We start from the raw sequence: 54,185 nt of genomic DNA, 5'->3' as shown, positions 1-54,185 counted from the left end.
AGACTGCAAAAAAAATGCAATATTAGAGTTTTCCAAAACTTCTGCAAAGAAAGCTCATCTGCTGTTGTGCTTGGAGAACTGATCTGTGACAAGCTGAAGAGCGCCGTTGTCGAGGCCGTCTCTAACAAGGTCGCCAAAGATCTAACTGATATCATGAAGAGCAGTTTCCCAGCATTCAATGGGAACAGGTTGAACTTGGAGAAACATATGTTAAAGTCACTTGCAATGAAAGGAGACTTTGGTAGTTTTATTTCCTACATCCAACAACCAAGGAACCAAACAGAGATGTATATAAGAGAAGAAGTACAGAAATACATCTCCACAAACAAAGGAACAGAGACAGGTATGAAAAAATTCAGGAAAGTTTTGGACGCCATAAAAAATCTTGTGAGTTTAGATTTGTATAATCCAACAGAGAAAGTCAAAGCCAGCAGAGGAGACCCAGACATGTGGATGAAGGAATTTTCCAGTTTGCTACAAGCTAACATTTAACACCATATGTTGTAAAAACTTCAGTGACTTGAACAGTTTTAAATTTCTCAAAGAAGAGATAGAGAAAGGTCTTGAATCCATCGTAAAGGAGCTGAGAAGCCTCTCACTGGATGAAATGGACAAATTCAGGATGAAGCCTGATCAAATTCTCATTGATCAGCTTTGTAACTGCTGCTGGGTAAAGTGTCCATTCTGTGCAGCTGTTTGTACCAACTCACTAAAAGATTACAGTCCTGACAAACACAACGTCCCTTTCCATTGCCCTGCTGGAATTACAGGATTTCACTGGAAAGGCACAAACGAGCTGTACATTGATTTCTGCACAACATCTGTTGCTAGTGATATCAGTTTCTTTCCCAGTGATTCAGAAGTTGACAGTTTGGATAAACTGTAAAACTTCTAAGTGAGTCAGAAACAACCAATCTCTACTCGAGTAACGGATACAGCCATATCTGTTAAACAGAAATACACATTTTTTTATTAATTAAAAGAGTGCAGCAATAACAAATATCACAATGAAGTTGTTCCAAAATGAATGAAACAGTACCTGTTTCTTCACATCTAGCCGTGATGTCCTTAATAAAAATAGAAATTTCCTGTGTAACATTAGTACTAAACTTTCCCTAAAATGAAGAAAACGACATCTATATAATACAAATGTGTCACAAGGCAAGAGGGTGCAGGTCGAAGGGAGGACTCAAATGCAGGATTTCTAGAACAGGTGCTCTTTATTCCAAAACAAAACCAAAGGACGTGCACCAACGACGACTGACATAGACAATGACGCGACAAGGGACAACAGGCACACAGGGCTTAAATACACAAGGGAGGTGCAGGTGATTGGACACAGGTGGAAACAATCAGGCAATCACAGGACAAGGCAGGAAGTGAAGTTACCCAGGAACATAAGAGACATGAAAACTACCAAATAAGACAGGAAGGAGAGCCAAACCGTGACAAAATGACATGTTTGTTAGTAATATGACGATGATTTTAATTTATTTTAGGTAAATATTTAAATAATATTTAAATGAGCAATGCAGGAATGAAGAAGGTTTTTCCAGGTTCTAAAATATTAATTGGATATTTTCATGATTATACTTTTATGTGAAAATGTCATCAAACAAACATGACAGAGCACTGTTCCAAGTCTAATGCGTATCTAAAGATAGCTGATCAATGTGTTAAACTATTAACAGAGTTCAAGTCACTCTTCCATCAAGAGTCAGAGTTAAAAAAAATATTGTACACCGTTTAGCTTTTTGATGTCCAACTTGTCTGACTCTGTATTTAGACAAACTTATCAATCATCTTATTCTTAATTAATTTGTGTGCTTTTTGTTAACAGATGCCAAATGAATCATCTTGGGATTCTTTTTTGTTATTTGCTAAATAAAGTGATTGCTATAGTATGTTGTATATCTATATTACTAACAGAAATATCAGTCGTTGTTTTGTCCTTTACTGTAATAATGGAAGTTCAAGCCTTTTTCATTGAGCAAAGATTTACTCTTGCCACAGCTTGCATTTACATAGATTCAATTCCTACCCAAAATAACAAATTGTGTCAAATGTGTCTGTGTAAGGGGCTGAGGGGCAGAGCGGCACCGGGGTGCTTAAGTTTAATTGAGTTTGGCGAGATACTCTTGCTTATCTGTTTTTTCACATTGTTTTATTAAAACTTTTACAAGATTTTACAATAATTAGTTCTCCCATTGACTGGCTTTTCAAAAACTTTGGGGGAACTCTTTTCATATTACAAGGAGGCTGGATCCTTATTATCCTTATCCTTATATTAATACAGTTTCTCTAACAATATACAGAGGTGTCAAGTAACAAAGTACAAATACTTTATTACCTTACTTAGTAGTAAACCTTTTGGGTATCTATACTTTACTGGAGTATTTTTTTTTCAGACGACTTTTTACTTTTACCCCTTACATTTTCACGCAAATATCTATACTTTCTACTCCTTACATTTTAAAAATAGCGGCGGTCAGTTCCTCCGCTGGTCGGTGGTTGCCAATCTCAGTTGGGTATTTAATGACATGAACCCGCCTTCCGTTGTAACGTTTGATGAGTATCTTCATGACCATGGGTTTGCCGTAAATGTTTTTTTCAAACTTTATTGACAATCTGGCAGAACGCAGCGACCTGCAAGCAGCATCTTAAATAGAGTGAGTGTCTTAATGCGAGGCTTTAGGACAGAACACTAAAGGATTCTGTATTTGTTCAAAGTTTTGATAACCGAGCGCTGCCAGTGTTCCCTCTCAGGGAACTCAAGATGCGTAAAAACGCTGTGGGAACGCCTCTGCGTGACCGCGTCATGAAGCACGTGTGAAATCTAACCAATGGCGAGCTGGTACGTCATAGGCGGGCGACGCCAGGACCAGGACCCTATAAAGGGACCCGAAAGGCAGGACCATTCATCTCTGTGCCTTCATCTAGTGCGGTGTGAAGTTTGACTAGTGAGTAATGGCTGAGCGGTTTGTCCAGTGTGTCCCCCCGTGCACCCGTTTTTCTTACGGGCAGAGACTCGCACACTTTGTGCGTTGTCTGCCTGGGCGTGGAACACGCTCAGCTAGCCCTAGCCCGCGCCTGTCATGGCACTCCCGTCTCTCTGGTCGAGCCCTCTTCGCTGAGGACGGCGCGATGAGTCGCGCTCCCGGCGGCTCCGGTCCATCTTGCGGAGGATTCCGGGACGGCTAAGGCTTTTCCCCGGCCCTTCACCGCGAGACCCAGGCGCTCCTTTCCGGCGTTGGAGGCACGCTCGGCGGCTTCCTCCACTCCGGACGAGACGCCGCTCTCACGTCCCTCCAGCTCCGAGGAGCTGGACGTGGTGAGCGTAGAGGCAGCGGAGGCTGACGTCGAGGCGCCTCATTCCCCCGCTGCCGCCCAAGAACTGCTGGAGGTCCTCACCCGAGCCGCTGACAGGTTTCACATCTGCTGGCCGGCGGGTAAACAGCAGTCTACTGCTTCCGGTAAGCTGCAAGAGCGGTTTTTGCCTTCCCGCAGAGTTCCTCCACGCAGGTGCTTTCCGTTCTTCCCAGACGTCCACACTGAGGTGTCGGCGTCCTGGGGTAGGCCGGTGTCCGCCCGCGTGTACAACCCGCATACGGCTTTGTACTCGTCTCTAGCTGAGACTAGGCGACATGGCTACGTGAGTATGCCGGCCGCGAAGGGGGCCCTGGCGGGCCATGTTTCCCCCGTGGCCGTGTCGCTGAGGACACCGGTGCTGCCCACCAAGCCTTTGAGGACTACCTCGGCTCTGGTGGGCAAGGCTTACTCGGCGGCGGGGCAGGCGGCCTCCTGCCTGCATAAGATGGCGCTCATCCAGGCGTATCAGGCAGAGCTGCTGGCCGACGTGGCCGAGGGGAATGAGCTAACTCCGGAGGCAGTTCATGAGCTGAGGCACACGGCTGACCTCGCGTTGAGGGCCACGAAGGAGACGGCGAAGTCCGTCGGCCACTCCATGGGAGCCCTGGTGGCTACGGAGCGTCACCTTTGGCTGAGTCACTCTAGCCTCAAGGAGAAGGACAAGACCTTCCTCCTTGATGCCCCTCTTTCCCCGGGAACCCTCTTCGGAGGCGATAAACTCCGTGCGGAGAGGTGGCAGGCGGAGGCGCTCGACTCCTTTCTTCCCCGATGACGCCACGTCCGCTCGAGGGCAGCCCCTGCCGTCAACAAGCCTGCACCACCTGGCGCAGCAGGAGAGCGTCGCGCTGCGTGCACCTCCTCGTTGAGGCTGGGCCGTGGCTCAATGGGCCCTGCGTGCAATCGACGGAGGCTAGCCCCCTCGATTTCTCGGGGTACTACCCACCCTGGTAGACCCCAGCAGGCTTATATATTGGAGCAAGAAGAGACCCTGCTGTGGTTGGAAGCCTCAGAAGGAGTTCTTCCCCCAGACAGAGAGTCGGGCTATTACAGCCACTACCTCATCGTTCCACACTACCGGGAGTTCCGGAGGTTCGCTTTTGGGGACAAAGCTTACCACCACATGGTTCTTCCACTTGGCCTAGCCCTCTCACCCCAGATGTTTACCCAGCGCCGGCGCTCCGCACACGCACATCACGCACTGCGCGCAGGGCACCAAATGCCTGGGGGGGCATCAAAAAATCTGGGACGTGAAAAATCATCACAGTAGGCTACTAGTATAAATAACAAATAAAATATGTCTAAAGCATGTTAATTTGCAAAAGCCCAGTGGTTTGTTCAATAATGCCTCAAATCTCAAATGTGGCAGACAGCTTTGAAATGGCTTTGAAAAAGGCATCAAGAGTCGGGGGCGGAAAAAAGAAGAGACAGCGGGATGATGCTCGGGCGTCGCTCTCAGCTAAGACAATGTTTTAGATCAGGGGTCCTCAACGTTTTTCTTGTGAGGACCATTGCTAGCGGTCACCGGGCGGCCAGCTGGCCACATATACTCGCGCTCATAATGTCCGCACGGATTGCCGGTGGGCCGTATTCGGTACTCGTCCGCGGGCCGCCCGAAGTTTCTGTTACCGTTTTTGTTATCATTTGTTTTTCATGTTATCATTTACGTTTTTGCATAACAATCGGCTTCAAGAGGCATATCCCAATCTGTGGATTGCTCTTCGTATTGCACTGACTCTCCCTGTCACAGTTGCCTCTGCTGAGCGAAGCTTTTCAAAGCTCAAACTAATCAAAACGTACCTGCGCTCATCAATGGGGCAGGAACGTTTAAGTGGTCTGGCTGTCATCAGCATCAATGGGGACGTGGCTCAGAAACTGTCATATGATGATGACCTGATAGCTGATTTTGCATCTAGGAAATGCAGGCGTGTGCCTCTGTAGGGCCTTTGACAACTGATGGTAGTGAAAATGTTTGTAATATAGTTCTATCGGATAGCAGAATGGTCTCTTTTATAGAGATGGTAAAGTAAATTCTACTGTGCAGTTTGTACTTATGCATGGTTAAATTTGCACTGTATTATTATTATTTGTACTTATGTATATTATTTACTGAAGAAATGTGCACATTATTACTTACACGGTTATATACTTGAATACTTTCTGCGTTTACAATGTTCAGTTCCAAATCAGTTTTTTTTGTAATTGTGGTGGTTTTTGGTATTTATAATTGTATCTTTTATATAATTTATTTCTTTTCATGTTTGTTTATGTAAATTATTTATGTTTAGAAGTTATTTAGGGAATAAAGAGAACCTAACTAAGAAATTCTGAATGGTTGTTATTCCTTTGGTGGTGGTGGTGGTTGGTTGCTTGGTTGGGGGGGGCACCACCAAGCATTTGTGCTTAGGGCACCCAAATGGCTATCGCCGGCCCTGTGTTTACCAAATGCGCGAATGCTGCTCTGGCGCCAGTGTGTCTCCAGGGCATCCGCATTGTGAGCTACACAAACGACGGGTTGATTTTAGCGCCATACGAGCAGCTCACGGCCCAACACCAAGATGTTGCGCCCGTCCACATCACCCGTCTGGGGCTGAGACTCAACGCCAGGAAAAGCGTGCTGTCCCCAGTGCACTGGACAACCTTCCTGGGCGTTATTTGGGATTCCACCATGACGCGGACACATCCGTCTTCCGCTCGAGTAGTTTCGACCCTACCTGCAGTCAAGCTAGGCCAGCCACCCACTGCGGGTCAGTGGGGGCTCAGGGCCAAGGGGTTCTCCCCGAGGGGAAACCAGCGCCGTCTGATCGAGGTCACTCAGCAATGCCTGCGGGCTCTGGCCCAGGGGGCAGGCACCCTGTTGAGTCAGGGGCCGAGGCCCAGGAACTGGAGACTCCATCCCGTTGTGGTGTAACTCCGTTGGTAACACTTCGGCACGGCCGAGGTGGACCTGTTTACCTCCAGAGAGACTCCAATTTGTCCTCTGTGGTTTACCCTGGTTGCTCTGCTCCCAGGGGTTCTGGAGGTCCGTCAGGACGGTGGCCTACTGCTAGTAGCCCCGCCCTGGCCGGCCCTAGTATGGTTCACGGACCTTTCGTCGCTCCTCGCAGGTCCTCCGTTGGAGACCTCCATCAGGGTGGACCTGCTGTCTCAGGCGTCGGGGTCCATCGTTCACCCTCGCCTCGAGCCATGGAAACCGTCGACGTGGCTCTCGAGGCGACCCGCCTCCTAGAAGCCGGTCTCTCGACCCAGGTCCTGGAGACCATCCTTCACTCCAGAGCCCCCGCCACGAGGAAGGCCACTTGGTGTGGGAAACGACAGCTGGACCCAGTTAACTGCCCAGTCTGTTCAGTACTGGAGTTCCTGCAGGAGCGTTTTGCCACAGGTTTATCCCCGTCCACCATCAAGGTATATGTATACCTTATAAGGGATATAAGTATCCCGCTTCCTTCGTGGCACCCTGAGGCTGAGGCCAGCAGCCAGCACTAGAGTTCCATCCTGGGACTTGGCCATCGTACTAGAAGGTCTCTCCGGTGCTCCCTTCGAGCCCATGGCGGAGGTCGCAAGTATGTGGCTCTTAAGACCCTCTTCCTGCTTGCTATTTCTTCCCTCAAAAGAGTGGGAGATATGCAAGCCCTCTCGGTGGCCCCATCGTGCTTGGAATTTGCACCCGGTATGGTGAAGGCATTCTTACTTCCTTCCCCCGGCTACATTCCTAAGTTCCCGTCCACTACGGTCGGGCCTATTGTGCTGCAGGCTTTCTGTCCTCCCCCGTTTCTGACGTCGGACCAGGCGACGCTTAACCTCCTCTGCCCAGTCAAAGCCCTAGACCTGTACGTCCGCAGGACCTCCCTGTGTAGGCTCTCCGAACAGCTGTTCGTATGCTTCGGGCCCCCCAATACTGGCGGCCCGGTGACTAAGCAGAGGATAAGCAAGTGGGTGGTTGAGGCCATCCCACTTGCTTATGAATCGGCCGGCCAGCCCGCACCTTTGGCTGTCCGGGCCCATTCTACTAGGAGCATGGCGGCTTCTAAAGCCGTGTGGTCGGGAAGAGTATCGCTACACAACGTTTGCATGGCGGCAGGCTGGTCCTCTCCCCACACGTTCGTGAGGTTTTACCACCTTGACCTTAACGCTACACCTGGAGCACAGGTGCTCTCGTCTGAGTGTGCGTCATAAACTTCACACCACGGCAGAGATGCCCACGAGTCCCAAAGCTCAAGTCCGAGTCGAGACTGAAGTCTTTCGAGGACGAGTCTCAAGTCGAGTCTGAAGTCACTGTGTGTGCGACTCAAGTCGCACTCGAGTCCGAGTCTCAAACTGGAGTCCCCATCTCTTATCATCCCTTTTACCGTAAAAAACCATACCAACAACTTTTTACTCCTCCTTTACTCTTTACTTAATTATTTTGTGGTTTTTCCCATGAAATGAAAATACGAAGCGTAGCCGCTTAACCGGAAGTACGTAGATTTTCACAGTAAGAATCGACGCAACCGTCTGTGATGACAGCGGTTACCATGGTAACAAGAGGAGAAAAGTTCATTAACGGATATAAATAAATAATCCTGTTCTGACGGGATGTATTAGCAGCAGTAGTTGACTACACTCGCTGCTCTTGGCTCTGATATTTGTTGTCCACGTATTGTTTTGCTTCAGTGAGCAGAGCAGAGACAGTTTAAGGAGATCGCAGAGTAAACGGTCCGCCACTGGAATGCATACGTCCCGACGTCAGCGAACCGTCGGTCCGCCAGCGTTGTTGCCGTCTTGTTGAAAGGTTTTGTAACCAAAGCTCACAACAAATGGCACAGCAGCGGCCGGTGCATTCGACATCTTTCTCGTGTGTGGCCGCGCGTGCGCAGCCAGCAATATATGTCAATGTACGTGTTACGTAGGCAGGTAACGGAGGGAGCAGTATAGCGAGCTCATCAGATGTTTCCTAAAATTAAACATTCTTCACGAGTCCCAAAGCTCGAGTCCGAGTCGAGTCTTAAGTCTTTCGAGGACGAGTCTCAAGTCGAGTCTCAAGTCACCGTGTGTGCGACTCGAGTCGCACTCGAGTCCGAGTCTCAAACTCGAGTCCCCATCTCTGCACCACGGTCACTTGCTCATATGGTGAGTGGGTATTGGGTTCCCACAGCGTTTTTACGCAGCTCGAGTTCCCTGAGAGGGAACGAGACGCTGCGTAAACTGTCTGCCATACTCCCGGCATATGGAGGACGAAAAATGACTTAAGTATAAATAAATAAATGAATGAATAAATGTATGAATAAATGCGTGAATACACGTATAAATAAATAAATGTAAATAAAAGAATAAAAACATTAATGTATTAATATAAGTTTACACCCAAACATTTCCGTATTTCTACATTTATTTATTTCTACATTTCTGTATTTCTTCATTTATTTATACTTGTATTTCTGTGTCATATGTAAATGAGCTCAGGCGGGCCGAACCTCATTCTTGAGCAGGATTGGTCAAATAGAGGAGCGAGACAGAAGCAATCGATCCCAGCACTTTGCTCCTGTAGCGCGTCTAGAAGCTGCGAGCAGCTCATGGCTTCTACCGGGGGAGATGTGTCTGAGCAGCTTGGGAATTGTGAGTTCCTGTTTAACGTGAAGGCAGGGTAACAACAGCAGTTGTTTAGCTCACGTTTCCTAAATGCTGTTGTTCAAAGTGCTAACATACTAACGTTATATTAAACTGTTAGATAGCCACGTAGCGTTCACTGCTTTATTTATTTGTAGCACCGAGAACCGCAAACCAACCACTTTCACCTCCGCGGACACATGACGTCACACTTTGCACCGAGTGGGTGGGGGGTGTCTGCAGTCTTTCCTTATGGAGACTAAATAACTGTCGCCGTGAAGAGTGATTTATTCATACCTGCGGGACGTCAGATCACCTTCCTGTAAAGTGTGCAAAGCTTTATTCAGCCAACAAGTTCCCTCTGCAACGTGCTTATTGTTTACTGATTACAGCTTCTTCTCTTCACTTGGTCCATCCATTGATCGGAGAAGGACGAGGTGATCTGTTACTACAAATATGTTCAGTGTTATTTGAGAAAAATGACAATTAATATATAAACAGCATTATTTATAAAGTAGTAAGTAAAAATAATGCTAATGACAGCACTGTGTGTATATACACAGTGCTGTCATTAGCATTATATTTACTTTTGTGTTGATGTTTTTATTCATGTGAAACAGAAAGGAGTTTGGAAAATAAAAAGGCAGTTCAACACAGATTTCAGATCCATGCTTAATCAGAGCATTTATTTAACTTCCCCTGCGTCATGCAGCTGGTGACACAGGCATTTACTGGAGCACGTCTGACATTAAGCATTCAGCTGAACTTCAGGGACCAGAACGCCAGGCTGATGATGACCACACAGTCCAGTCCAGTCAACTCCAACCTCCATGTGGACCTGCAGTTAAAAGGGTTTAGGTTAAAGGGTCTGTTCAGCCAAAAGTTAATATTCTTATGGTCAACATTTCTACAGAGCTGAGTTATTTTCAGTTAGTTATTTATATTTTAGAACCTTGTTGTAAATATCACTGGTTTTATGACTTCATTGGATTCTGGATGAAAATGAGCGGCAACAGAAAGAGATGGATTACAATCCCAGAGAGCCGGTGAATTAATATATAGGGAAGAGAGAGCTGTAATGGTAAAATGCTTTAACTCTGCATTATCAATGTACAATGCTTTAACTTTGTATTATCAATGTGCAAACTGTCTGAACTGAGTGGAAAATTACTGGCTGGGTCAAACTGAGTGGCACCGGACGACTGTTACACGCATGCTCTCTGCGGTTTGTACTTCCTGTCTCGTCTGCCCCTGCGTTCACCCGACGACCTTTTGCTCACCCTATAAGGCATGGCCCCCCTCTGATAACAACACAAAAGGGGAACCAGTTCGACATGAACGCAAGCAAACTCCTTATATGAACTTGCCCGTGGATTTTGAGAAAGCAGAAGTTAGCTCAACATTCAATTCAATTCAATTCATTTTATTTTGTATAGCCCAAAATCGCAAATTACAAATTTGCCTCAGAGGGCTTTACAGTCTGTACACATGCAACATCCTCTGTCCCGAAACCCTCACATCGGCACAGGAAAAACTCCCCAAAATATGAAAAAAACCCTTCAATGGGGAAAAAAGGGAAGAAACCTTAGGGAGAACGTCAGAGGAGGGATCCCTCTCCCGGGATGGACAGACTGCAATGGATGTCATGTGTACAGAATCAACAATGTAAAAGATGTACAATACATTCAATTTCTCTAACTGAAATGATACAAGTAATTGCAAGTAGCAGAAGAGGTGTACGGCAGGACCACTGCAGGGACAACCTCCATCAGATCGAACCACCATCCACAGAGGCTTCTGTGGGGAGGGAGAGCAGAAAGATGTTGGTTTTTGATGACAGTAATATGAATCATATTTAAAGTAATGATGATGGCAGCAGCAGGTGTCAGCAGAGCCATGAGCCAGGAGTCAGAACCGGGGTCCGCACGAAACTATGATCCACGGAGACCTGCTAGGCGAGAAAGCACAAAAAACTCTCGGAAAGAAGCTTAATTAGTGATGTACATTAATAAAGCATGGATGATTGTGGGAGGAGAGAGTGAGAGTGAGAGAGGGGCTCGGTGTGTCCTAAGAAGTCCCCCGGCAGTCTAAGCCTAGAGCAGCTTAACTAAGGGCTGGTCCAGGCTAACCTGAGCCAGCCCTAACTATAAGCAATATCAAAGAGGAACGTTTTAAGCTTTATCTTAAATGAACTGACCGAGTCTGCCCCCCGGACTGAAAGTGCAACATGAACGCCAACAACTCCTTGTATGTACCTGCCCGCACGTTTGGGGAAGTAGATCTATGCTACATAAACTGCACGTTTTCCCTCCACTCTTTATGACATCTTGCACGCTGCCTTGGTGGCGTGTTTGATCTCATCCTGTGCTGCAGACAGAAATAAAACACCATTGAACGCTGAATTTTTGACTCTACGATCTTTACTACAGACAAGGTTTTTCATCCAGTGCTTTGTAGTTAAAGAACCTGTGGAACACAAGAAAATTTCCACGACAACTTGGTGTCAGAAGTGGGATCGTTCGACAGTCCGTCCGGACCAACGGACGTCGGGGACATTGTCCTGGTGACGGCCGACACCTCATCCTCTACCTCCAAGTCAAATTCAGAGACGAGAGGACCGACGTCCCGAGGCCGTGATCGACTTCGCAACGATCTACATTATCACTGGTAAGACGTATTTTTTCCATGATTAGGGAAATCAAAAGTGACAACGTTTTGCTGTCAAATTCACTAAATACCGAAAAACCTTGGCTGTCTTACTGTTTCGTGAGTCTCTGGGTAATATTTTGTTCTATGGTAATAATTGGAATTATATGGGTATTCGTTGAAACTCAGTTATAAAAAATTCAGAAGAACAATAATAAAAGGCCTATAGTAGTCAGGGACTACTAGACGCTCGTCCGGGACAGCGTCGTGTCTGGGACACAATAATAAAAGGCCTATAGTAGTCAGGGACTACTAGACGTTCGTCCGGGACAGCGTCGTGTCTGGGACACAATAATTAAAAGGCCTATAGTAGTCAGGGACTACTAGACGTTCGTCCGGGACAGCGTCGTGTCTGGGACACAATAATAAGAGGCCTATAGTAGTCAGGGACTACTAGACGTTCGTCCGGGACGGCGTCGTGTCTGGGACACAAGAATAATTTTGTCAGAGAACAAAATCATAAGTAATCAGGGATTACTAAACGGTTGTTAGGAACAACGTCGTGTCAGGGACACAAGAATAATTTTGTCAGAGGACAAAATCATAAGTAGTGAGAAACTACGATAGTCTGGGACTATAATGGGTAATTCACAAAGTACGAAACCTTCTCCGGAAGGCCCGATTGTGGATTCAATGAAAAAAAAAAAAAAAAAAAAAGGGGACAGTTAGCACGGCTAAACTGAAATGTATGATGAAACAACAAGAATGTCTGAAGAAGTGGTTGAATGAGTGCGAGGCACGCGAACGTAGACAGACATGCAAAACTCTGCCAAAGATGGTGGTTACAGAGGCTGAAAGTAAAGAAAAGTGTGAAGAAAGTACATCAAAGAAAAAAGACTCTTCTCTTTACCCACGTCTAACAGGAACTGGCGCATGTCGATGGGACGATGAGACTCCCCCTCCATATGCTCCGCCTCCCCAACACCAAATGCCTGCTGCGTCGCCTGAAAGTCAGATGACGTCAACCCCAATGAGGAGAGACCAAGGGCCCCCTCCTCCACTGACCTTCACCAGCCCGCCCCGCACCAGATCAGGCTGACTGAGGTGGAGAGACACGCCTGCCACGGGGCCGACAAAGCGAGGCAGAAGAAAACCAACGAAGACACAGCTCACAAAACTCAGCTGGCCCTCCTCCAAGCGGGAACGTCCTCCGCTAATGCCCCACCAGCATCAGGCCTCTCGACTGGCCAACAGCAGTGGCAGCCCTCCCGAGGGGGAGGCACTAACCTTGGGCGACGCCCCTGGCAGCAGTATGATTCCACTCAGCCTCACGCTCCACCACAATATGACAACGGCACCTGCTACAACTGTGGAGAAACTGGACATTGGGCTAGAGACTGCCCTCAGCCGCGCAAGCCACCCCAAAACGGCTTTAACGGGCGTGGGCGTTTCGGACGGGGCTCTGGACCTCCTCATCGTCGATTTCAATCTGACTAATTCTCAACTGAGGCGAGCGGGACGGGGGCGTCTAACGTCACATCCACATGCGCTCCTGCACAGATTTCAAATCAGGGAAGTGAAACACACACAAACCGCAGCGCACCTAACACAGCACACACACATGACATAGCTGACACTGCTTCTGCTGCTGCCACACACACTGAATGCAACACACCCATAGGAACATACACACAATACTCAGCATTTAGCTTCTTGGCTTTACCCAAATATAAGTTAACATTTTTGCAAAAATCTATTGAGTTTCTTGTGGACTCCGGAGCCACACATTCTGTAATTCGAACGAGTGATTTGCCTTGTGCAAAGTTGAGTGGTCGCTTTCTTTACTCAACAGGTGCCTGTGGCACTACAGTGAAGGAGAGTTTCTCATCGCCAATCCCAACGACCTGCAATAACCCGCAAACCACGTTTAAACATTCTTTTCTCTTGTCCCCATGTTGTCCAATCAACCTGATGGGCCGAGACTTGATGATTCGACTGGGTGTTGATCTCGTGTCCACACCAGATGGGGTAATTGCAGTTCGCAGGGGCTCGACACCAGATGGCGCTGCCGGCGCCCAGGGACCCTCGCCGGAAGAGGGAGAAGCCCTAAAGATGGTTTGCTCTTGCAATGTCGACCCTGAAGTTTTGGCTATGAATTCTCCTTCCATTTCTTTGTATGTTTATCAGTGGTGGTTGCCTTTCTCTGATGCATGCCCCCTAGTGGACATAGCCCACAGGCTGGTAAACCCCTCTGCATGTTTTATGGCGGCGACGGCCCTTCACTGCACCGCCCATGTGTCACCCCACCCAGATGAACCTTTTGAAGAATTTTTTTTTTTTTTCCGAGTTGAATGATGATATTCAACTCCATGCCGTGTTTTGGAACACGTGGCGCTGCGCTATTTCTGTGTCTCTGTCTCCCTCCCAAATGAAACTTTTCCTAGTTGATGACTCTTTCCCTCATGTCTCTCTTTCCAAGACTGACTCTGACCAATGGAGAGACCTGGGACCCTGGGTCAGACAGTGCACTCAACTGACCGACTGGACCTTTACCTCAGACCCCTCAGTGTTCTATTCCCCTGAGGAACAGGTTTTTATGACTGACCACATTCAATTTATACATGTCCTTAGATCGGTTTACCCGCTCGATAACCGTCGTTCTCTCACGTTGACCAAAATTGCACCAACCGACATCCATCCGGCACTAGCCTTCGTGCCCGCAACATTATGGGCGGCCGGCAAATATGACGTAGGCCTCATTAAGGGGGCCGAACCAGTTGTTATCAATCCAAAATCCTCGTTCAGACCAAAAACGATTTCAATACCCACTCCGGCCCGAAGCCATCGAAGGTATCAGACCTGTGTTTGACTCACTCCTGGCTGCCGGTGTAATCGTGCCATGCAGCGACTCCCCCGTATGCACGCCCATTCTGCCGGTAAGAAAAGCTAGAGACCCACCCGCCATGCCCGAATGGCGCTTTGTTCAAGATCTGAAAGCCGTCAATGCCGCTGTTCACGCTCGCGCCCCACGCGTACCAAATCCCTATACTATTCCAATGCGAATCCCGGCCAACGCAAAGTGGTTTTCTGTTGTCGACCTATCCAACGCGTTTTTCAGCGTTCCCGTTCACCCTGATTCTCAATTCTGGTTTGCGTTCCAATTCAACGGTCAGGGCTACACCTTTACGCGCCTGTGTCAAGGCTACTGTGAAAGCCCTACGATTCACAATGACGCGCTCTGTGAGTCTCTGTCGTCCCTTGTTCTGTCTCCAGGTACCGCCCTGTTGCAGTATGTTGACGACCTTCTCATCGCAGCTCCGTCTGAAACACAGTGCATCGCTGACACTCTTGCCCTGCTCAAACACCTGGCGGCCGAGGGCCATAAAGCCAGCTTGACCAAACTCCAATTCGTGCAGCACTTCATTCCTAACTACTCCGAGACAGAGAAGCCCCTGAGGTCCCTGCTCCGCTCCGGGGAGCCTGCTAGGGCGTCCACACTCGCTTGGACGCCTGAGACCGAAGCTGCCTTTGTCGCCCTCAAGGCGGCCCTCCAAAGTCCTCCCACTTTGGGTTTGCCTGACCCCCACAAACCGTTCACCCAGACTGTGGACGAGCGAGCAGGTTGTATGACTTCTGTTCTTCTTCAATCTCACGGTGACAAACTCAGACCAGTAGCTTATTTTTCGTGTAAATTGGACCCCGTTGCAGCCGGCATGCCTCGCTGTCTGCGAGCCGTGGCCGCAGCCGAGAAAGCCCTTTTGGCCTCCAGAGATATTGTCGGGTACGCCCCACTAACACTTTTGGTCCCACATGCTGTCACCCTGATTTTGTCCGAGCAGAAGACGTCACACCTGTCAGCCGCCCGCCACTTGAGGTATCACACTTGTCTCCTTGATATGCCCAACGTTATTGTCCGGCGCTGTAACGTCCTAAACCCAGCCACTCTCCTCCCGACGGTTGAGGATGGTGAGCCACATGATTGAATAACTGAACTCTCTCTCTCTTGTTCACCCCGTCCTGACCTCTCAGACACTCCGCTGGAACACCCTGACCTCGTCCTCTTTGTCAATGGGTCGGCCTCACGGAACCCTGACACAGGACTGAATCACGTGGGGTTTGCGGTTTGTTCCTTGTCGAGTGTCCTTTTGTCCGATGCTCTCCCCTCCCATTACTCTGCCCAGGCAGCCGAACTGGTGGCCCTTACTGCGGCTTGCGAGCTGGCGGAGGGACGTTCCGTTACCATTCACACGGACTCCCGTTACGCCTTTGGCGTTGTCCACGACTTTGGCGCCCTCTGGCGCCACAGAGGTTTCCTGAAGTCAGACGGGAAGCCCGTCCTTAACCACACACTCATTGGTCACCTCCTTGACGCCATCTTGCTCCCTTCCTCTGTTGCTGTTTGTAAATGTGCCGCCCACACAGGCCGTGACGATGACGCTTCCAGGGGGAACGCGCGTGCAGACGCTGCAGCGAAGGCGGCGGCCCAGCAGCCGTACGGTCCGCCGTCAGCGACCCTGCTTCATACGACCCCTCCGGTCTCGGTGCCAGACGAACTCTCTGCGCTCCAGTCCTTCGCGTCCCCTGATGAGAGACGCATCTGGTCGGCATCCGGCTCACGGTTCGATGACGGCCTGTGGCGTGGCCCTGACGGCAGACCATGCCTCCCAAGACACTTCTTTCCTCATTTTGCCAAATTGACACATGGGAAGGACCATGTGTCAAAAGGGGGGATGTGTAAGCAGGTAAATGAGACCTGGTTTACTAAAGGATTTTCAATTTTTGCCCAGAACTTTTGCAGAAGGTGCGTCACCTGCGCCACCTACAACCCAGGCCGGCCGGTCCAGGTAACTCAACAGGCGGCTCATCCACCGCCCACGCGGCCATTCGAACACGTAATGATGGACTTTATTGAACTATCTCCATCTGAGGGTAAGTCTCACTGCCTAGTCATGGTGGACATGTGGTCCAAATGGGTGGAGGTCTTTCCATCCACTAAACAAACCGCTTCAGTAGTGGCAAAAGCACTATTGACCGAGATAATTCCCAGATGGGGAATACCAGGAAGACTATCAAGCGATAACGGGCCACATTTTGTCAACACAGCCATCTCCGAAGTAAGCAAATACTTGGGAATTGACTTAAGAACACACTGCGCCTACCACCCGGCTTCAGGGGGCGCAGTGGAGCGCGAGAACGGCACAATCAAAACAAAGTTAGCAAAATACTGTGCCGACACAGGCCTCCCGTGGACGCGAGCTCTACCATTGATGCTGATGTACATGAGAATGAGGAGACGAGAGCGAAGCAATCTCAGCCCGTATGAGATACTGTTCGCCTCGCCGCCCTCCGTGGGGCTCCACAAACCGCAGGCGGCGCTCCCAACGACCGCCCTCTGCGAGGATGCCATGTTAAACTACTGCTCTAACCTGTCCCAAACTATCTCCATCTGAGGCATCAGACAACAGGTAGCCGCGGCGCTTCCTGATCAAGCTACAGGACCACTCCACAACCTGCAACCAGGCGACTACGTGGTGGTGAAAGACTTCAGAAGGAAAAGCTGGAAGAACAAGGACCGTTCCTGATCCTCTTCACAACCCACACTGCAGTAAAGATCGCCGAACGAGCGACGTGGATCCACGCATCACACTGCAGGAAGGTTCCAGCCCCAGAAACAGACTCCTAGAGAATCACCAAGGGTGTCGCTGACAGTGCCCACATTTTAGTGCGCATCCGAAAGCGAGCGCCGCAAGGCGTACGCAGTTACACTGCCCTCACTCCTCTCCAATAGCCTGAAGAAACCATCTCGACAAACAGGTGGAGGTGAAACAGCGCTCCCCTGCTACATGTGACGTGCCAAGTCACCAACCCATCGCACATTTATGGGGGTAACCTCACGGTGTCAACAAACCTAAATGTCGCCTGAAGATTGGCGTCGGAACCAAGAACACCTCTGTGAAAAACACAAATGCCACTCTCCCTTGAGTGTTCTTGTTACTCGCACTTTAATGACGACTGATCTCAAACCAGTTTGGAGGATTCAGGCTTGATGTTTAGTGAAAGTGACTGTCTTGTATTTTGTTGTTCCTAAAGGAACAAAAGGGGGGAATGTAATGGTAAAATGCTTTAACTCTGCATTATCAATGTACAATGCTTTAACTTTGTATTATCAATGTGCAAACTGTCTGAACTGAGTGGAAAATTACTGGCTGGGTCAAACTGAGTGGCACCGGACGACTGTTACACGCATGCTCTCTGCGGTTTGTACTTCCTGTCTCGTCTGCCCCTGCGTTCACCCGACGACCTTTTGCTCACCCTATAAGGCATGGCCCCCCTCTGATAACAACACAAAAGGGGAACCAGTTCGACATGAACGCAAGCAAACTCCTTATATGAACTTGCCCGTGGATTTTGAGAAAGCAGAAGTTAGCTCAACATGAACGCCAACAACTCCTTGTATGTACCTGCCCGCACGTTTGGGGAAGTAGATCTATGCTACATAAACTGCACGTTTTCCCTCCACTCTTTATGACATCTTGCACGCTGCCTTGGTGGCGTGTTTGATCTCATCCTGTGCTGCAGACAGAAATAAAACACCATTGAACGCTGAATTTTTGACTCTACGATCTTTACTACAGACAAGGTTTTTCATCCAGTGCTTTGTAGTTAAAGAACCTGTGGAACACAAGAAAATTTCCACGACAGAGCTATGATGTATAATGATGTCTCTAAAACACTCGTTTGAACACAACATTTTAGCAAGTGACCATGATATGCAGACTAAAAATGTACAAGCTGTCATGTCCAGAAAAAGATGTTAGTTAGGTTGTCTCGTGTCCGTCTCGTGAGTTCCTGTTTTATTTTGGAAAATGAACCTTCCCCTTGTTTCAGGCAACTTTCCCCTTCCTCTTGTGTCGGTGTGATTGCCGCCCCTCCCCTGATTGTCTCCACCTGTGCACTTCCCCTATGTGTGTGTATATATTGTCTGAGTCCCCCTCTGTCCTGTGCCAGTTCGTCTTGTCCCAAGCCACCGTGCCAGCGTTACGTATGTCCACAGTCTTGCCTCGTTTTTTGCCGACACCTTAATTGAGCCTGCTTTCAGTTTTTGTCTCTAGATCGGTTTTTCCTCGCCCACGAGTGATTTTTATTTCAGCGGCCATGCCCTGCCCTTTTGTTAATAAACTTTGATTCTTTTTTCGCACCACGTTGTGTGAGTCGTGCATTTGGGTTCCCGTCCACCGTCCGGTCGTGACAGAACGAACTGGCCAGCATGAACCCAGCAGACTCGGATAACCTAAAGGCAGCCATTGGCGCTCAAGGTAACCGCCTCAAGCAGCAGGAGGATCAATTGTCCGCCCTGCAACATGGAGTGGAAGGGCTGGCAAGCGGGCAGGAGGACTTCAAGGCCGCCATGACGACCCAGGTGAATCTCCTATCTAACCAGATTCATCAGATGCTCACCCATCTGAACCAAGCACCATCAGCCTCGCCCGTGCTGGCGGCTGCCGACGCACCACCAGCTCCAGCTCCCCACAGTCAGGCAATTCGCCTTGCCCCACCCGAGAAGTTCGCCGGTGAGTCTGGGGAATGCAAGTCCTTCATAGTTAACTGTGAAATGCACTATGAACAATTGCCCTCAGCCTTCCCCACAGAAAGGTCCAAGGTGGCATTTATGATTTCCCATCTCACGGGGAGAGCGAAAGTATGGGCAACCACGGAATGGTCCAGAGCTTCACCAAGCTGCCAATCACTCGCTCGGTTCACCGAGACATTGAGGAGGGTGTTTGACCCCACGACATCCGGCAGAGAGACAGCCCGGGAGCTGAACGCTATCCGCCAAGGTATGGACTCTGTCTCAGACTATGCCATCCGCTTCCGCACACTAGCAGCAGATAGCGGATGGAATGCCACGGCATTGTATGATGCATTCATCTCAGGACTCTCGGATCCCATCCAAGACCTGTTAGTTCCCCTTGATTTGCCTGAGGACCTCGACGCAGTCATCGCATTGGCTGTTAGGACAGACCATCGTTTGAAGACACGAATGCAGGACCGAGGTCTCCCTTCAACAAACTCAAGGGTCGTTTCCCCCCTACCGTCGCCGGTCCAGTGGAGAGCGGTCTCTTCGCGTGATCCAGAGGAGCCCATGCAGCTGGGACAGGCTCGTTTGTCCGCTGAGGAACGACGACGCCGCCTGCAGGAAGGCAGGTGTTTCTACTGCGGGGAACAAGGACATCTAGTGGTAGGGTGTCCGGCGAGTAGGACAACCCACCAGGGGAAGAAGAGTCCCCTGTCGAACCGCTTCGCCTCATCGGGCAGTTCCTCCCGCTCCCTGATGAAGATCCAGGTAAGCCACCATGACACCACAGTTTCAATGGGAGTACTGGTTGACTCTGGGGCTGATGAAAGCCTCATGGACTGGGGTTTTGCCAACCAAATGGGAGTTAGGTCAGCTCCCTTGAACCAGCCGTTGAAAGCCAGCGCCTTAGATGGCAGCTTTATTTTTAACGTAACACATGTGACTGAACCTGTGGCTATACGCATCGGGGACCACCACGAACTAGTGACGTTTCATCTGTTCCACTCGGCCCAACACCCCCTGATTTTGGGGTTCCCCTGGCTCAAAAAACACAACCCCCACATTGACTGGTGCTCTGGGAGGATCATAAGCTGGGGAGGGAAGCGGGGGGGGCTAGACAGGGTTCCTGGCCAAGAAGTGGAGATTGGAGTCATTGGGGACCTTGTATCGGCTTCAGCTCCGACCCACACACACAACTTGCGTGATGTGACCTCCGTTCCCAGTTGTTATCACGATCTTGAGGAGGTGTTCAGCAAGAGTAAGGCCACTTCCCTACCACCCCATCGTCCTTATGACTGTCCCATTGACCTTATCCCGGGTGCGCCCATTCCAAAGGGGAGACTTTATTCCATCTCCGGCCCTGAGAAAGTAGCCATGACTGAATACATCGAGGCTTCATTAAAAGCAGGACTCATACGTCCCTCTTCGTCTCCAGCAGGAGCAGGATTCTTTTTTGTGGGGAAGAAGGATGGTTCCCTGAGACCCTGCATTGACTATGGACCATTAAATGACATTACTATCAAGAATCGATACCCCCTGCCCCTCATGTCATCGGCCTTTGAACAGTTGCAACAAGCCAGAATCTTCACCAAACTAGACTTGCGCAATGCTTATCATCTCGTCCGTATTAGAGAGGGCGATGAGTGGAAGACCGGCTTTAACACCCCCTCGGGCCATTACGAATACCTCGTGATGCCATTTGGCCTGACCAATGCCCCGGCCGTATTTCAGGCGTTGATAAACGATGTTCTTAGGGAGTTCCTTAATCAGTTTGTATTTGTCTACTTAGATGACATTTTGATTTTCTCCCCTGACCGAGACACTCATGTTCGCCATGTTCGGCAGGTTCTCCAGCGTCTGCTGGAGAACCATCTTTATGTCAAAGCAGAAAAGAGTGAATTCCATGCCAACGTTGTGTCCTTCCTGGGCTTTGTCATAGCCCCTGGAAAGATACAAATGGATCCGGCTAAAGTCAGCGCTGTGGCCCAGTGGCCTACACCTGATAACCGTAAGAAGGTTCAGCAATTCCTGGGTTTTGCGAACTTTTACAGACGGTTTATCAGAAACTTCAGCGCCATAGCATCTCCCCTCCATGTTCTCACCTCTCCCCAAGCCCCGTTTCTATGGTCTCCCCAAGCAGAGGTGGCTTTCACCCGACTCAAGGAGATGTTCACCACGGCCCCCATCCTCACGGTTCCAGATCCCAGCCGACAGTTTGTGGTGGAGGTGGATGCCTCCAACGACGGTGTGGGGGCGGTCCTATCTCAACGATCGACAGGAGACCACAAACTACATCCATGCGCCTTCCTGTCCAGAAAACTTTCACCGGCGGAGCGGAATTACGATGTTGGTAATCGTGAGTTGCTCGCGGTAAAGCTGGCATTAGAGGAGTGGAGACATTGGCTGGAGGGGGCCCAACACCCGTTTATTGTCTGGACTGACCATAAAAATCTTGAGTACATCCGCAAGGCTAAGCGTTTGAACTCTCGCCAAGCCAGATGGACTCTGTTCTTTAACCGCTTTAACTTTGTTTTATCCTACAGGCCGGGGTCCCAGAACACCAAGCCGGACGCCCTGTCTCGTCTGTTCAACCCCGAGCCCACTGCCAAGAAACCAGAACCAATGCTGCCACCGCACCGTGTGGTAGGAGCGGTAACATGGCAGATAGAATCAGAGGTGAAGCGGGCTAATGGTGAGAACCCTACACCTAGTGGTTGTCCAGTTAATCGCCTGTTTGTTCCGGCAACTATGCGCCCACAGGTGATTCATTGGGCTCACACCTCAAAGCTCACCTGCCATCCAGGGATCAGGAGAACCATATATGCCATCAGACAAAGGTTCTGGTGGCCCGCCATGGAACGCGAGGTCCGGGAGTATGTTGGTGCGTGCCCCGTCTGTGCTAGGAACAAGACCTCCTCCCAGGCACGCACAGGGCTGCTGCAACCACTCCCGGTGCCCAGTCGACCCTGGGCTGAGATTTCGCTGGACTTCGTCACTGGTCTCCCGCTCTCTCAAGGTAACACCACTGTCCTCACAGTGGTGGATCGATTCTCAAAGATGGTTCATTTCATAGCCCTACCTAAACTTCCGTCAGCCAAGGAGACTGCCGAAACCATGCTCAACCACGTTTTTCGCATTCATGGGTTTCCGAGGGACGTGGTGTCAGACCGGGGGCCCCAATTCGTATCCCGTTTTTGGACTGAATTCTGCAAACTGATCGGGGCCACGGTCAGTCTCACGTCCGGATACCACCCAGAGGCCAATGGACAGGCTGAGCGCCTTAACCAAGCATTGGAAACGAGTCTTCGTTGCCTGGTATCCCAGAAGCCGTCATCCTGGAGCAAACACCTAACCTGGGTTGAATACGCCCATAACACGCTCCCCACAGCAGCCACGGGGCTGACCCCCTTCCAGTGCGCCTTCGGCTACCAACCGCCTCTGTTTCTAGATACTGAGAAGGAGGTCGTCGTCCCTTCCGCCCATGCCATGGTCCGGCGTTGCCGCCGAATCTGGGCAGCTGCCCGCAGCATCCTCCTTCGCAGCGCGGCGCGCATGAAGAAGGTCGCTGATCGGAGGCGCCAGCCAGCTCCGACATACCAGCCGGGCCAGAAAGTCTGGCTCTCCACACGGGACCTGCCACTCCATGTTGCCTCCCGGAAGCTAGCTCCTAGGTTTGTGGGTCCGTTTTCCGTGTCAAAAGTGATTAACCCTGTCTCTGTTCGTCTGCGCCTTCCCAGATCCCTGAGGGTGCACCCTACTTTTCACGTGGGGAAGCTGAAACCAGTTAGAGAGAGCCCTATGGTGCCCGGAGCCGCAACTCCGCCACTTCCCCGGATGGTTGATGGGGGACCGGTCTACCCAGTGAAGCGACTCCTGGGCGTACGCAAACGCGGAAGGGGACACCAATAATTGGTGGACTGGAAGGGCTATGGTCCGGAGAGCCGTTCCTGGGTCCGGTCCAGCTTTATCATGGATCCGGCACTCATCAGGGACTTCAACAACCGCAAAAGTCCGTCAGGAGCCGTCCCTAAAGGGGGGGGTACTGTCATGTCCAGAAAAAGATGTTAGTTAGGTTGTCTCGTGTCCGTCTCGTGAGTTCCTGTTTTATTTTGGAAAATGAACCTTCCCCTTGTTTCAGGCAACTTTCCCCTTCCTCTTGTGTCGGTGTGATTGCCGCCCCTCCCCTGATTGTCTCCACCTGTGCACTTCCCCTATGTGTGTGTATATATTGTCTGAGTCCCCCTCTGTCCTGTGCCAGTTCGTCTTGTCCCAAGCCACCGTGCCAGCGTTACGTATGTCCACAGTCTTGCCTCGTTTTTTGCCGACACCTTAATTGAGCCTGCTTTCAGTTTTTGTCTCTAGATCGGTTTTTCCTCGCCCACGAGTGATTTTTATTTCAGCGGCCATGCCCTGCCCTTTTGTTAATAAACTTTGATTCTTTTTTCGCACCACGTTGTGTGAGTCGTGCATTTGGGTTCCCGTCCACCGTCCGGTCGTGACACAAGCCTCTCTGTTAGTTACATTATGCTTCTGATATGTGCACTTTGAAATAAACCTTCCCCACATTATTAAAAACTTAGTGTAATGTGAGATACGGTTCATGTTGACATTGTCCCATGTAGGAAAGTAAGGTCATAGTAAAAATCAAATGACTGAATTAATTTACACCTGTACTGGATCCTGCTGGGCCTCGTGTTCATGGAGACTCCACAGCTGCGGGGTGGACTGGTTTCCCTCAGTGCTCAGTGGGACTGGTTTCCCTCAGTGGGACTGGTTTCCCTCGGTACGTAGTCGCAGCTGTCGCAGCAGGTCCAGCCATCCTGGATAATGATGTTTTATGAGTTTGTGGTTGAGAAGGCCTTCCCCCTCAAGGTAAAGATGGAGTAGGAGAGATCCAAGTAGGCCGTTGTGAACGCCTCTCCAGACCCTTTCTATCTTGATGGGGAAATAAATATTGTTTTAATTTAGTCTGCTTACAATCTGTGTTCATCTCTTAAAAAGCATAAGATAACTGGCTGCTACTTGCAATCTACTTTAGCAAATCTCTCCTTCAGACGTCAATAGAAATAGAAGGTATAGAGTTAGCACTGTTGGTATCTCATCTGATCAGAATCTGTGCAAGTTAATAACCAAACAGTTAATGACTACTGTCACTTACCTTGTATACGTGTGTGTGGTGCATTCAAGGCCCAACCTCCATTGTGTGTTGGGAAGTTGCTGCAGAATTTGAGTCCCAGTTTCATCCAAATCGTGGTCCTCTAATGGAGTTTATAGGTCGTGGACTCTGACAAAAACAACAAGACAAAAGTCAGAAGAGACAATTAAAGCAATATGACCTCACACTACAAACAGCACATGTTGATCACAAGTCAACATCGATCTGTTGCAAACTGCAGTTTAAAATCGAGATTATTTTAAGAGACTGTGTTTCTGTGTTAGTCTGAAGGCAGCTCTGTGCTGTAGAAATAAATAAAATATAACTTTGAGCTTTAACCTGAATCTGATGCCTAAATACATTTGGCCATATCCATTTTACATGCAATTTATATTTTAAGTTAAACATATTTCACTTGTTGATTTTCTGAATGCAGCACCATCATAAGGGTCAAACTGATGCAAGTGTGCTTAATTTAAAAGGTGCAAAATCGGACCACATTTAACTTCATTTAATCAAGTAATGGGGTTGCAAATTATCTGATATAGTGACCATGTAGCCAAATGCTAACAACAGCTTCTGCCGAGGAGCGGACTTCAAGACAGAAAAAGTAGACCAGGAGCGATCACACTGCTCTGACCAATCCTGCTTCACACAGAGGTTAGGACCTCCCACCCCATTAGCATTTTATTTCTTCATTTATGTGTGCAGACGCACAAATAAATAAATGTGGAAATGTAGGCGAACAGAAATGTAAAAATAAATATATGATACAGACCCATAAATAAATAAATGTAGAAATATAAGAGAACAGAAATTTAGAAATAAATGGTATGTATTTGTTTATGACCTGTTTTATTATCAACTTTTATTAATTTATTCATACATTTATTCATTCATGTACACATTTATTTATTTATTTACGCATTTATTCATACATTTATTCATTTATTCCTGTATTTATTTATACATTTATTTATTTATTTATTTATTTACACATTTATTCATTTATTTATTTATTTATACTTAAGTCATTTTTGGTCCTCCATACCGGCATGCCCGTGGTACTTGATTCGGCCCTTCAGAGATGAATGGTCCTGCCCTTCGGGTCCTTTTATAGCGCCCTGGTCCCGGCGTCGCCCGCCTATGACGTACCAGCTCGCCATTGGTTAGATTTAACACTTGCTTCATGACGCGGTCACGCAGAGGCGTAACCACAGCGTTTTTATGCAGCGTCTCGTTCCCTTCAGGGAACGATGGTTACATACGTAACCGAGAGACGTTCCAATTTTATCTGAACTTCTCTCCATGCTGCCCTTTACAACGGTGCAGAGGCAGAGCCGATCCTCCCGGGATCCAGACACCTTGTTCTGTGTTCACACAGATGCGTCTCCGTCTTCCTCCGAATACCTGACCAGCTGCATGCAGAGTAACGGCTGTCTACAGAAACGCTTCGTGCATATCCACAGGCGATATGGATTAAAAAGACGCAATCCATGACTTCATAGCAAAACCACTGTGGTGGAAATCTGTAGATTAAGTCCTTCTGAGAAATCAAAAGTATCATAAACGTTTGTGATTAGGTATTTATTACCAACTGCAATATAGAAAAATCAAAGAATACAGAAATCATCAACACAAGCCGTAAGTACAGACAGATGTCAAATGACTACAATTCAGCTGAAAAGGGGCAGATTGTTCCTTCTCCTCAAAGGAGCAGGAAGATCTGACCAAGCTTGAGGGGGAGAACAGGAGTTTTATACACTTCAAGGAACAGTCAAGGCACATATAGGTTCCATTGGTTGAAACCTTATCTCACCCTGGACTGACTTAGGTCACAGGGTCACTTAAAATGTCACATTCCTGAGAGACTCACGCTATGCAGCTCAATAAATTCTCCCCGACAACCACAAGGACCTTTGCATACAGAAACCAACTCAAGGGAAGGCAACGATTCAATCCTTAAAAGACAGAGGCTCTAAAGATAATAATAAAAAAATGAGAAACTCCAAAGGGATTCTCATGAATGATTCATGATCCTCTTGAAGCGATTCTCTAATGAAGGTGAATGGATTCCTGGTATATCTGGTCATGAGTTCTCTCCAACCAGGGCATCTAACACTAGGAAAACAGAGTGTGATTGATTGTAAAAGCGCAAAAAACAGAAACAACATTAAATCACTTTCAATGTTGCAATATGAAGTGTGTTGGAGACACATTAAATGTCTCTGGAACATCCCGGGCTGTTACGCTGACCATATGCACTGCACCTTGTTCTTACAGTATTGGCAACACGCCACAACTTGCACGACGAAGTGGAAGACCAGAGTCAGACTTAAAGCAATCACCAGGATTGCTAGAGGAGAGATCAGAGAGAACTTCCATGAGGATCAGAATGGGAGAAAACTATTTTTTTAAGCTGGAGCACGAATGGGTTTATTTAATGTACTCACATGGAATATTGCAGGACAATGAAAATAAAAAAGTTGCCAATAAGCACTCATTTGCTGTATTTAACTCGATTAAACAGGTTATATCTGGGTGTTGTCAATTCTTTTTTTGTCATACAAAGGATAGTCATGCATAAACGTCTATTTTCTGCATGGCTGTTGTCTTTGGAAAGATTTAAATAAAACGACATTGGTACGAATGCAAACTTATGTGACGCATAGTCTTTATCTTAACTAATATATAAATATTAATCATATAAACACCATTTAATTACCAGTTAAAACCTGGTAAATTGTTTATTTAAAAGAAAAGTTTTTCTCTAAAGAATATCTTTGAACACTGGACTGTCAGACAAATCACGCAGTTTGAAGAAATAATATATTTTTGTAGTTGGAAAAACATAGCTTACCGAACCACATTAATAGACGTTCAATCATATCTTGTAGACGCTCAATTATAGCTAGTATACTTTCAATGTAAAATAGTGCAGGTTCAATCAGCCATTGAAGGGATAGACAAACAGATTCTGTAAAACAAGAAAAATCTAGCATTATTTAAAAATGCAGGAAATCCGAGAGTACAAAAAGATATGTCAATAAGATATATGTTCCAGAAGAGCATTAAAACAAGAGAACATCTGCTATGCAACGCTCACAGCTTTGGATGCATACTCACAGTTGTGCATAAATGAAAGTAATCTTGATGGTTTCCAAACGCCAACAAAATGAAGGGATATTTACTGTGTTATGTTATATATGATATAACACCAATAAACCACATCTAGAACAGATCCCAACCCAAAATGTCCGAAGCGCAAACATCTTAATTGCAGTGACAAATCCTTCTACTTTGGCAATAAATGCAACATAAGCTTGTCGTCACAATAAGAAGAATGTCATAGCAGTGGTGGTAGGCTATCAAATTAATGGTCGAATTTAGCAGGTAGCTGCTACAGTGTACTGCGTAGTTTACACAGCAACTAAATGTTTTTGTTAAGACAAACAATTTTCCCACTGGTTCCCTTGAAACACCACTAAGATTTTCTCAAATGGTTCACTCCTGATGGCAGGTAATTTTTTCTCACTGCACGAAAAGACAAACTGCGCCTACGAGTGTACGCCCAATTCTTATGAAGCACATTTACACAGCTTACCTTTGGGATCTGCAGTTGTTGGGGCTGCTTTTGTTGTTGATGTTGTCGTCATTTCTGGCAGTGTTGTCATTTCTGGCAGTGTAGTCATTTCTGGCAGTGTTGTCATTTCTGGCAGTGTTGTCGTTGACGGACTGGAAACTGCAGAATTGTAGAAAGTCACTTAGTACAGTGGTATGAAAAAGTTTGGGCACTCTGGCCATTCCAGAACGTTGTACTTGTTCCTCTGCATGAATGCTTTGGTAGAATTTGAGCGATGTTTAGGGTCATTGTCTTGTTGAAGTATCCAGTCCCGGCGCAACTTCAACTTTGTCACTGATTCTTGGACATTGTTCGCAAGAATCTGCTGATACTGACTGGAATCCATGCGACCTTCAACTTTAACAAGGTTGCCAGAACCTTCACTGGCCACACAACATGATGGAACCACCACCACATTTTACTGTGGGTAGCAAGTGTTTGTCTTGGAATGCTTCCGCCATGCATACCGCCCCTTGTTATGTCCAAATAACTCAATTTTAGTTTCATCAGTCCACAGCACCTTATTCCAAAATGAAGCTGGCTTGTCCAAATGTGCTTTAGCATACCTCAAGCGACTCTTTTTGTGGCATGGGCGCAGAAAAGGCTTCTGCCGCATTACTCTCCCATACAGCATCTCCTTGTGCAAAGTGCGCTGAATAGTTTAACGATGCACAGTGACACCATCTGCAGCAAGATCATGTTGTAGGTCTTTGGAGCTGGTCTGTGGGTTGAGTTTGACTGTTCTCACCATCCTTCACCTCTGCCTATCTGAGATTTTTCTTGGCCTGCCACTACGGGCTAAACCTTAGTGCTAAAGGTATTCAAATCAATAAAACAACAAGGGTGCCCAAATTTATGCACCCGCCTACTTTTGTTTAAGTAATTATTGCACACTTTCTGTAAATCCTATAAACTTCATTTCACTTCTTAAATATCACTGTGTTTGTTTGCTATATGATATATTTAATTGAAATTACTGTTCCGAACAACCAATGAAACATAAAGGAAAATCTTGAAAATTATCAGGGGCGCCCAAACTTTTTCATACCACAGTATATTACAAAATGGGGGGGTTGTAATAAAGGCAATGTAGTTTGTGTATGTCAAAGAATGTTATGGCAGCGGTGGTATTTACCACTACTATTATTTATCTTACCACTTAACCTGCATTTTTTGTAAATATTCTTTTTTAAAGTTGATCTGTAACAGTATTGTAATCCCAACCGTTGGTGCAGTAAGGGTTTTAGTGAATTTAGTGGTCCTGTACTACACAAGAGCAAGTGAGCCCTTGCATTATTGCACTCAAACGTTAAGGCAGGAGGTAATCCGGTCCATGAGAAAATATCATGTCTTTATCATGTCTTTATCATGTCTAACATGACCTGCCTGTCATAAATGAACCGTCCAGTAACGTCACAGACGGTTGCGGTCACGGTTTTCTTGCTCAGCAGCCCGTGCCGGTCCGACCAGAGAGCAGACGGCCTCTCTGCACCCTCGACTGCCACCGGCCCCTCAATGGAATACCAGTTTTTAATTTCTCTGTGATGGAGTTTGACACCACTGTCCTAAACAGAATACAAGATGTGTGGAAGGGGTTTAAGATCCTGTTATTAATCAGTGTTGATATAAATCAGAGAATGCTTTGCATCTACGATGTGTTATAAAAAAGCATGACAATGAACATGACAAGGGACAAATTGAGGTCAAAAGACCAGCAGTTATGCAACAGAAAACATTTTTTTTGCCTTTCCGATTCAACATGGACTTCTAAATGGAAGGTTTAACTTACCACTACATTGTGTTCCTGGGAGTGCATTGCACACGTGTGCTAAACGAAAAGATAACAAATTATGAGCGCACGCACAGTTTAATAAAGTGAACACACAGAAAAAGGAATGTGTTTTAGTGCTCATCACCTTAAACCCATAAAAACAATCACAACACAGGAGGCATACTCACTGTAGTCGCAGGCTGTGAAAGGAAAGAAAAAATATATATCTTTAATATCATGCTTTGATACTTTTTAAACAATAATTAAGAGTCAAAAACTATTTCAAATTGAGGGAAGAGGGGGCAGAGAATTGTTTGAGTTGAATCTGTATGTGAAGTACCTCGAATACTGGAGTCGAACGTTCTGGACATCAAACAAATTATGTGATAGAAATGGACTTTCACAGAAGGTCGCCCTTCACACTCGGGCAGTGTCTTGTGGTGGGGGAAATAAGAGCAATAATAGAATTCATGAGTTTGGAAGGAAAGTGAGAAATGGGACATCACAATCCTTCACATAAGTTGACACACAACACCAACTTGATAGAATAGAGAGTCCTGGGCTCCATAGCACTCTTCTAGCAAGATACACGCTCCCATTTTCCCCTGATGGCACGCCCTCTGTAAAGTACAGATCATTTGGTCCTGCGTTGGGAGGAACACACATGCACGCTTGATCACATCCATTGCAGTGAGGCCCCCTATTGAATGAAATGCATTCACATGTATCTACACAGAATCTTGAGGGATACTTTTTGCTCCTCACAGTTTCAGTTTTTACCTTGGGATCTTCAGTAATCACCAAGTCAAAGTCTGCTTTCAGATTCAGTCTCCTCTGTAGGAGGAAGAGAAGACATAATCAATTGTTTTCTGTAAGTTAATGGTTATCATTTTTGTAATTATTGTATTCAGACAGACTCAATTTTAAGGCTCAAAAACAGTGTAGCACTTCTTGGGAGTGAGAAGGGGCAGCAAATGAAAGACCTGCTGTCGGTGTCCTGATAATGAGCGACTTAGACGTGTTATCACTGTAAATATCAATGCATGCGTGTCTTTGCAGTGTTTCCCCTTCCATTATAACCCCTCCCCCCCCAAAATGTTTTATTGTACGAACTGTTTATAGGTTGCATGTATCTCACACTGATAAGATGTCTCCAGTCTTCTGGCTGTAGTGACAACAAGTTGTTGGATGTTAGCAGCAATGTGTTTTTGTTGATGCCATCTGTAACCGGACTGAGGTAAGAGAACTGCTCTGCTTTGTATGTTGACTATTTTTTTACATTTGTATGTATATCTTCATTGTATTGGATGGTTGATTGTTAATGCATATCTTGAAAATAGAAATAGAATTCTAGAATAGAATAGAAACTAAATTTGATCACAAAAAGAAAGGACTTGACACGCCCCCCCAGACGGCTCAGGTTACGAGAGAGAGAGAGAGAGAGAGAGAGAGAGAGAGAGACTCAGCATCTGAAAGACAGCAAAAGAGACATGTCCTGTTAAATGTGTAAATGTTTTTGTACTGTTCACAGGTTAAATTTTATTCTAAGAAAATGTACTTTGATAATATGTGCACAAAATGTAATTGTTAAGCGGAAGTATGTGATAAAGAACATGTAATCATTTTTCTCAGTAAATATATTTCCAAAGGAGCTATTGACATGGAATTTTCACCAGATGTTGGTAACAACCCAAGTAATACATACAAAGAAACCAAAACAAAGACGTTAAGACATAAAGTTATGTGGAATGACACAGGGAAAAAGTATTGAACATGCTTACTGATATTTATTCAATACTTTGTACAAAAGCCTTGGTTGGTAATGACAGCTTCAAGACGCCTCCTGTATGGAGAAACTAGTCGTATGCGTTGCTCTGGTGTGATTTTGGCCCATTCTTCCACACAAACGGTCTTCAAATCTTGAAGGTTCTGTGGGCCTCTTCTATGAATCTTGATCTTCAGTTCTTTTCATAGATTTTCAATGGGATTTAAGTCAGGTGATTGGCTGGGCCATTCTAGCAGCTTTATTTTCTTTCTTTGAGTTGAGAGTTTCCTTGGCTGTTGTTTGGGATCATTGTCTTGCTGAAATGTCCACCCTTGTTTCATCTTCATCATCCTGGTAGATGGCAGATTTATGAAGAAGGTCTCTGTAAATTTGCCCATTCATCCTTTCAATTATGTGAATTTTGCCAAACCATTTGCTGAAAAGCAGCCCCACATGATGTTTCCACCTCCAAACTTCACTGTTGGTGTTTTTAGGGTGATGTGGAGTGCCATTTTTCCTCCAAACATGGTGTGTATTATGGCATCCAAACAGTTCATTTAGCTCTCATCTGACCACACTACATTCTCACAGTATTTCACTGGCTTTTCCAAATGTTGTGGAGCAAACTTTAAAAGAGCTTCAACATGCTTTTTATTCAGCAATGGAGTCTTGCATGGTGAGCGTGCATACAGGCCATGGCGGTGGAGTGCATTACTTACGGTTTTCTTTGAGACAGCACCTGCTAATTGCAGGTCTTTTTGACACTCTCCACAAGTGGTCCTTAGCTCTTGGACAACTTTTCTGATTATTCTTTTCACTCCTCTGTCAGACATCTTGCGAGGAGCACCTGGTCAAAACAAATTTATGGTGAAATGATGGTCTTTCCACTTCCGTATTATGGCCCCAACAGTGCTCACTGGAACATTCAGAACCTTAGAAATGCACCTATAACCAATGCCATCATTGTGTTTTGCAACAATTAGGTTGCGAAGGTCTTGAGACAGCTCTTTGCTTTTACCCATCATGGGATGTGTCTTGTGTGATACCTTGGCAATGAGACCTTTTTCTAGGCCATCAGTTGGGACTGAACCAGCTGATATTAATTTGCACTGACAAGAGTCTGGATTGCCTTTAAATTACTGATAGTTTTCAGCTGTTGTCTCGGCTTTCCATACCTTTTTGCACCTCCCTTTCTTCATGATTTTCAAACTATACATATCACGCTGATTATAACATAATCAAGTGAGGTTTTGAATGTAGGACATTTGCTTGTGGTGGATTACTTTAGAAAGATATTATTAATACTTTTACCGCAGTGAATAGTCTGAATAATTTAGCATCCACTAATTACAGAAACTAATTACATTTTAGTCTAGCTTTAGTCGACAAAAACTAATTACATTTTAGTCTAGTTTTTAATGTACAAGACTGTATGTTCCTCACCTTCTTGCAACCGTGATAAGACCGCCCCAACCCCAGTTTCAGATGCATCTGTCTGTACCAGCAGTGGTTTGGAGAATTCTGGGGTCACCAGTACAGGTCCCGAACACAGCGCTCCCTTCAAGTCCGGGAAAGGCTGTCTCCGTCTCAATATCGTCAAGGTCAAGGTAGGCCGCCGCATACTCCGGATCCAACCCGGTCCATTAACCTCTGAAAGGTCGCTGGGGCCCCATGCAACCCAAAAGGCAGTTTCTTATATTGGAAGAGCCCCTCCGGGGCGGCGAACACAGTTTTCTCCCACGCCTCCAACATTAAAGGCACCTGCCAGTATCCTTTTGTGAGGTCCAGCGTGGTGATAAAGCGGGCTGTCCCTAACAGTTCGATTAACTCATCAATTCGAGGCATGGGGGAGGCATCAAATTTGGATATTTCATTCACTTTTCTAAAGTCAGGGAGAACCCTGTGGAAGCTTGGGGCACTTCCCGGATTGAGAACATCAGGTACGGTAGTAGCTGGTCCCAGTTCCGTCCGTCTGCCTCCATCACCTTCCTCAGCATCTGTTTGAGCGTCCGGTTGAATCTTTCGACTAACCCGTCAGTCTGTGGGTGATATACTGAGGTACGCATCTGGGATGTCTTCATTAGTTTGCATAGATCCTTCATGATTCGAGACATGAATGGGGTTCCCTGGTCAGGTAATATCTCATCAGGGAGACCCACTTGGGAGGAGAGCATGACCAACTCAAGTGCGATTCCCTTGGTTGCCATGGTGCGCAGGGGAATGGCCTCTGGGTACCGGGTGGCATAATCCAGAACCACCAGGATATATTGGTGCCTTCGGTTGCTCTTTGGTAACGGTCCCACCAGGTCCATAGCAATCCTGCTGAAAGGGACTGAAATAATGGGTAGTGGAACGAGGGGACTGCGATAATGTGCTTTGGGTGCGGCTAACTGACACTCCGGGCAACTGCGGCAGTGTTCCTCCACGGTTCTCTTCACGACTCCCACTGGCCCCGTATTCAGTCCCTTTCTGGTCTGGAGGTGTATAGCGTGGTTGGGTAGTCCTTGATCTGACAGTGTATGCGGGTAATTGCGACTGTGTTCGTCGGGGTCGCGGACTGGGCAAAGTCAGATTGGATCAGAGTAACCATGGTCCCGGAGTCCAAAAGTGCCGTGGTGTCCTTTCCATTGGCTCTTACAGGGGTAACGGGTGAAGGCCCGCTCGCCTCAGCCCAGCACGTTGTCAATATATTGCAGGACTTCTACCGCCACCTGTTGACCCTCTACCAACTCCACCAGCTGATCTGCACTCTGAGGGTTGGCCTGGCATGCCAACTTTTTGGCTTCAAACGGCAGCGCCCGGAGAAACTTATCGATGACCACTTTCTCTAGGGGCGAGTGTCTGGGGGTCCTCCATAAGCCAGCTCTTTGCTAGCCTTATCAAATCATGCATCTGGGACCTCGGGGGGACGGTGGCATCATAAGTCCAATCGTGGAACCTTTGTGCCCAGCTAAGCAGGTTAAAACCATGGCGGCGCAGGATTTCCTTCTTCAACACCTCGTTTCGTTGTCAGGTCGTAATAGGTCTTTTGGGCCGAGCCTGACAGAAATGGTGCTAGTAGGCTGGCCCATTGCTCCTGGGGCCACTTCTCCCTAGCCGCTGTCCTCTCAAAGGTTTGGAGGTAAGCCTCAATAGCATCGTTTTGGGATGGGGAACCGCTATGCCTACAAATGTTAAATATTATATAAAAATGTTAAATATAAATGTTAAATATAAATGTTAAATGTAAATGTAAATGTAAATGTCAAATGTAAATGTTAAATGTAAATGTTAAATGTAAATGTTAAATCTAAATGTAAATCTAAATGCTGAGTTTAAATGTCAGACATGATGACTGACAATTACAATACTTATTAATAAGTAATTCATGCAGCAAGCCAAGATGGCAAGTTCGTATGAATTAGCTCTTGTCATAGAACCGGGGTACCGCGCACCGCGGCCATTTCCCACCCAGTCGATTGGACCATCTGGAACGGCCGCAGATGGTCCGATCAACGGGGGCCGGACCAGTGAAACCATTGGCGATGGTCCGTTCGACGGGGCGGGGGGAACGATCGCGGATGGTCCCGTAGCTACCCACACCCATCGGTGGAAAACGGCCGTGGCGCGCCGGATGGCCGCGCTACCCTCGTCTACGGGACCATCCGCGATCGTTCCCCCCGCCCCGTCGAACGGACCATCGCGATGGTTTCGACGGTGCGCGGGTAGCGCGACCAGGGCCGGGTCTAGAGAGGCATGTATGAGGGGGCAGCCACAAATCTTGAGGGGGCATTGTGCTTGGGCATTGGGCATTGTGCATTGTGTTTGAGGGGGCACAACATTTATTTGACGGGGCCAGGCCCCCTCTTGCCCCTGCCTATACCCAGCCCTGAGCGCGACCCTCCGTAGACCGGAGCATCCACGGCCGTTTCTCACCCCCGTTGATCCGAACATCGTGTGTGGGAAACGGCCGCGGTGCGCCGGATGGCCGCGCTACCATCCGCGATCGTTCCCCCCGCCCCGTCGAACGGACCATCGCCGATGGTTTCACTGCTCCGGTCTTGTATTGTATTGTACTAGTTGTTAAATGTATTTACATGATTTTGTCTCTAAATGTTTGAAAAAGTGACATTTGAATATTGTCCTGTTTTTTTTATTCATATGATAACGCTAAATGTATGAAAACTGCGCAAGATTTTAGAACGTGCAACATTTTACAAACGCCACCCAATAAGAATTCTGTGTTTGTAGCCCATTTTTCTGAATCACTGGAACTTCATTTTCAGATTCTGTAACCAGATCTGGCTCTGAGTCACTTGAATTGGGATAGTATACCAGAAATGAGCTCCATCTCCTTCATCATGACTCAATGATTCGTGTGTTAAGGGAGTCGACTCAATTGCAGATACCTCTGGTCAATGTGTTTATTCAATTCAAATTATTTTATTTTGTTCTAACCAAAGATAAAAAATAAGCCTCAGGGAGCTTTACAGTCGGTAAACATGGAGCATTTTGTCCCAAAACCATCACATCAGCACAGGTAAAACTCCCTTAAACTGTGAGAAACCTGAGAGAGAACAGCGGAGGAGTAGGTGTGTACAGAAAGAACAACATAAAGATGTACAGTATAGTACGTTCAATTCCTACGACATAAATTATTGAAATATTGGGAGTAGTACGCCAGGTGTAAGGCAGGACAACTGCAGGGACAACCTCCATCAGATGTAACCACCATCAGATGTAACCTCCATCCACAGGAACCTGTGAGGAGGGAAAGAACAAAGACTTTGGATAAAAGGGAAATATTATAATTTGGGTTTATGATGACAATAATAATAAAGTTACTAATAATAATGATATTAGCAGCAGGTGTGTTAGAACCCTCGTTTATAGATTGTTTACTTATTAAATTATATACAAGATAACAATCTGCAATGCATGGTAATTCTGGAGTAACATTTCAAGGTATATTACACAGTATTATACTTTACAATGTTGCTTTAAGCATGCAGTATCTTAAAGTTACAATGTTTTGGCCAGCTTGTTTATAGAGCACAACGTGTTTCAGCCCATACAATCTGTGTTTAGGCTGCGTTGCTTTAAAAACATGTATTTTAAATATGAAATGGGAATGGCAATAATATGATATGGATACAGCATCAACCTAACGCATTAGCAAAACCAAACACATGGAAAAAATTCTGGGATGTTTACTTTTGGTCAAGTTCATGTTAAACGCTAGCTTGCTCCATGCTAACATGCTCCATGCTAACATGCTCCAACCTAGCATTCGTGTGTTAAGGGAGTCGCCTCAATTGCAGATTCCTCTGGTCAATGTGTTTATTCAATTCAAATTATTTTATTTTGTTCTAACCAATAATAAAAAATAAGCCTCAGGGAGCTTTACAGTCGGTAAACATGTAGCATTCTGTCCCAAAACCATCACATCAGCACAGGTAAAACTCCCTTAAACTGTGAGAAACCTGAGAGAACAGCAGAGGAGTAGGTGTGTACAGAAAGAACAACTTTCTTGTACATGCTCTAAGCTAGCATGCTAAATAGCAAACTATGTAGTGATAACTAGCTTAGCAAAAATAACAGTCGAGTTATTTCACGAATCACCTTTCGAGTGGGCAGCACAGGTAAAACAGCTGGTTATAATTCCAGGTGTGCTTCATTCAAACAATCACATACTTACAGAGTATTGGAGCCGGTAGCCATGGTTGTATCAGCCCGTTCACGTCGCTCTGCCCCCGGACCCACTTCCCCTCGGAAGCCTTGCGCGTGTTACAGATGTGGGCAGAGTTACGTGTTCTCAAGTATGTTTGAAATGGCCCGCATTATTATGTCCTTAAAGCATATTGTTAACCACACACAGTCTGTATTTTCATATTTATGACGTTTTAAGAAAAATATTAAATGCGATGAAATCACGACTTTGCGTAGACCAAATTTTGCCGACCAGTTCATTCATTATTGAAAGTTGAAAACATTAATGATAATCTCGTCTCTATTTCAACCTTATGTTACAACATGACACATTATCAAGAAATTTACGTTTGTCCAGCACGTTGGTGTTTCACGCACTTTTTGGCCGGTTGAAAAGACGTTGAAAATTAGGTCTTAGACGTTCAGACTTCATTTCACCCCGATTTCAACCATATTTTAACGTTGAAATTACGTTGTGTGCTCACTGGGCTTAGTCATGGGAAAAGGTTGTTAACGAACATTATTCATCATAGTTTTTGTCGACGAAATTAACATCGATACCCATTGATCCAGTTGCAACCGGTCCAGACAAAGCTCCTCCGACGGATGCATTACGTTGAGGAACACCTAGAAGACAACAGCGGCATAAACAAGGGCCCTTTTAGAAGAGTCTGGGTGAGCATGCATACAAAATGAGTAACATTAAGTCATATTGGACACTTACGAAAACAAACATGTGGGTCATGTATTTCAATGATGTCATGTTGCCACCGTGATCATCCAGACTCACGCTACACAAAAAGAAGAAGAGAGTTTTTTGTTGGGTTCGTCATCACTCCCACAGTAACAGACATACAAAAGATTCAATCAGAGTCAACTTTCCACTGGCAACTGTCTCATGAGTTTATCTCCCACAAACTAAAGCGATCAAGTTGTTGTTGTTATTAATAGCTTTGCTTATTTAAACTGACATTCTGTGGCGGTGCTTCCTCTTTGTCTGGGTCACCTCTGAGATACTTTAACTAAAGCGAGTTTTTGAGAAGGGCTGTCACGGTTTGGTCTCTCTTCCCGTTTTAGTTTGAAGTTTCATGTTCCTTGTGGTCCTGGGTTAACTTCACTTCCTGCCTTGTCCTGTGATTGCCTGAGTGTTTTCACCTGTGTCCATTCACCTGCACATCCCTAGTGTATTTAAGCCCTGTGTGCCTGTTGTCCCTTGTCGCGTCATTGTCTTTGTCAGCCGTCGTTGGAGCACGCCTCTGTTCCTGTTTCTGTTGTGTTTAATAAAGAACACTCTCTGCGAGAATCCTGCGCCTGGGTCCTACCTCCTGTTCTGCCTGCACCAGCGAACCATTCTGACAAGGGCTACTTGTTTGATACAAAACCTCCTGAATAATAAAGTTTCACGAATCACCTTTTAAATATGCAACATTTATTTCTTGTTAATCCGTTTCAGTATTTGAAAGTCAGAGGTATCTAGTTTCTACATACATTATTACTAATAATATGATATAATATATTAATCAAATATGTAGCATTTCTAACAAATCCTAACGAACACTTTTTTACAATTATTTTGGTTTTGTTTTGTTGTCATGGTTAGGGATGGGAACCGGTGTCTAAACCTTTTTCTGTTTTTTTAAAGGACAAAACACAATTTTCTTCAAATTGAACAATAAATTAACTGTTTAAACAATACTGTAAATATAAATGAATAAATAAAACTTGGCTTCAAACTACGGCTTTGAACTCTAACTCTAACTACAAACTATGAACAATATATGAAGTATTTACAGTTTAGTAACTTGGTGTTTCCCCTCTATAAGAGCTTGAAGCGTGTGCTGTCCTCGCTAAAAGTTTTTTCTAGCTTTACAGCCAGCTTAACATATATTTTCCAGCACCTCATTCTCCAAGGAACAGACAGGGTGTTGTGTTTGGCAGGGTTTAATGCGAGAAAATAGTTGAAAGAGCACAATACAAAAAAGTAAGTGCGTGGAAAGTACAAATCATATCTGTCACAAACTAAAGGCTGTTAGTGTTAACCAGAACTAACAACAGATAACACGCACTGTGTGTTCTGTTGATTATCATGTGATAACACACTTATTTTATTTTGTTCTAACGAATAATAAAAAATAAGCCTCAGGGAGCTTTACAGTCGGTAAACATGTAGCATTATGTCCCAAAACCATCACATCAGCACAGGTAAAACCCCCTTAAACTGTGAGAAACCTGAGAGAACAGGGGAGGAGTAGGTGTGTACAGAAAGAACAACTTTCTTGTACATGCTCTAAGCTAGCATGCTAAATAGCAAACTATGTAGTGATAACACACTTTCACAGTTGTACAGTATGTTAGAAGAACTTAACAAATATTGACCCAAACATCTTAATGTAACTGTAAATAGTTGCCAACTTACAGATGAAGCTGGTTTGTGGACTTTAAGGCATAGGATTATGAAAATTGTCAGCCAAGATGCTAAACCTGAGGGCACGATCACTTCCTGAATCTCACATCCTGTTATTCTACAGTCGCTAGCTATCAACATTCAACATTCGATATTCGCCACTAGGCGTCAGTATAGAACATGCAAACAAACAAAATAGTGGTTCCAATACACTCCCCGCTTGGCATATTAAGAAATATGCCACTATGAGCAACTTCTCCCGGAGTCCTCACCCAGGCCGGAAAGTCGAATGATGATCTGTTTCGGCTTCTATGTCTTTTTGTGAAAGAAGCAGGACCATTTCAGATATGGGCCTGGAGAATACCTTGGTCATCCGATTTCTTGTGACTTTGACTTCTACCTTCCTTACTAGTCCATCTTTACTGGGAACAGCATTCACAACAACTCCCGTTGGCCACTGATTTCTTTTTGTCTGACTGTCATTCATCGGAACTATGTCTCCTTCTTTGAGATTGGGCTTCTGTGCTTGCCACTTCTGACGATACTGTAGCATGCCAAAATATTCTTGCTGCCACCTAGCCCAAAATGTCCATGCCAAGGCTTGGACCCTCTTCCACTGGTTCCTGATCAAATCTCCTTTTGAAAACTCACTAACTGGACAAGGAGATGCACCCGTTTTCTGTGTCAACAACATGGAAGGAGTTAGAATGAGGGGAGCTTCTAAGTCAGTCGAAACTCTGATTAACGGCCTGGCATTCACAATGGCGCTGACTTCTGCCATAAGGGTGATTAACACTTTGTGTGTCAGTTTGAAAGGTTCAACTGGAAGGAGCATGCAATCCAGAATACGCCTTGATACTCCAATCATGCGCTCCCATGCGCCCCCCACGAGTGAGGTGTGCGGAGGGTTGAAAATCCAGGTGCACTTTTGTTCAAAAAGGTAGTCTTCTATGCTCGACTCACCATCACATTGTGAACCAATTTTTATCTCTTTAAATGCTCCAACAAAATTGGTTCCACAGTCTGACCGAAGCTGTTTCGCATATCCTCTGATGGAGAAGAACCTTCTGAGAGCGTTTATAAAACTCGAGGAGGTCATTGTTTCAATCACTTCAATGTGAATGGCCCATGTAGACATGCATGTAAATAAAACTGCCCACCTTTTGTCCCTGGCTTGGCCAGCCCTGGTGCGACACGTAATTACTTCCCACGGCCCAAAAAGGTTAAGACCCACATAGGAAAATGGGGGGGTCAACTTGGAGACGTTCGACAGGTAGCTCAGACATTTGTTTTGGTTCCACTCTTCCTTGCAGCTTTTTGCATGTGACGCACATGTGAATACAGCTGCTGATGAGACGTTTTCCTCCTACTATCCACAGACCGCTGGCACGGATTGCACCTTCAGTGAAGTGTCTTCCTTGATGTTTCACACTTTCATGATAGTGGCGTACGAGCAGAGTTGCGATGTGGTTACTGCTTGGAATAATGATGGGATGTGCTTCAGATTTTTCAAGCTGTTCCTGATCGACGCATCCACCTATTCTCAGCAGGCCATCATTGTCAACAACTGGCCAAAGTCTGTATAGGGGACTCGTTTCGATCAGAGTTCGACTCAATGCATTTCAACTCTTCTGCATAGCTTTCTTGTTGCTCACACTTTATGATCACATGTTCTGCTTTGGTAATGTCAGTAACTGCCAACCCTTTATTGCACATGTGCCATCCGGCACAGCTGTGAGTGTTTGATAGGAGAGAGGCATTGAGCTATGTAACAGAGGCGAGCTGCTGCTTTGGTGAGTGAGCTCCAGTTCGAAAAATGCTCAACCCTTTTCAAACCCAGTTTGTCTTCTTTGACTTTTGTGGCAAGGGATGTTATGCTTGATCGAATCTCAACATCAGAATCTACAAGGACATATGATGTCTTTTCTTCTGTGCCAGCCGCCTTTCAGCTCGGTCAAGAAAGCTGGACCAGTCAGCCATGTGGTATCTCTGAGTTTGGCTGCTTGAACAGAACGGGACCCATGATCCGCTGGGTTTAACTCAGAAGGAACATAACTCCACTGCTCTGGCCGTGATGACAGTTGAATACGCTGCACACGATTACTTACATAGACGTAGAATCTTCTCTAATTATGTATGTATCCTAGCACAACTCTGCTGTCTGTGTAGAATTGAATTGTATCTACTTTCAGGTCGATCTCTTTGATGACTAGTTCTGCAACCTCAACAGCCAATACAGCTGCACACAACTCTAACCTGGTTATCGTCAGTTCAGGCTGGGGAGCTAGTTTGGACTTACCAAAGACGAAGCCAACTTCACTGTGACCATGTTCATTTGTAACCTTCAGGTAAGCCACTGCTGATATTGCTTTCACAGAGGCATCTGGAAAGACGCACAGTTCTGTTTTCTGCGCTTTGGAAATTGAGAAAAATGCATGTGTGCGTGGGATATGTACCTCCTTCAGTGTAGAGAGTGATTCCTGCCATTTTCTCCAATCTTCCGATTTGGGCTCAGCGAGACATGTGTCCCACTCTGTCTGTGTCTGCTTTCAATAGTGACGGGAGCCAAAAAAACAGTGGATCAAACAGACTGTTCACTGTTGACAGTACCCCTCGACGTGTGAATGTTTCTGACATTATATTCCAGCTGACTCCAAGGCTCTGTTGAACAGGCAAGTCGTCGGTAGAGAGGTCGAGGTCTTTGATATCCTTTGCTCTTTCCTCTGCCGGGAATGTGTTCATGACTTCTGTTCAATTTGAGGCGATCTTGTGCAGATCAGAATCTGGTTCTGATGTTTGACTGTTTGACTGATGTTTGATGTTTAACATTCTCTGTGTGCGAAGTACGACTTCGATGGCCTCAGTTTCTGTTGCAAATGATTTAACATAACAAACTGTCTGGCATCACTGCCGTAGTATTCCCTTTGGTGTTTTGCTGCTCGCCTCAGAGCAAAGATCGCCATTGCCGGTGATGGGCTGCTCCCAAAAACGTGAACTCTCATTCGGTACTCGACCACGTCCTGGTTGAGATCATTTTCCCTGAACCACAAGAGCCGTAGAAAGTCTCTGCAATCTTCAGTTGTAGGGGCCAGGTATTTGGCGTCACTTGGTACGCCCTTTTTCCTTTGATTGATTGGGTCACGTGGTGTTGTTTGGTGTTCAACAGGGATAAAGGGGCATATTCAATATTTGGTTTGGAAAGGGAAAGAGAGGGGGTGAGAGAAGGAGATCTATATTTTGTTGATCGCAAGATAGCATTGTAAACACCTGATCATATGAACAGTAAAATAAAAACTACACTGAACAGTTACGGCATCCGGGTGTCACTCATTCACAGTGCGTCCGCGGATTTTCTCCTCTCGTGTGTGCCCCTCGGCGACACAAACAAGTTACGTCGCCTACATTGTCAACAAAATAGACTAATAGTACGAGTATAACGGAACCACGTCAATCGGCGTGGAAGAGCAGGACGAGGAGGATCGCGAGTCTTCCCACGACTTCACCCGCGTCGGCGGCCGGCTGCCCTGACACCACCCACCAAACGAGCATCGGTATGTAACCAGAGTTCTTACTGTGTGCGGCTCGTGTGGAGCGCAGTTTGCATCGGTTACTGCCGCAGGTCACTGTCGCTTCGGGGTGTTTGGTGCGCCGCGGGGGTTCATGTACGATGCGTTTGGAGCTTTGAAGACCGTTGTGTCAAATGGACTCGGCGGGTCAGGCGTTAAAATCAACGCGACATAATTTTCAATATTGCCGTTGAGGTTACTGACTTTAGAACGAACTTCTACCGGGATTATAAAATAAAAATATAACGTTGCTTAAAATGAGTGAATCAAAGGATAGTTCGATAATTGGCACAACTGAAGTGGAAAAAAGGACGAAATTTCCAACCGAGAAGGCTCTGGCAAATAACATAGAGTCAATTCAGAAGAAACGTAAGAAGGAAGTAAACAGAATAAAACATTAAATATTGTCTCTCAAAGACTTTATGAGAGATGACCAAAATACTTCAAGTTAAATCTCTTTATGATATCTTGACGCAATCATTAGAAAATGCCAGCACCTTGCATGCATCTCTCTTGCCTTTAATTCCATTAGACGAACAAGAAAGGCAAAATACATGGTTCACAAACATCAACAAATATAATCACGGGTTTATTGAAGATGTAAAAGTGTGGCTTATAAAACCTAGCAAACATACCATCAGACCTCTAAATGGTCAACAGGATGTTCAGGACGAAATATCCCCATCTGACAGTGTTTCAAACCATAGCAGTGAGAAACACACGTTGAAATCAAACGTTTCCTCCACATCCTCTGCACGCCTCACAGCAGAGGCCGAAATGGCTGCCTTACTAACCCGTCAAAAATTCTTAAAGGAAAAACACAGTCTTGAGGAACAGGAGGAGAAAATAAGAAAATGGAAAGAAAATCTGCAGCTGGAAGCAGACATTGCTTCATCTGCAGCAAAAGTCCATGTTCTAAGAGCCCCTAGATCTGGAGCAAGCAGCGCTGCTTCTAGGCAATCAAACGGCATGGAATCCTATTTTGAAAAGGTGACGGAAAAGGTACTTAACATCGATGCAGATCAGTTCGTACCATCTGAAATGAGAAGAAATGGAAAGGACAAACCAGCAATAGGTAATGCTGAATCAAATTTCGGAGCCACTAGGCCAAAGGAAAGGGAAATACTCCATGCCACGCACCTTCACCTGTCTGCGTCCGAGCGCATAAAACCCAGCACGGTCCCAATCCCCACATCTCTATTATCTCATCAGAGAGACGTCCACACATCCTTTTGCATGAATTGCAGTAATAACCCGAATCAGATGCTCGCTATACTGGAAAGACAAAATGAAATAACTGCAATGCTGGCGCATCAACAACATATGGCGCTGCTGCCTACAATAGACATCCACATATTTAATGGAGAGCCCCCACAGTACCATGCCTTTATAAGATCTTTTGAGCAAGTAATTGAGAGAAGGACGGATAACGCCGAAGATTGCCTGTACTTCTTGGAACAGTACACTAGAGGGCAACCAAAAGAGCTTGTCAGAAGCTGTCACCACATGACAAACGGCACTGGATACGCAAAGGCAAAGGCGTTACTATATAAACACTTTGGAAATGAGTTAAGAATAGCGTCCGCCTACTTGGAGAAGGTCTCATCATGGCAACCAATTAAGCCAGAGGACGGAAGGGCTTTACAGGCATACAATCTGTTTTTGCGTGGATGTTGCAATGCCATGGAAGATGTTCAGAGTCTCTATGAACTGAATACACCTGCCAGTATGCTCACAGTGACAAAAATATTGCCAGACAAGCTTATAGACCATTGGCGAACAGCAGCATGTGATATTCAGGAAAGGCTTCAGCGACGAGCTATGTTTGCGGATATTGTGGACTTTATCGAACATCAAGCAAAAATTCTAACGGATCCTGTATTTGGAAACATACACGATGTCCCAAAGTCACCAATACACAGAGAAGAAGGCAGAGCAACACCTTCCTCTGGCCCAAGGACTAAAAGAAGTAGCTTTGCAACGGTGGTGACAACAGTGGGAAATGACAACAGAATAGAAGACACATTTACAAACGGCCCCCCATCCGGAGAAACCTGCCTGTACTGCAAGGGGTTACACACATTGCAGTTGTGCGCTCCACTGGCGAAAAGGGTAAATAATGACAAGATAGATTTTCTGAGAGCTAATGGAGTTTGTTTTGGCTGCCTGTGCACTGGGCACATCAGCAAAGACTGCAGGAAACGTCTTTACTGTGAAACTTGTGGGTTAAGACTAGGGATGAGCGAGTACAGCATTATCTGTATCTGTATCAGTATCTGTTGAACCATATGAATTATCTGTATCCGTATCTGTACTCGGATTGGGCGGGGCGTAACCCGGAAGTAGGACGTATTTTACCCGTAAATTGTCGGGTTGTCTTGAAATGGGCTGGGCTTTAACCGTTATGCTCTTTTTTAAGCATGCAATTGACCCTTCGCAGGGAGCTTGATTAACAGGTGATATGACCAATATAAAACATGAACTTTGAAAACAGTGTACTGTACTGACGCATTTCTGCGGTTAAAACAGCATTCCTTCTTAATTATTGTGGTGTGTGAGTGTGTGTGTGTGTGTGTGTGTGTGTGTGTGTGTGTGTGTGTGTGTGTGTGTGTGTGTGTGTGTGTGTGTGTGTGTGTGTGAAGAGAACCAGCAGACGGTAAAAAAAAAACTCCGGCAGAGAGAGAAAAGAGAGAGAGGTCAGTGCGTGAAGTAAAAAACTAAAAACTTGTTCGAGCCAAATGGAAAAAAAAAATCTCCGACAGGCAGAGACGCAACGTGAGTCGCATTCTTAAGAACCACGTCTTAATAAACCCCACGTTTACCTAAACTCTACTAATTAACAACAACCGAAGCAAAAAAAATAAATTTGAAGCCGAAGAAATCCTTTAAATTTATGGCGAAAGACCCGTGAACCTGACGACAGAGAGGGAGAGAGAGAGCTGTTCACTTCTCAGTGTTCTGTGTGTGAGCCGAGCGGGACACAGCAACACACTGGGGCCGGGGAACAGGAATGTAAGCTAGCCATCATACCAGTAAAGGTTAAATCAAGGAAAGGTCAAAGGACAGTGGAAACCTATGCCTTTTTAGACCCAGGGAGTTCAGCTTCCTTTTGCACTGAAGGTTTGATGAATAAACTGAATCTTCCTGGGAGAAAAACTAAGATCCTTTTGCGCACCATGGGTCAAGAACAAATTGTGGACAGTTGTATTGTGTCAGACTTGGAAGTGGCTGGATTAGACATTGGAACATACTGTGAAATGCCAGATATCTTTACCCAGCATACGATGCCTGTGAACAGGAGTAACATCCCAAGACCACAAAATCTGAATAGATGGCCTTATTTGAAACACCTCTGCCTGCCCGAGATAGATGCAGACGTGGAGCTTTTGATAGGAATGAATGTGCCCAGAGCTTTAGAACCACTCAAGGTCATTCAGAGTGTAAACGAAGGGCCATATGCCATCAAGACCATCCTTGGTTGGACAGTGAACGGACCACTCGGCGGAAAATGCCGGGACGAAGTAGGGAGTCAACTTGCTGTAACTATTAACAGGATTTCCGTCGTGACGATGGATGAACTATGGAAACAGCAATTCAAAAGCGATTTTCCTGAATGTAGCCAGGATGAACAGCCAGGGCCCTCCAGGGAGGACTGTGTGTTTTTGGACATGGCAAACAAAACTGTGAAACTGGTGGATGGCCACTATAGCATCGCTTTGCCTTTAAGAAATAGGAAGACACTGGACTTCAGGAGTGGATATCTCTCATTGGGAGGGATCAGGGAAGCAGAAATACAAATAATTCAATTTTGTCAGAAAAGAAGGTTCTCAGAAGAGATCACTTCCCTCAAGAAAGGGGAAGGGGTCAAAGGAAATAGCCACATATATAAGCTCAATCCCATACTAGAAGATGGAGTATTAAGAGTTGGAGGACGACTTGCTAAGGCGGCCATGCCCGAAGAGGCCAAACATCCTGCAATAATAGCGAAGGATCTGCACATCGCTGACCTTATTCTTTGCCACATTCACAAGGAGGTTGGCCATGGTGGTAGGAATCATATGTTGTCCAGGCTACGACAGAAATACTGGATCCCTGGTGCAAGTAGTTCCATTAGGAGGATCCTGTCTAAATGCGTCACTTGTCGGCGACTTCATGGTGTTGCAGGCCAACAGCAAATGGCAGATTTACCTGAGGACAGAGTTTCTTCCGAACAACCTCCCTTTAGTAACGTCGGAGTAGACTATTTTGGCCCATTTCAGGTTAAACGTGGAAGGAGCCTTGTTAAAAGATATGGTGTCATTTTCACGTGTTTGGCAATAAGAGCTGTACATATTGAAGTCGCTTCATCACTGGATACAGATTCCTTCATCAACGCTTTGCGGCACTTTATCGCCAGACGAGGACAGGTACAAGAACTACGGTCTGATAATGGCACCAACTTTGTCGGGGCAGAACGTGAACTGAGGCAAGCAATCAGACTATGGAACTTGGGAAGAATTAATGACACACTCTCATTGAAGGGAATCCGGTGGATCTTTAACCCGCCTACTGGATCACATCATGGAGGAGCATGGGAGAGGCTGATTCGTTCCGTCAGAAAGATCCTCAATTCCACCCTGAGGACACAGTGCCTGGACGACGAATCATTACACACTGTGCTTTGTGAGGTGGAATCAATCCTTAACAGCAGACCAATCACTAAGGAATCCGTTGATCCAAACGACTTGGAGGAATTAACACCGAACCATCTTCTGCTCCTCAAGACCAAGCCGTGTTTGCCACCTGGTCTCTTTCAGAGGGAGGACATCTACGCACGGCGAAGATGGAAGCAAGTCCAATACATTCCTGATCTTTTTTGGAAAAGATGGACCAAAGAGTACCTACCACAACTACAAGAACGACAGAAATGGACCAAAATCAAGCGTAATTTCATTCCCGGGGACATCGTACTCATAGTGGACGACTCGGCACCACGTAACTCTTGGATTCTCGGTAGAATCACCGAAATACTTCCAGACCAGAGGGGACTGGTAAGACAAGTCTGGATCAAGACCTCAACCAGCCGCATATGCAGACCTGTAACCAAAATCTGCCTTATCAAGGAGTCACTTGAGTCCTGAGTTCTAGACCTCACCGACATGACTGACGGACTTGACCTAAGAGTGATGGTAAAGATCACTCTCAACTCTAGGCTAAGTGCTGGTAACCTCTGGCCTAGAGAAGAAAGAAGACTGGATTTATTAATTAATGTTTGAAACATGCACTCGATTGAATGTGTTAATTTGTAATTATTACTAGAGCTGCAACTAACGATTATTTTAATAATCGATTCATCTGTCGATTATTTGTTTGATTAATCGATGAATCGGATAAAAAAATAAAAAATGTAAAAACATTAATTTCCAACCCTTTATTGAAAAATAGAACTGACTGTGCACTTTCTAAATATGTTTTGTTTTAAACAGATTGCAACTTGAACATCCCTAAGTAAGCAAATAAAATTGACTAACACAAAAAACATACACACATCGCATGATGTATACTTTACAGCCGCCAAATTAAATATATTAGGCACAAAATCATGAATCATTGCCGTGGTGCTCCCGTGCCAGGCCATGTCGCTTTTGCATATCTTACAATGAGACAACCCTCCCGAATTTCAAAGCCCCTCCCGAAAATATCCCGGACCGACCTTTCTCCTGATTTCCACCCGGACAACAATATTGCTACACTATCCGTCACTGGGCGCGCCGTTTCAGACCGAACAATAATAAAGGTTACACCTTGAAGTCGAGCGCGGCGATTAGAACGTAAAACTACTGGCGCTGCAAAGAAAACCGCAGCAGCAGCACCCCCCCCCCACCCCCCCCCCGTTGCCCGCTAGGACCCGCACCCCCCATTTCAGTGTGAAATACCTGGGAGGATTTAGGTCGCATTGGTTTCTCTGCCTCCGCATGTTTCAGAACAGTATTACGGGTCTCTCCGATGGTCTTTCCTTTACCTCAGCTCTGCTCTTTTTTATTTATTTTTCTTAGCAAAGCTCTGCTGGGCGGAGCTTTTTTTCTTCTGTTCTGCTGCACGAGCGCTCAACTTTTTTTTTCTCAGCTCTGCGCGGCGCGCGCAACTTTCTTTTAATACTCAAACATAATAGTCGCGCGACACAACGAATCGATAATGAAATTCGTTGCCAACGCTTTTAATAATCGATTTTAATCGATTTCATCGATTCGTTGTTGCAGCCCTAATTATTACTACATTTACTGTAATAATTAGGGGCCGGAATGTAGGGGCCAGGTATTTGGCGTCACTTGGTACGCCCTTTTTCCTTTGATTGAGTCACGTGGTGTTGTTTGGTGTTCAACGGGGATAAAGGGGCGTATTCAATATTTGGTTTGGAAAGGGAAAGAGAGGGGGTGAGAGAAGGAGATCTATATTTTGTTGACCGCAAGATAGCATTGTAAACACCTGATAATATGAACAGTAAAATAAAAACTACACTGAACAGTTACGGCATCCGGGTGTCACTCATTCACAGTGCGTCCGCGGATTTTCTCCTCTACTCAGCCCCTCGGCGACACAAACAAGTTACGTCGCCTACAACAGTAAAACATTTGTCTGCTGTTACTGGAATCAAATACCACACAAATCTGGTCTGGTTTTTGAGGGTGGTACACTCCAAAGGTAGGGAGATACTGGCATTCTATCCCTTGTTTGAGTTGTGGTGCAAGCTCTGCATGCATATTGTCAGGCATTTTCTGCATGAATTCAGTGAAATGTTCTTTCATTCCAGGTTTCTTCTGCAGCGTCCGTCGCAGTATCATCAGACGGCCGTGAGCATAGTCTCTCTTAGGGAGCGGAGCGACCCAGCTGTTTGTGTCGTCCTGTGACAACTCTCGTTCCATGATCTGTATGAAAGCTAGATCATCGATGGAGTGAGCCAGCAAGTTGTCATTCTCTGTTGTACAGAACACCGCTTTTTCGAGCCTATCCATCTCTGGTATTATCAATGTACTTTGCGTGGGTTTGTGAAGGAGTGGGTTCTTGTCATTGTTTTCGATACGATAGATTTCTTTCACTCGTATCTGATTCTCACATGGAGTAAAGCAAGTTGGTCTTCCATTTTCGAGGATGGAAGTCTTCATGGCACTGACTGTGTTCGCCTAGGAAATGGAGTCATGTGTCTGCAGCTCAATGCAGCTTAATGAACAACACCGGAGGAACGCCGCTACACCCTCGGTTTAATACTTCGGTGGGGGGGTGGCGTCCGACGGGAGGGGGGAGAAACCAGCGGACGCTCTACATACACACGTGTCTGTGTGTGCGCAATAGTCTGCCTGCGTCTGTTGGGGTTATAGTGCCACGCGCTGTGAAAGAACTGCAGAGTTTAATAACGGAGGGAAACACTGACTTAAATGAATAGAAATAGAAGGTAGGTGGCTAGCTAGCCGCTGTAGCTACACAAGGCTAGGCTATTGTTAGCTGCTGCGAGGAGGGTGTCATCAGAGTGTGTAAAAGTGTTTAAACGGCTCAGGAACCGAAATCAATCATCGAAATCTGCGTTGCGTTTCGGTACAGTAGGTACCGGTCATGTAGGAACCGCTATATTGGTACTGGTTCTCGGTACCCAACCCTAGTCATGGTGTTTTCAATACAATGATGTTATCTCTTTCTTTGTAAATGTATGTTAGTGGGAAGCCTGGCCTTGCATACAGATTAGTGTAATCTGGTGTGTAATTTGACTACTGCCTCTTGGCCAGGTCATCATTGTCAATGAGAATTGGTACTTATTTTACCTGGTTAAATAGGTAAAAAAAGAATGCATCAGTCAGGCGTGTTCTGTGTTTGTTTTTGTTGAAGTTCAGGTCATAAAAGGCTGATTCTCAGATAAAAATTGAATGGGTTTTACGATGGAGGTCATTTAATAGTGTTACTATTTCAATCTCCACCTGTCCACTAGTTGCTCCATGCATGTGTAGCGCCTCCTAGCTGTAAATAACAAATATATACAAAGAGTGTGGGCACCCAACAGTTGTATGCTGTCCGATGCAGGCCTGTTTGTATGGAGCCAAATCCAGGTCAAAAGTTTTGTTCATTTGAAAAGCAAATGTGAACCTGAAAGTTTAAGTTTTGTTTTTGAACATTGAAAAATACAACAATGTATTCAAAATAAAAATAGGTGGACGAAAACTTTTTTCGGGTTGAATATAGTTTTGACTCAATCTTCACTTATATATATATATATATATATTTTGATATACACTGCATTATATTTTTTGGTTGCAGATTTTATATTTTCAGATTCATAGCTTACATTTTCACCTTCAGATCTTTTTTTCACATTCGGATCTTTTTTTTCATTCAGACTTTTGACCCTAATATGGCGTAAAGGGGCGGGGTATGGAAGTAAATCTGTGCCATCGGGGGTTGAAATAAAAAGGTGATCGAATTTCTAGCTCTGAATATTTATGCATTGAAATTATGTACCTGAATGTTTTTCAACATTAAAACACTGAAAAAAAATTCAACCTAAAAAAAAAAACTTCAGCCGCAAAAGAAATGAAGGTTACAATAGTCAACCCAAAAAATTCAGCCGTGACACACCAACATCCGGGACACTAAGGTAGAGCAATCGATTCTAGATTCAAGATCAGGAGCGTGCGTCAAGCAAAAGGAGCGAGCACCCAATACACCTTGGGCTTCGGATTGTAGCCAGTTGAAGGGAGTTTTACGTGTGCCGATGTGATGGTTTTGGGACAGGATGCAGCATGTTTACAGACTGTAAAGCTCCCTCAGGCTTATTTTTCATTTTGGGTTAAACAAAATAAAATTAATTGAATTGAACGAACATGATGACTAGAGGCATCTGCAACTGAGGGGGTGTTTGCGCATTCTGAATCATTGAATGACGATGAAGGAGACGGAGCTGATTTCAGGTATACGATCCGGATTCAAGTGACTCAGAGCCAGATCTTGTTACAGAATCTGAAAATGAAGTGCCAATGATTCAGAAAAATGGTTTACAAACACAAAATTCTAAACTGACTGGTTCGTGTTGTTGCTGCACTTATAATTTCATAGTTAATTTTCACAAAATATATTATTTTTGTATTCTGTTTTGTATAGGAAAAGTGTTTAGTGTTAAATTGATATGAATAAATACAAATTAATCATGTGTTGTCCTTGTTAAGGGCTGTTGACATGACAACTGACTGTGTGTAACTTGTACTTTACCAGCGAGCAATTTATCCGTTGAAGAGACGTTTAAAAGACGTCTATGGCCCGACGTTGAAAAGAGGTTGCAAATTGGTTTAAAAGTGAAAGTTGTTTCAACGTCTATTCGTAGACGTTGAAAGGACGTCTATGTTTAGAGCCGTTTTCAACGTCATTTTTAACATCGGTGGTAAACGTAGAAATGTGGACGTAATTTCTTTTTAAAAATATAAAATAATGCTATAATACAAAGTAGAGGACGACATTTTACCGCATAAAAAATCACGTTGATATGCGGTCTAAATATAGACGTCTTTTCAACGTCTACGAATAGACGTTGAAACAACTTTCACTTTTAAAACATTTTGCAACGTCTTTTCAACGTCGGACCATAGACGTTTATTCAACGTCTTTTCAACCAAAAACTGCTCACTGGGTTGGTTCACCCTCAACACAAATGTTTTCTTCCACTGACGATGTACAATTTCATGACAAGTATACAAATAATAATGATTGCTCGACACGGTTCGAATCCAGGTTGTAGTGATCTTTTAATAAATATATTAAAGTGAGTTGGCTACTAACTCTCTCCTCGATCCTTACACCGCTAAACTCACCTTTCACTCGCTCTTGGCGTCGCTTGTTTGTTCTTGTCCCTGAATTCTTTCCGAGTGCCGTCATCGACCCAAAACACAAAACATCCCCCTCGTCCAGAGTCACTTCCCGTTTCTCTTTTTTTTCATCTTTCCTCTCCAGCCCCGCTCCACTGACGTCTGATTGGACTATCCCACATCCCAACCAATACATTTCCCCATCCCACATCCCAACCAATACAACTTTTCAACGTCAAAACATGAATTACGTCCCATTTCATGAGAACAAACAACAAAAAAACCACAATCATTTCAGGACACAATCCACTCCATAGGTCTACACATGTCATGTCCACTTGCATGAAAGAGTTTGAAATGAGTGACACACATTGCTGAAGTTGATCAAAGTCACAGAACCTGTTCTCAAACTATTACCCTTGGTCTGTTACTTTTCTACAGCTTTGTCAAAAGCCCCAGATGCAGAAGCATTTTCATTCAAAACTGACTGTATGGAGGGAAAGAGCAGCACTTTGGTTTTCTCTGGAAATGCACAGAGAATATGTTTGTAAAATGTCGCACGTTCTAGAATCCTGCACAGTTTTGGTACATTTAGCATTGCATCCGCCAATCAAACGCACCTTTTCCCTGCAGGCAGCTAACAGCCAGCCTTTAAGGGGGTGGGATATTTACCTGGCCCTTTCCTTCTCAACACAGACAAAAAATGAACAGGAACTTGAAAAGCAGTTCAACTCTGTCTGGAGTGGCTTAGTTACACAACTAACTGCAGATACAAAACCTATTGAGGACATGAACTATGATGAAGATCAGTCAACTGTCCTTCAGGAACTGGGTTTTGAATGGTCTCTTGTTAACGACTGCGAAACTTGTGGCAAGTACAGAACAATGTCACATGCTGGTGATTACGCTCATTATGTCTCCATCACTACAAAAATACAAAATGTCCTTAAGGGGCCTTTTCAGGATGAAGAACAGCCATTGATCAGATCCCTGATTGACGATGTTGAAAAACAAACCATAAACCAAATCAAGCAAAGACCTGTTGCTTCAAGAGGCTACAGTTTAACTTACCTGCAGGAAGCTGCCAACACTGTTTAAAAAAGTGACTGAATTTGAATCAAAGAAGAAATATTCTCTGTTCTCTATTAAGACTGCTCAACTATGACAGGTACCGTTGAACAATTTGGTTAAATTTGCAGTTCTTCTACTTCCTGTTTAT

General features: G+C 45.6%; 2 protein-coding genes across 8 annotated transcripts; one reads left to right on the top strand and one right to left on the bottom strand.

Moving 5' to 3' along the window:
• Positions 1–3,644: 3,644 nt before the first annotated feature.
• On the top strand, positions 3,645–15,601 carry LOC134132991 (uncharacterized). Its single transcript, XM_062566212.1, has 6 exons — positions 3,645–3,652; positions 4,321–4,492; positions 12,610–13,039; positions 13,622–13,713; positions 14,078–14,188; positions 14,352–15,601. Exons 1-6 carry the CDS (start codon positions 3,645–3,647, stop codon positions 15,579–15,581), a joined length of 2,043 nt encoding a protein of 680 aa, XP_062422196.1. The 3' UTR covers positions 15,582–15,601.
• LOC119221082 (uncharacterized) lies at positions 9,561–53,187 on the bottom strand. Of its 7 annotated transcripts, XM_062565867.1 has the most exons (15): positions 52,973–53,161; positions 37,900–37,966; positions 37,737–37,802; positions 30,861–30,887; positions 30,503–30,556; positions 30,262–30,366; positions 30,063–30,156; positions 29,911–29,922; positions 29,741–29,779; positions 27,934–28,071; positions 27,190–27,306; positions 25,356–26,685; positions 24,333–24,458; positions 23,843–24,109; positions 9,561–10,749 (listed from the first exon to the last, which is right to left on the bottom strand). In XM_062565867.1, exons 2-12 carry the CDS (start codon positions 37,936–37,938, stop codon positions 26,576–26,578), a joined length of 801 nt encoding a protein of 266 aa, XP_062421851.1. In that variant the 5' UTR covers positions 37,939–37,966; positions 52,973–53,161; the 3' UTR covers positions 9,561–10,749; positions 23,843–24,109; positions 24,333–24,458; positions 25,356–26,575. The 7 variants fall into 7 exon arrangements, with proteins under 7 accessions (XP_062421851.1, XP_062421849.1, XP_062421853.1 ...); XM_062565865.1 differs by lacking the exon at positions 9,561–10,749 and having other exon boundaries at positions 22,653–24,109; XM_062565869.1 differs by lacking the exon at positions 9,561–10,749 and having other exon boundaries at positions 22,653–24,105.
• Positions 53,188–54,185: the final 998 nt, after the last annotated feature.

The sequence above is a fragment of the Pungitius pungitius genome, chromosome 12, assembly GCF_949316345.1.
Source record: "Pungitius pungitius chromosome 12, fPunPun2.1, whole genome shotgun sequence".
Taxonomy (NCBI): Eukaryota; Metazoa; Chordata; class Actinopteri; order Perciformes; family Gasterosteidae; genus Pungitius; species Pungitius pungitius.
Note: the sequence above shows the minus strand (reverse complement) of the source record. Positions and strands in the feature narration are given on the sequence as shown.

Bases quoted from the DNA above. Each gene is read 5' to 3' on its own strand.
- LOC134132991 (XM_062566212.1), top strand. The intron at 13,714-14,077 runs GTTTGCTCTTGC...TCTCTTTCCAAG, and splicing joins AGGGAGAAGCCCTAAAGATG to ACTGACTCTGACCAATGGAG. The intron at 14,189-14,351 runs GTTTTTATGACT...AATATGACGTAG, and splicing joins TCTATTCCCCTGAGGAACAG to GCCTCATTAAGGGGGCCGAA.
- LOC119221082 (XM_062565867.1), bottom strand. From the start codon at position 37,938: ATGACATCATTGAAATACATGACCCACATGTTTGTTTTC. The intron at 30,367-30,502 runs GTAAAAACTGAA...CTCCCAACGCAG, and splicing joins TGATTACTGAAGATCCCAAG to GACCAAATGATCTGTACTTT. The intron at 28,072-29,740 runs GTAAGTTAAACC...ACAATTCTGCAG, and splicing joins CCCAGGAACACAATGTAGTG to TTTCCAGTCCGTCAACGACA.